The 69,703-nt window shown below is 34.0% G+C and overlaps 8 protein-coding genes across 12 annotated transcripts; 5 read left to right on the top strand and 3 right to left on the bottom strand.

The window, feature by feature from the left end:
* Window positions 1–16: 16 nt before the first annotated feature.
* LOC148566657 (uncharacterized) lies at window positions 17–1,685 on the top strand. The gene is made up of 3 exons (XM_088484365.1): window positions 17–193; window positions 275–493; window positions 732–1,685. The coding sequence occupies exons 1-3, from the start codon at window positions 17–19 to the stop codon at window positions 1,683–1,685; spliced, it is 1,350 nt and encodes a 449-aa protein (XP_088340491.1).
* Window positions 1,686–3,167: 1,482 nt separating this feature from the next.
* Window positions 3,168–4,070, top strand: LOC148566656 (uncharacterized). Its single transcript, XM_088484364.1, has 2 exons — window positions 3,168–3,272; window positions 3,465–4,070. The coding sequence occupies exons 1-2, from the start codon at window positions 3,168–3,170 to the stop codon at window positions 4,068–4,070; spliced, it is 711 nt and encodes a 236-aa protein (XP_088340490.1).
* Window positions 4,071–13,642: 9,572 nt separating this feature from the next.
* AAE14 (acyl-activating enzyme 14) lies at window positions 13,643–18,617 on the bottom strand. 4 transcript variants are annotated; one of them, XM_088485666.1, is made up of 10 exons: window positions 18,333–18,617; window positions 17,599–17,671; window positions 17,118–17,295; window positions 16,940–17,038; window positions 16,335–16,432; window positions 16,044–16,237; window positions 15,764–15,891; window positions 14,795–15,192; window positions 14,351–14,553; window positions 13,643–13,962 (listed from the first exon to the last, which is right to left on the bottom strand). In XM_088485666.1, the coding sequence occupies exons 1-10, from the start codon at window positions 18,533–18,535 to the stop codon at window positions 13,833–13,835; spliced, it is 1,704 nt and encodes a 567-aa protein (XP_088341792.1). In that variant the 5' UTR covers window positions 18,536–18,617; the 3' UTR covers window positions 13,643–13,832. The 4 variants fall into 4 exon arrangements, with proteins under 4 accessions (XP_088341792.1, XP_088341795.1, XP_088341793.1 ...); XM_088485669.1 differs by having other exon boundaries at window positions 17,494–17,671; window positions 18,333–18,610; XM_088485667.1 differs by having other exon boundaries at window positions 16,335–16,423; window positions 18,333–18,602.
* Window positions 18,618–25,779: 7,162 nt separating this feature from the next.
* Window positions 25,780–30,499, top strand: LOC107638846 (ADP-ribosylation factor GTPase-activating protein AGD12). Its single transcript, XM_088484070.1, has 9 exons — window positions 25,780–25,931; window positions 26,187–26,345; window positions 26,899–26,980; window positions 27,223–27,298; window positions 27,790–27,953; window positions 28,361–28,478; window positions 28,756–28,872; window positions 28,996–29,091; window positions 29,995–30,499. The coding sequence occupies exons 2-9, from the start codon at window positions 26,306–26,308 to the stop codon at window positions 30,274–30,276; spliced, it is 975 nt and encodes a 324-aa protein (XP_088340196.1). The 5' UTR covers window positions 25,780–25,931; window positions 26,187–26,305; the 3' UTR covers window positions 30,277–30,499.
* Window positions 30,500–32,626: 2,127 nt separating this feature from the next.
* Window positions 32,627–33,801, bottom strand: LOC107638845 (GATA zinc finger protein). The gene has a single exon (XM_016342242.3). The coding sequence runs from the start codon at window positions 33,392–33,394 to the stop codon at window positions 32,843–32,845; it is 552 nt and encodes a 183-aa protein (XP_016197728.1). The 5' UTR covers window positions 33,395–33,801; the 3' UTR covers window positions 32,627–32,842.
* A 617-nt stretch (window positions 33,802–34,418) lies between these two features.
* RFNR2 (root FNR 2) lies at window positions 34,419–37,929 on the bottom strand. The gene is made up of 5 exons (XM_016342241.3): window positions 37,569–37,929; window positions 37,200–37,256; window positions 36,493–36,825; window positions 36,058–36,277; window positions 34,419–35,159 (listed from the first exon to the last, which is right to left on the bottom strand). The coding sequence occupies exons 1-5, from the start codon at window positions 37,590–37,592 to the stop codon at window positions 34,660–34,662; spliced, it is 1,134 nt and encodes a 377-aa protein (XP_016197727.1). The 5' UTR covers window positions 37,593–37,929; the 3' UTR covers window positions 34,419–34,659.
* Window positions 37,930–49,658: 11,729 nt separating this feature from the next.
* LOC148566655 (uncharacterized) lies at window positions 49,659–50,704 on the top strand. The gene is made up of 2 exons (XM_021120719.2): window positions 49,659–50,437; window positions 50,639–50,704. The coding sequence occupies exons 1-2, from the start codon at window positions 49,757–49,759 to the stop codon at window positions 50,702–50,704; spliced, it is 747 nt and encodes a 248-aa protein (XP_020976378.1). The 5' UTR covers window positions 49,659–49,756.
* Window positions 50,705–58,825: 8,121 nt separating this feature from the next.
* On the top strand, window positions 58,826–62,488 carry NF-YA7 (nuclear factor Y, subunit A7). Of its 2 annotated transcripts, none has more exons than XM_016342240.3 (6): window positions 58,826–58,970; window positions 59,632–59,692; window positions 60,298–60,434; window positions 61,294–61,395; window positions 61,498–61,662; window positions 61,889–62,488. In XM_016342240.3, exons 2-6 carry the CDS (start codon window positions 59,668–59,670, stop codon window positions 62,072–62,074), a joined length of 615 nt encoding a protein of 204 aa, XP_016197726.1. In that variant the 5' UTR covers window positions 58,826–58,970; window positions 59,632–59,667; the 3' UTR covers window positions 62,075–62,488. The 2 variants fall into 2 exon arrangements, with proteins under 2 accessions (XP_016197726.1, XP_020976379.1); XM_021120720.2 differs by having other exon boundaries at window positions 58,828–58,970; window positions 61,480–61,662.
* Window positions 62,489–69,703: the final 7,215 nt, after the last annotated feature.

The following is a 69,703-nucleotide window of genomic DNA, read 5'->3' as shown; positions in this document are numbered from 1 at the left end:
AAACGACCACGTGATCATGGGAACTACCCCCTTCACTGAGAGAATCCTAAAAGCAAAACTCCCCAAAGGTTTCGACAAGCCTACAGACATGAAGTATGACGGAACCAAAGACCCCCAGGAACAACTAACGGCCTTCGAGGCCAGGATGAACCTGGAAGGGGCCCCCGACGCGGTTCGATGCAGAGCCTTCCCGGTAACCCTGGCTGGACCCGCGATCAAATAGTTCAACGCCCTTCCCAACGGATCCATAGCCAGCTTCCACGATATTTTGCAGAGATTCATGGCACAGTTCACTACTAGAATCACCAAAGCCAAACACCCCATCAGTCTATTGGGAGTCACCCAGAGACAAGACGAGTCCACGAGAAAATACCTCGACCGATTCAACGACGAATGCTTGACGGTCGACGGACTCACGGACTCAGTCGCAAGCCTCTGCCTAACCAATAGACTCATGAATGAAGACTTCCGGAAGCACCTCACTACTAAACTGGTATGAACCATGCACAAGATCTAGGGCGTCGCCAAAGAATACATAAACAACGAAGAGGTGAGCCAAGTCGTAGCCGCCAATAAACGGCAACACGGCAACTCACATTATGGCAACGCAGCACCTCGACAAACCCACCAAGAGATAACCAGAAGGAACACTCCAAACCAGCAAACATAAACTGACCTCCCAGAGTCGGAAAGCTCTCTAACTACACCCCCTAACGGCCCCGATCACCGAGATATACCACCAAATAGCAGATCGAGGAATCCTCCCAAGAGCCCGACAACTCAAGGAAAGAACCGGCGGCAACAAAACTCTATACTGCGATTGCCACCGAGGTTATGGACATAGAACACAAGAATGTTTCGACTTAAAAGATGCCCTCGAGCAAGCAATAAGAGACGGGAAACTCCCCGAGTTCGCCAAAATTATCAGGGAACCAAAGCTTGTGGAAAGAGATAGATCACCTGAAAGAGAAGGACGCAACCCGAGGACACAGAGACAACACCCCAGGGAAAGCCCAGAGACAGACCCGACCATTATTGTAAATGTCATCACAGGCAGGGACAACCCGGATAAATCGAAATCGGCACTCAAGAAAGATCTCAGAATCCTGGCAGTCAAAGACCAAACACCGACCACCACCGCCGGTAGAGCAGTAACATTCTCCCCCGAAGACTGCCAACACGACACCTCGGCAGAAGACGCCCCTTTTGTCATCTCAGCAAAGATCAGAACCGGGCTAGTCAGAAGAATATTGGTGGATACAGGAGCAGACTCTAACATCCTCTTCAGAGAAGCCTTCGACAAACTCGGACTCCGCAACGACAATCTACAGACACACCGCAACGGAGTCACCGGACTTGGAGACAACTTCCTCAAACCAGACAGTTCCATCGTCCTTCCCCTCACAATAGGAACGGAAAACCAAAGGAAGACAATCCTATCTGAGTTCGTGGTACTAAAAGACTCCACCGCCTACAACGTCATCCTCAGAAGAAAAACAATTAACGACCTCTCCGCCGTCATCTTCACCAAATACCTTCTCATGAAGTTCACAGCAGATGATGGCTCCATCGGAACCATTCACAGAGACCGGGAGATCGCAGTAGAATGCGACAACACCAGCTTAGCCCTGCGAAAGAAATCTCGCAACGCGGCCGGCATATTCTTAGCCGACCTGGACGCCTGACAAGACGGTCAACCTAGGCCGGAACCAGAAAGGGGACATGGATAAATTGTAAATAGGGCAAACCAAAGAAGAATATACTTTCATCAACAAGAACCTCCCAGACGACCTTAAAGAGGACCTCTCACGCCTTCTAAGACAAAGCAGAGACTTGTTTGCATTCACACCTGCCGATATGTCAGGAATAGACCCCGATCTAATGTCTCACCAACTAGCCGTGGACCCCAAGGCTAAATCCGTGGCACAGAGGAGACGAAAAATGTCTCCCGACTGAGCAGCCGAAGTCAGAAAACAGGTTAAAGCCCTCCTCGAAGCGGGATTTATTAGGGAACTGCCCTACACAACCTGGCTGGCTAACGTTGTGCTAGTCAAAAAGGCTAATGGAAAGTGGCGGATATGCGTCGACTACACGGACTTGAATAAAGCCTATCCAAAAGACGCCTTCCCCCTACCGAACATTGACGGGCTGGTAGACGCCGCATCCGGCCACCAGTACCTCAGTTTCATGGACGCGTATTCCGGATACAACCAGATACCCATGCACCGACCCGACGAAGAGAAGACGGCCTTCATTACTCCCGACGGCACATACTGGTACACAGTCATGCCCTTCGGCCTAAAAAACGCTGGAGCTACCTACCAAAGGCTTGTCAACAAGATTTTTCAAAACCTTTCAGGGACCAAGTTGGAAGTCTACATAGATGACATGCTCGCCAAGACCGAATTCGGCGAGCAACTCATCAGCGACCTTGAACTTATAATGAGCACCCTAAGAAGACACCAAATGCGCCTCAACCCGACAAAATGCACCTTCGGGATGGAAGCAGGAAAGTTCCTCGATTTCATGATCACGCAACGTGGGGTAGAAGCGAACCCCAAGAAATGCAGAGCCATCCTCGAAATGGCAAGCCCAAAAAATCTCAAAGACATCCAGAAGCTTACCGGTCGACTTACCGTGCTATCCCGTTTTCTGGGGCAATCAGCGTAGAAGGCGATCCCTTTCTTCAAACTGATGAAGAAAGAAACCCCCTTCAACTGGGAAGCAAAATGCGAAGAGGCATTCCAACATTTCAAGAAAGTCCTAGCGGAACCCCCGGTTCTCGCCAAACCCCAAACAGGAGAAACCCTTTACCTATATCTCTCCATAACGGAAGAAGCACTAGCAGCAGCCCTTATCCGATAAGACGAGAATAAAGCCCAACAACCCATCTTCTTCATAAGCAAAGTCTTACGAGACACGAAACGCGCTATTCACACCTTGAAAAACTCGCCTTCACACTCCTCACGGCCTCCCGGCGTCTCCGACAATATTTCCAGGCCCACCCCATTACGGCTCGTACCGACCAAGCGGTCACATAAGTCCTACAAAAACCCGACCTAGCGGGGAGGATGCTTGCATGGTCCATCGAACTATCCCAGTTCGAAATAAAATTCGAACCCCATAATGCGATCAAAGCGCAAGCCCTGGCAGATTTTATCGCCGAGATGACACTGGAAAACCCCACCCTCGAAACTTGGAAGCTACACGTAGACGGCTCATCCAACACCACCTCCGGAGGAGCCGGAGTGATACTTGAAAGCCAAAATAGGGTCATAATCGAATAATTCATTCGGTACGAGTTTCCGGTCTCAAACAACCAAGCAGAATACGAGGCTCTATTAGCCGGCCTAACCCTAGCCAGAGAGGTCGGGGCAAAAATCCTGGAAGTATGCAGTGACTCACAGGTAGTCAGCTCCCAAGTTAACGAAGACTACTAAACACGAGACCCCGTACTCCAACAGTACCTCACCAAAGTAAACAAGCTAAATGAAGAATTCGACCGTGTGACCATACAGCACGTCCCCAGGGAACGAAATGCCAGGGCAGACCTCCTCTCGAAACTGGCCAGCACGAAGCCAGGACAAGGTAACCGGTCGCTAATTCAGGAAGTCGTCAGGACGCCGTCTGTATCAGTGTTGGCCGACACCATCCTACCAGTTTCCAACCAGGAATCATGGACCTTCCCTATCCTACAATACCTCCTTGATGGAATTCTACCCGAGGACACTAAAGAAGCAAATCGAATAAAAAGGGAAGCCGCAAATTACACTGTCGTAATAGGACAACTATACAAACGAGGAATTTTGCAACCCCTGCTCAAATGCATCAAGCCCGGGGACACGGAGTACATACTCCGCAAAGTTCACGAAGGCTGCTGCGGCCATCACATCGGAGGCAAGACACTGGCTCAGAAGATCATCCGAGCCGGATACTTCTGGCCCACAATCCTTAAAGACTCCATACAGACAGTAAAAAACTACGACAAATGCCAAAAGCATTCAGAGTATCACAAAGCCGCCCCATACCAGCTCAACATCATAACGGCGGATCGGCCATTCGGAACTTGAGGCGTCGACCTTGTCGGCCCCTTCCCAACGGCCCCAGGATCACTCCGGCATATCATAGTCGCAATAGACTATTATACCAAATGGGTCGAAGCCGAACCCCTGGCCTCTATCATGGCAGCTCAATGTCGCAAGTTCCTCTAGAGACATATCATAACCCGGTTCAGCATCCCGGAGGTCATAATATCGGACAATGGAACCCAATTCGCCGACAAAAAGTTCAGGAAATTCCTAGAAGGACTACATATATCCCAGCACTTCAGCTCGGTAGAACACCCCCAAACAAATGGACAAGTCGAATCGGCAAACAAAATAATAGTAAAAGGACTCAAAAAAGACTCGACGAAGCCAAAGGACTTTGGGCCGACGAGCTCGGATCGGTACTCTGGTCGTATCGGACCACCCCCAAAGCTCGACCGGGGAGACCCCTTTCCGCCTCACGTACGGGATAGAGGCCATCATCCCTGTCGAGATCGGGGACCCTAGCCCGAGAAGAACCATCGGGGGCAGCGACGAAGACGCCGAGCGAGACCTCACAGAAGAAATCAAGTCCATAGCCCACATGCGAGAGTTGGCCTTAAAACAAAAAATAAAGATAAGGTACAATCACGGCATGATACAGAGAGACTTCTCACCCGATGACTTGGTCTTATGACGAAACAACATCGGAGCTCCCACGCCAGGGGAAGGAAAGCTCACCCCCAATTGGGAAGGCCCATACCGAGTCAAAGGAATAGTCGGAAAAGGAGCCTACAAGCTGGAAAAGCCCCGAGAACCTGGAATGCCGCCAACTTGCGGCGATATTACACGTAGGCATACCCCACACCTTCAAAACTTGTGTTTTACTTATCTTATTTTTATGTTCATTGCCAGTTGTTTCCAGGTACTCTTTCCCCACGAGGGTTTTAACGAGGCCCAAAAATCAATAAAATTCCATTAACTTTATTTATACTTTCCTTATATTCCCCCTAAAGTGGAATAAACACACGGCCACTACTGGGAGACTAATCACCCCAGGGCCCAATTAACGGATATGCACAAAATAAGGATTACACGACCCCACGACGGTTCGCCCATCCCAATTAATTCGGGAGCAAAATAAAGTCAAAATAAACGGCTCAAAACCAAACATGCAAAAACGGCCCAAATGGCCAAAAACAACATAAAACCAAAGTTTAAAGTCGTAATCCACGGTCATACAGCCACACGGCCAAAACACCAAACATAAAAACTACAAGTCCTCAAAATCCAACACGACAAAATATAACAAAAAGCTACTAAAGGTCGACGATCTGGCCATCACGGACAGTCTTGAAAGCCCTCATCACAGACACGTCCACACCCAGCGCCAGAAACAAAGCTTGAGCTCTCATCGTCTTCTTAGTGGCTACAATGGCATCCTTCGCATCAGCCAGCAACTCCCCCTTTTCCCTCTTCAAGGCAGCGACCTCGGCCTTCAGAGTATCCACCTCACCAAGGAGCACGGCAGCCTGAGACTCGGCATCGGAAGCCCGCCTTCATTCCTCACCCAACTGAGATAAAAGTGAAGTCTCAACCTTGAAAAGACGAAGGATCTCGGCCCCAGCTTCCTCAGAAGACTTCACTGCTCTCTCTCTCTCTCTCTCTCTCTCTCGCTACCTCGGCAGCCTCAAGTTGCTCTCTCAGCTTGGCTACATCGGCTTGTGAGTGACGTAGCTTCTTATCCAACAGACCGACCTAAGCCGTCACGAGCTCAGCCTTCCGAATAATAACAGCAAATTGAAGAAGGGAGCGATATACCGACTTGGCCTGAAAAGCCACGTCGCAATCATCAAAAAACCCCTCAGTATCGGGCATCAGATGCTGGTTAATAAAACCCGAAGCATTGAAGCATTGGTCCATCACAGTAGGCACGACAACCTCCTCCTCCAGGTTCTCACTGCTGATCTCCTCAGGCCTCTTCCGTTTCCGAGAAGCCTCGGCAGTTCAGACTACAATTACCTCCTCCTCTGGTGAATTCACGGGACCTGGGGAAGCCTGAGCACCAACCCTGGCCCCATCCGAGATCACCTCCTGTGAAACAACCCGGGAATCCGCAGTAGGTTGAGATGCAGGGGTAGAAGGAGAAGCCGACGATTCCTCCTTCCGATCCATAGTAGCCTTTAACCTTGCTAGAGAAGTCAATCCACCAGCCATCTCAACTGAGAAAAGAAAAAAGAAAAAACATAAGTCCCAAAATCGGCAAAATAGACACAAATAAAGGAAATAATAATCACACACCAATATATGTTCGGCAGGCCACGGGATCCCCCATGACGTCCCGGGGATTCAACGGTCGTTCCCCAAACAGATGCCAGAGGATACCAGCAATATCCTTATCCTCCAGAGACAAACCATCATATGTGACTTTCGTCAAAACCGACAGCCCGGCGCCGAAGTTCCAATATGTCGGGAACTGACGTTGGCCTTCTAACGTCAGCCAAAAAGGATGATGCCCCCGGACGGGGCGCACCTTAAAATATTCCCACTTAAACCCGTGAAAGGAGTCTTCAAACAACCCGAATATATGACGATGAGGCTGAGCCCTAAATGACATATATCCTTTTTTATGCTTTCCCTGCTTGGTCGGAAGAGTGCATAAGAAGAGAAAAAGAAAAACAGGAACGGAGACCGGAAGCTCAAGATATTCACACACAAGCTCAAAAGAGCGAACAACTGCCCAACTATTCTGATGAAGCTGAGACGGTGCCACGGAGCACCGACTCAGTAACTCCTGGACAAAGGGCGAAAAGGGAAGCCGCACGCCAAGCCGAGTAAACATCGATTCATATACCCGCATCCAATTCGGAACGGTCGGTGAATCGAGGTTCAGGTAGCAAACCCGCTCATCAGCGTCAGGGAGGGCGAGCTCATACTGCCAATCTGCATCACCGCCTCCGCAAATCGCCTCCTGATCACGGAGCCTTCGGGGATCCGCCTCCGTCATCCGCGACGGGACCCCCCAAACGTTGCTAGTCACCCAAGCATAGCGGGAGGGAACACCCCTAGAAGGAGCTATTGGAGCCCCCACACCCTCATTCCTCCGCCATTGCATACCTAAAATAGGGAGGAGTACCACCGTCAGCCTACTAACACTACGCAGAAGCAGAAAGGACAACCAAAAACCTATCACCTACTACTAGCCACGCAGTGGTGCTCAGTCCCTCCAAAAACGTAAAACCACTACACCCACCCAAAACATAGTACCAGAAAGCAGCAGGCAACAATACATGGCAAATGCAGAACAACAAAAACCACAGAGTGACAAAGGCAAAAGGAAACCAACCTGGTAATGCGAAACGTAAACCTGAAAGATATTGAAACAGGGAAGCAGAAACTCAACCGCGGAGAGACAGAACAACACCAGAGTAAAAGAGAGAGAAAGAGTTTTCACAGAGAAGAACCAAAAAAATGAGACGAACGAGGGAAGGAAAAATAGAAACCAAAACGGTTTCAAACCAACAAAAAGACAAAAATACCCCGAGGAACAAACAAAGCGCAAAGGGTAAAATCGAAAAGTAGCCTAAATGTCCCCTCGCAATAAATGCTCATTTGGAAAAGGAAAACTGACAGCACACCTCGAGAAATGAAACGGATGCAGAAAAATGGAAGGCTCGCATCAATCAAACGACATGAACTCCAAGGAAGACGAGCCTTAGCTGAAACACGAAACCCAGCACCGGCGCACCGACCTCGCGCGGAAAACGAAACCCGCTTGGGGACTCCATCCCAACAAACCAATGAAAGAATCACCAAACGGTCAAAATCATATCCTTCAGCGATAGAGACCGACCTCACTCGTTCTCTCACTGCGGGGGCAACTGTTACGGATCGGACCCACGGATTCCGCATCCAACATAACCTCTGAACCCGGTTACCCGGGTCCGACCCACATCATCCTTCCAGAAGGCCCGAAACTGGCCCATTGAAGCTCCTAACCAACTTTCGAATTCAAACGTCTCCCTTATCTTAGCCAAACAAGATAAGATAAGATAACTACCATCGTCTATAAATAGAGGACCCAGGTCCCTTCAGGTATTCATTCATTCCTCACCCTTTTTACCTCTCAGATCCATTCTAACTTGAGCGTTGGAGTGTCTTTGCAGGTACCGCCCCCATTGCTCCAGCCAAGTAATCTGGCATCCGCCTCGACCCGCAAGTTCCCGATCCATCACTCAACCCGTACCGGAGGCATCCAGTACAAAAGGTATCTAAGTTATTTTTTATATAATAAAAATGATATGCTTCAAAAAATATTTGTATATAATTTATTAACAAATATATAAGATATTTACCATAATTTTTATTTTTAATAAAAAATATTATTCTATTAAAGTGATGCATTTTAAAAGTGTATAAATGAGATTTTAATTAAAAAAATATATAAGATAGCAAATGCTATTTTGTTTTAATTTTATCCTTAACATTTAGTTTTAATTTTATTTTTAGAGTTTTAATATGTTTCAATTATACCACTAGGATAAACAACATTAATTATAACTAATCAATTATATTATAAAATTGACCAAGATAAATATTAAATTATTTAATAAATAAGAAAATAAAATAAATTTAATTTAATTTAAATAATTTTTTTATTATTTTCTATATATATGAATCAGAATGTGATTTTATATATTTTGATTAGTAGTTTTTAAAAAAATTATTATTTTGTTTACTAATATTTTAAATTTTTTATAATAATTTCATAGAACTTGATTAATATATTATTTTTCATAATATTTTTGTTAAAAATTTTTTAATAAAAATATATCTTAATTTTTGTCTTTAATCTTTTATATTTATTGATTATACTAAATTTTTTTATAGTATGTTTTTATCAACTACATACATTGTCTTTTCTATCTTCTTTTATTTTTTAATTATTTTGTTACTTTATTTTTAATTATTTATTGGACTTTTACTCCATATATGTTTATTATATTTCACTTTCTCTTAGTCTCAATTTCATAATTAACTTTCAATTATAAAATTAAATAGTTTCTTTCAAAACATGCTTAAATATATTATCTATTATATACAATCATTAGAATAAACAAATAAATATAAATTAAATATATAATTTAATTTTAATTTAAACTTAAAACTAAATGAATTGTCATAAAAATAGCAACCAATTTTATTTAGTTTTTCTATAATTTTATTTAAAGGTAAAAATTTCTCTATAACTAGTAAATATATAAGATAAATAACATATATGTAATTTTAAAGTTATTAATCATGACTATAGAGAATTTTCTAAAAAAAAATCTTATAGATCAACATGTAATTTTTTTTATTATTTTTAAAATTTTTCAGACTTATCAACATTTAAGTTGTTTATACATCACTTCTCAAAGTATTATAATTTCACAAGTTATAATATCTGATGTTAGTTATTGTTATGTATATGAAAAATGTGACTTATTTATTATGTATCCATTTATCTTCTATTAATATTTTATAATAAGGATACATGTAACTTTATAAAAATGATATAATCTAGACTTTGATTATCTAAAAATTTACTGAGTGATTAGAATAGCTCTACGTTACGAACCAATGAACCTTAGCAATAGAGATGATAAAAAAAAACAACTAAAACAGGTATTTGTTGAGATTACTCACGTTTTTTGGTTAGATGTGGACCCGTAAAATTCTCACAACTCGCCATGCAAAAATAGATGGGGTACAGACATAATTATCCACTCCGTGAGACCCATTAAATCCACATGAATATAAAATTATTAATTTATCCTAATTTATATATACATAAATTCATTTTTTCGAATTTAGTAACTTTAATTCCTATTTTCAATTCGAATCTTTTTTTTTCAGACTCATTCTCTGTCCCCTCTCTCTCTCTAACTCGCTTTCTCTACCTCTCAAGTCTGTCATTACGTTGCTCAATATCGTCCTAAAAATTATGTTATTATATTGGAATATGCTTTTATGTTTTTTCTTTTAAAATGTTATTTTTCATAATGAATATATTCTGAATTGTGTTAAATTATATTAAATTGATTATTGTATGTTTATTATACTATGTCTTTTTGTGTTAATTTTTTTCAAAAATTTTTAAAGAATATTTGTAGATACCTAAGGAGATCTGCATTTCTTAAGAGTATAATTAAACAGAAATTTGCAAAGATGGAAAAGGGACAATGGCATTTTTTTTAAACGGGAGTGATAGATGAACAGAGGACTTGTCATGCTTTCTTGAGTACTAATTACCATACCTAGCTAGAAACGGAGATCCAATCTAAATCGATTTAAGAGGAGACACGTAGACTTCATTTGCATTGGTCCTTTAAGATAATGAACTTAAGTTGGATTAATATTGGATTAAAATTTTAAGTCATTGTTATAATAAATACTATACTATTTAATATTATAACACTTAGTATAGGTAAAAGTTGGATATTTACAAGAGTTTTTTAATTCAAATTAAAAAATTTTAATTATCTTTTTCTTTAGTTTTAAATATTATTTATTAATGTAATAAAAAAAAGTAAAAATAACAATAATCACTTACATAATTAAAATAGATAATTCTAATATATACATGACACTACATATATCAACAATTATTGTATATAATAAATATTTTTTTTGTAATGACTATTTATATAATATATTACACAATTTTTCTCATATTAATATTTCATGAATTTAAGATACAAGATATTATTTAATATACAAAATAAGTAACTTAAGTCATCATCTAAGACAATGGTGCAAATACTTACTTACTTATTAGTATTGAAAATATGTAAATAGTATAAATTGATATTTTTTTTGTATAAAAATAATAATAAAAGTTATTAATTAAGTTAATTATATAATTAAAAAGTTATAAATAATTTTTTAAATAATAATAAAAATGAGATCACTATTTTCACATATTACAAGGTTTATAAAAAAAAATTGGACAATAAATCAATTCTTAATAGATTATACATTAGTCCTGTCAAAAAAAATAAATAATTAATACATTATATATTATTATTTATATACTAATATAATATCTATTATCGATTATTAAATTTATAATTAATTTTTAACCCAATTTTTGGTAACTAAAATTTAAATAATTGAAATTATTAAATGCTAAATATTTTACACCAAATCAATTTTATTTTTGTTATTGAAATTAAAAAAGAATCAGTTGTTAATAAATTCTAAATTTAAATTTAAATTTGAGTAAAAAATAAAAATTATTTTAAATTTTATCTTACTAACTAGAATTAATTTCAATATAAGAAATTATTTTGTATATCATATTATAGGATGGTGTGGTTATTTTTTATTCTTTAACAGTAAATATTATCAAATAAAATGGTGTAAGAAATTAGAAAGAAATTTATTTGCCAGTTTAAGAAATATTAACTTATTTTTCAATAGAATAAATTATATACAAAAGTTGTTATTGGTTTCTCTTCACACTAACTAATACTCAGTAATGGTGTTTCGATACACCATGTTACCAAGAAATATTAATCAATCTAATAAATTTTGTAATGACATAAGTCTATTATAAGTTTAAACATTTAACAATTATGTCATAAAAGGTGAAGCTTGAACAAAGAACAATGTTGATCATATTGTTTTGACTTCAAGAATGAATATGGTATCAACAAATAAATTTGTTCCAAGTAAATTTTAACATAGACAAAAATCCATAAGTATTGCTATTAATAATGAGATATTAATCTATTTTAAAGACAGATACTTTTTTTCTACAAATTTTCTAACTTAGCATGTCAAAGACTAATCCACCACATATTGATGCTCTATTTATTAAAGGCATGTCGCTAACTAATGAATTATTACACACACAAGACGAGATTCTAACTTTAAATACTTACTTAAGCAGACAAATGAGATGACCATTTAACCAATCCAATTTGGTTAAGACAAATACTAATTATTTTTAATATTTTTAAATTATAAAATATTTATAATAATAATAATTATTATATATATTTTTATTTAATTTTTTAATTAAAAAATTATATAATTTTATGTATTATCCCGTGCAGGACACGAAAATATACACTAGTTAAAATATAATAATTAGTTATTGTTGATAATAAATTGGTAGATAGTATATTGATACTATATACTTTTCCTTTCAAAAAATCATGCCTCGTAAAAAGAAGGTAGTAAGAATTTCATTCCAACAAGAATAAAAATAAAAATAAAAATAACGATACAATTAAAATGATTAAGGCAAAACTTCATTATTCTATAATATAGTTTGGTATCTATTTTTATATAATATAATATTATAAATAAATTTATGTATTTTCTAATTAATTTCAAAACAAATAAACACTTTTAATTTTTAAAAATATTAAACAATTATTACCATATAAAACAAGAATTTAATTTTCATTCAAGTCTGAGTGTACAAGTGTTTTTTTCACAGATAATTAATTATATATTATCATATTAATAAAAATAACTATTTTTTAAATATTTTAGTTAAAAGTCATCTAAAAATATGAATTTAATTTAATGATCATATAAAATTATTTATACCAGCAACGCATTAAAATTAAACTCATAAAATAATATTGTATAATTTTATTTCTTTAGCTTCTCACGGATCCAAATATAGTTTGATTAAAATGTCATGATATATTTGACCTTATACGATCCTAAAGTATTGAAATGTGTGGTTGATTTTATATTTTGACCCTCATGACTTTAATTGAAACATAATAGTTGACGTTTGTAACTTTAACTGAAATATGATTAAAAAAAAAAAGAGATATACTTGACCTAAGTTACTTATTGTTATTGCTTATGTTTTTGTTTACTTATGTAGAAATTTTAACCAGCAATATTCATAGTAGGGAATGACTTGAAGTGGATAGACTATGTGGGAAAGTCAAAGTGGTTCTTGTGGCATGTTTACTCTCAAACCAAAGATTATACTGTCACCAGTAGTAGGGAATGATCAAGTATCTGTCATTAGTTATATGGCTTTTCATCACATGTCTTTTATTTTTGTTTGGAAAGCTAAGAATTAAATTCTTTTTCATGTTTTGGAACAAACAAAAGTTTATAATTTCAATTCTAATGAGAATTCTAATTCTCACATTTACTATATTTATAAATCAGACCAAATTCAATTCCATTCTCATGTTTATAGTTTTAAAAATTGAAAAATCCAAAATATCCTTACAAAAGTATTCAATCCTTTTTTAGTTAAAGACAAATTAGTAAAAATTAAAATCAATAAAAATTCAATTCTATCAAAATTATGTATTATTCCAAATTATGAATTTAAATTAAAAATAGAATTAAATTATTTTCTTAATAGAATTAGAATTTTTCTTCTCATAAGAAAACTTTCCAAACACACTATGAAAATTGTTTGATATTTGTTATTACACCTTGCATGGTCTAACAACAAAGGAGGAGAGTTGTCTAAAGCAACTGGAGTGATTGCATTTTTGCATTGATCCTATTTGTTTCAATTAGCTATAATGGTTATTAATTATATGATTTTTTTTAAATAAAAAAGAAAAATCTGTCAGTAGAGAATGTTGATTCAAATTTCTTACCTTTATTTTCCAACTGATTGATCTTCTCAAATGTTTCAATACTCTTTTTGGTGTTTGGCAATGTTAATATCACATGCCTGAGGTATCACTTGCAAAATTTGTTGATGCAGCATTTTGGATTCAACCAATTCCATTTTTGTTAGTTCACAAGTCATTGTGCCCTTTAAGCTATTCAAAGATTACTATGCAAAGATTGTAGCCGGCACATTAATTCCTTGTGGATTTGGTCTCTTCTTACTTTTCCTGTGGTAGTGAGTGGAAAAGGCTTTCCCCACAGTACAAACATCTTTGGTATCTTAAACCTGAAAAAAGATTCAAAGAAACCTTTACTAAACAATTATTATATACTTGTTCTATTTTTAAATAATTGTCCACTAGAAATGTGCGTTTAGTTTGTGTTTTCATTTTCTGTTTACATTCTCAGTCTTTTTTGTTTTTAGAATTTTGTGAAGTGAAAACAGAAAATAAGATTTAATTGTTTTCACTTTTCACTATTCACTATTTTCTCTTTTTTTCTCCACAAAATTCTGAAACAAAACACTAAAAACAAAAACAAAATGAAAAGCAAACTGAACGCTATATTGATTTTTGAATGTATTTTCTTGTTTAAGTGGATAGTTATTTTCCCACATCCAGAATAGTCCACCTCAAAAATTTAACAAACATGGAATTTAGGAGACATACACATACCTGCTTAGATTATGTTGAATACAATATTGGTGGAGACTCCTTTTAGATATGTGAAACTCTTGATTTGAATTAGATTGATCTAACCATTGCCAATTTTCTGTTAGTTGGATACATGCTGCTACCATTTCTGTAAGATAGGCATCTGGGATTCCTACAACAACAACACTTGTAATCCCTGGATGTCCTTGTAGAATTGCTTCAACCTGATTCAAACAAAAAATAGTTACATTGTAAGGATCATGAGGCAAGTAAAGACAAACACTTTCCAAAACAAAAGAAAATGAAAATTATAAAATTTTGGAAGTAGAAATGTATGACCCTTTTGGAGAATATAACTCTGAAAAATAGTAGCATTTTCATTTGGTTTATGTTTCTGCCTTTTCCATACTAGCTTAAATTTACTTTATGATAAGGCAAACAAGTTTGATGACAATTTCCTATTACCTCTTCAGGGTAAATGTTCTCCCCACCACTCTTGATTCGACCATTTGTTCGTCCAAGGAGCCACAAATTACCATGATTATCAATTGATCCAATGTCACCTGTATCAAACCATGCTTCACTCCTGCCATTTGATGAACTTGTGAGAGTTTGATCCCAATACCTGAGCATTGTGTGTGGTCCTCTAGTTAAAATTCTCCCTATGTGACTAGTGCCATCATCTTCGCATATTTTAAGTTCTACATGAGGTGCAGCTTTGCCAACACATATACCTTGAGGCTGGTGAATGGAATTTGATGATGCTGCCTCACCAACTATTTGAAGGTTCTGGCTAATGGTGGTTTCATGCATTGGATCATAAAGGTTCATGAATGTCATTGAAGAACATGTCTCTGTCATCCCTTTTCATAAATGAAACAGATTACAAACACTAAGGGAAAAAAAAACCCAGCAAATTTCAGTGTTACAAAAAGGTATAAGGACAGAAACAAATTTAATGTCATTGAAGAACATGTCGCTGTCATCCCTTTTCATAAATGAAACAGATTACAAACACTAAGGGAAAAAAAAACCCAGCAAATTTCAGTGTTACAAAAAGGTATAAGGACAGAAAGAAATTTAATGTGGTCTAGCCTTTCATATGTTCTAAATACTTCTTAATTTTTATATATGGTGTTCTATCTATACACTTGTAATGCAAACAAAATTTTAAGCAAACATTCAATCATATATTCTTACGTAAGCAAAAATAACTGTTTTTATATTCATCGGTATTTGAATGGAGAACAAAATGAATGAATTTCTGATTGAATAAAAATGCAAAACTATTGTCTATGATGTTGTCAATGCAATAAAATTACACTGTAAAATACAAGAAAAAGGAGTAGAATATCAGGCTTTTGAGCTACTCCTAGACTATTTCTAAGAAAGAAAGAACGGAAGCACACCATTATTGGGATAAGAAAGGCATACCATAAGCTGAGATAAGCTTAGCTTTACGGAAGAATAAGTTAGTATCCTTGATGAGCTCAAGTGTGAGGCTTCCACCCCCATTAAGTATTTTCTTTACGGTTTCTCCCCCTTTCCATGTCTCTTTGTGCCTATCAATATCAAAGTACCAAATCATGACTCAGGATACTTCTAAAACAATATAGTCCATAGCTCTGATTCTTGGCCTAATGTCGGGAGACATCAAAGTAAATGAACCAGAAAAAGCAAGTTTTTTCATTAAAAAAAAAACACTGGCACATGCCTAATTAGAGAAATGAGACCGGCCATTATTGCAGGGACTGTGATAAGAGATGTCACCCCGTATCGCTCTATGGCATCAACAGCTAATTTTGGATCGAACTTCGGCATCAAGACATGGCAACCTCCAACCATAAGCATGGTCAAAGCCGATGACAATCCCCCAATATGGCATAATGGAGTAGTATGCAGATAAACCTATTACAGAAAAATAAATAAAATAAAATAAAATAAAATAAAATACAAATTCCATAAGCTATAACAAAAGAAATGGATGTAACAGGAAATGGCATACATCATCCTCATTGTATCCAACTATGGCAATCTTTGCTAGTGATTGTACGATCAATGCTCCATGGCTTAGTGTTACTCCTTTAGGCTTTCCTGTTGTTCCTAAGGTTAAGAACATAAATAACTTCAGGAATGTTCTTATCAGAATGTAAAATGTAATTAGCTTGTAAAGAGTAATTTAATGTTTCTTTTCCTAGAACTAAAATTAAGCTCAACGACACTTTCAAAAAAGACTTGAGCTTTATTCCTATTGCTCATTCTATAGGGTTGCCTCGTATAAACCAAACTTTGAAAGTTAAATTGCATTTAGTCAAAGAATTTCATTTCATATAAGTTTTGATGCATTACTTTAATAAATCAACAGAATCCTGGGAATGGCAGACTTCTGCTGATTTAAATTCATTATGCAGATGTTGAGATGGTACATGGATTATTGTTTCCCTGAAGTTTTAGTTTATTGAATCGTTCAAGAACTGCATAAATCATTCCCAATCATATAGTTCTCATTGTTGTTAAATCAAAGCCATGATTCTCCACAAAAACACAAACCACAAGCAACAATTAATAGTGTTTTCAGGGAAAGTAATTAACTGAGTGAGAATCTTGTACCTGAAGTAAAGCATATCATTACAGCACCGTCTGGTGCCCAGGAATAATCAAATGGTAGAGGCTTTACACGATGCTTCTTGAGCATTTCTGAGTGCAACACTGCATAGCATCAAGAATAGTTAAGAATATTATTCAAGCCAAAAAAGGATTTCTATGGACCATACTTTATCTGACTAACCAGCAATATCATTCCACTGCTTTGCTAAATCTGAGGAAGTGGAATCCAATAAAGCATGCCATCTCAGAGATGGAACATCCGTTTTCAGAAGTTTTGAGTACCATGTTTGGCTGCTCTCATCAGTGACTAACATCACTGGCTTCACCACAGTCATTGCGAATTTCGCCTCTTCAAAACCCTGCGGGACAAGCAAAATGTTTAACATAATGTTATGACTTACAATAATACAGTGCGAGTTACTGAAACATATGCAGTTTCAAGAAAATTTGTATTAATTATTAAATGTGTTCTAGAAGAACGCAAAGTAATTTTCAATAAGTTTGAGAATGTATGCAAAAGTATGTGAATGAATGAAGAGGAGGAAAATTGAAGGTACCTTAGAATGGCTCGTTAGAATGAAAAAAAGGCTTCTTAAGTGCTTCATTAACTTAGCAAACATACCAATTCAAAAAGCTAAGCTAAGAAATCAGGCCCCACTCACCCAGCGATAGTTCAGAGGTGCGGCTATTCCACCAACAAACGCAATGGCTAACAACCACTCGAGATACCAATCACTGAAAAGAAAGGCTCATCTATCATTCACAAAAATAACGAGACAGGAAAATATGTAGGAGATATAAGACTCTAATAAGCCTCCTCACATATAGAATTGGAGAAGAACTTGAGCATGAAATTTGGACTTATAGCAGCTATCAACGATGCGACATGCTAATACACATTTCACTATTTTAAGAAAGAGGTACAGTGTGAACTTCTAAGTACATCTAAATTTTACTCAAGAATCCTGAGTTTTGACTCAGTTTTCTAACTCTCACGTTACAACATAAATTTCAGGGGATTCTATGATGCCTATATATATAATGCCTAAAACTGCCTAAGAATTTGGCTACTTTACTAGGGAGCGAGACCAGATATTTGAAGATATAAAACATTGAGAATTTGACCAGAGCTTAGTTATTAGTAGGAATCATTATCACAAGTTGATTAAAATTGTTACTGTGTGTGAAACAAACAAGTGTTTTCACAGCAGGTTAATAGCTCAGAATCAACCTCAACCACATTGGTTTATTGCTCAAACATAAGAAGGAACCACATCATAGCTAATCCAACTACGAATGTAAGCCAAAAAAAAAATGGCGCTTGCAACTTACATTTCATTAATTCAAAGCACATTAACATAAACTGCATCAATTGATGAGACCTTATCTCTCGTACCTGTTGAATGCCGAGATGGCAATTACATCCCCGGATGTGACACCTAGGTCGAGCAAGCCTTGAGCCAAGGCCAGAACTTGCTCCACAAGCTCTCTCCCCGTCTTTTTCCGGTGACCGGCAATTGTGACCGGAACATGTAGCCGGAGAGTCAGCAAGCGACTCAAACATTGGCATATATGAGGGAGAGAGTGGTGTTTAGCCATTGATACTGCTATAGCTATACGTGCACAATGTGGTTTTGACTTTTGAATGTGTTAGGAGCATGAAAGATTGAAAGCGCGGTTTGAAGAAAGTATTTCTGTTATTATATCTTATCTATTAGCACAAACGGGATAGGTGTCAGTTTTCTATTGGTGCTCAGTTTACGTGGATTGATCGTTGGATAGGTGGGGGTATTTTCGGGTTTTCGGCAATAAAGTATAGTTAGCGCCTTTTGAATGTGTTCAATGGTGAATGTTATGTTGTAAAATAAATAAAAGATATACAAAATATAAAATAAAGATGTGTAAATAGAAGACTCTAATATTAATATAATTATTTTAATAACAATAATTCTTATATGTATTACTAATATTAGATATTATATAATGTATATAAAGAGAGAGAAGTATTCAATATAAAGAGAGAGAATATAAGAGAGAGAATGTTGTTATTATTGCTGTGTGCATCAAGGCTTAGATATGTACCTCCTGTTTATATATGCATGGAGTCTTTGTTTTCAACATTCATTTAAATCCATTTTTCTTGAGAATAGACATCAACGTTGATCCTTATCACAACACTCCTCTTTGATGTCCATTTAGGATTATTGCCTCGTTAAAACCTTACTAAAGAAAAATCCAGTGGAAAAAAATCTTAGTGAAGGAAAAATAGTATAATATCCTTTAGTGATGGGGACTGCCTCATTAAAAACCTTGTCAAGAAAAACCCATTGGAAAAAAAACTTGACCAAAGGAAAAAGAGTACACTATCCCCCTCTTGCCGACATCATTTAATGTCTCGAAATCGACGCATCCCAATCTCATGTACCAATCTTTCAAAGGAGAATTTTTGGAGTGACTTTGTAAATAAATCTGCCAGATTATCACTTGAGCGGATCTGTTGGACATCAATTGTCCCTTGATTTTGAAGATCGTGAGTGAAGAAGAATTTGGGAGAAATATGTTTTGTTCTATCACATTTGATGTATCCGCTTTTAAGTTGAGCAATGCATGCTGTATTATCTTCAAACAGGACAGTTGGAGCTATCTTACGATCAATCAGTCCACATGATGACAGAATATATTGGATCAAACTCCTGAGCCAAAAACATTCGCGACTAGCTTCATGAATCGCTAGTATTTCGGTATGATTAGAGGATGTTGCAGCAATCGTCTGTTTCGTGGACCTCCATGATATAGTTGTACCTCCATATGTGAACAGATATCCAGTTTGAGATCTCCCTTTATGTGGATCAGACAAGTATCCAGCATCTGCATAGCCAACTAATTGTGGCTTGGATCCATATGGATAAAATAATCCCATATCAACCATCCCATGAAGATATCAAAAAATTTGTTTGATTCCACTCCAATGTCTTCTGGTTGGAGAGGAACTATATCTTGCTAGTAAATTCACCACGAATGATATGTCAGGTCGCGTATTATTAGCAAGATACATTAGCACTATAATGGCACTAAGATATGGTACTTCAGGACCAAGGATATCTTCATTCTCTTCTTTAGGACGGAATTGATCATTTTCCACATCCAAAGATCTTACGATCATTAGGGTACTTAATGGATGTGACTTATCTATATAAAATCTTTTCAAGATCTTTTATGTGTATGTTGTTTGATGAATAAAGATCCCACTTTTTATATGCTCGATCTGCAGGCCGAGACAAAACTTAGTCTTTCCAAGATCTTTCATCTCAAACTCTTCTTTTAGAGTTTTTATAATTGTTGGAATCTCTTCAAGAGTCCCAATGATATTTAAATCATCAACGTACACAGCAATTATAATGAATCTAGATGCAGATTTCTTTATGAAAATACATAGACAGATATCATCATTCTTGAATCCATTTTTGGCCAGATACTCAGTAAGACGATTATACCACATTCATCCAGATTGTTTTAGACCGTATAAAGATCTTTGCAATTTAACTGAGCATAACCCCTGTGAATATTCATTGGATGGTTTAGATATCTTTAGTCCTTCAGGAACTTTCATATAGATATTCTGATATAATGAGCCGTATAAATAGGCTGTTACTACATCCATTAAATGCATATACAATTTATGATATGCACATAAACTGACCAAATAACGCAATGTTATCACATCCACTACAAGGGAATACGTTTTTTCATAATCTATACCGGGCCTTTGTGAAAAACCTTGTGCCACAAGTCGGGCTTTATAGCGCACAACTTCATTTTTCTCATTTCGTTTTATCACAAATACCCACCGGTATCCAACAGGTTTTACATCTTCTGGTGTACGGACTACAGGTCCAAAGACTTCACGTTTTGCAAGTGAGTCTAACTCAGCCTTCATGGCTTCTTTCCATTTTGGCCAATCATTCCTTTGTCGACATTCTTCGACTGATCTTGGCTCAAGATCCTTACTTTCATGCATGATATTCAATGCCACATTATATGCAAATATTTCATTGACAATTGTCTTATTTCGGTCCCATTTCTTTCCTGTAAAGACATAATTTATCGAGATCTCATCATTTTCACAATTTTCAGGTACCTGAACGTCTTCTGGCGTTAAAACTATATCAGAATTTTGGACAACTGCAGGTGTCTTTACTATGTCTTTTTTAATAGGAATAGTATTTACCTTTTTTCTCTTTCGAGGATTTTTATCTTTGGAACTGACAGGCTTCCCACGCTTCTGGCGTGTATTTGCTTCAGTGGCTATTTGTCCTACTGGGACATCAATTCGAATTGGGACATTTTCCACCCTGCCACGCTTCTGGCGTGAATTTTCTTCAGTGGCTACTTGTCCTACTGGGACATCAATTCGAATTAGGGCATTTTCCGCTGGTATATAAGATTTGGTTATCCTCTTTGTATCGGAAAATGAATCAGACAATTCATTTGATATTCTTTGCAAATGTATAATCTTTTGAACTTCTAGTTCACATTACCCTGATCGAGGATCTAAATGCATCAACGATGATGCATTCCAATTAAGTTCCTTTTCAGGAAGCTTATTCTCTCCCCCTAATGTTGGAAATTTTGATTCATCAAAATAACAATCCGCAAACCGGGCTTTAAATACATCTCCAGTTTGTATCTCAAGATACCTCACTATAGAGGGAGAATCATATCCAACATATATCCCCAATTTTTTTTTGTTGGGGTCCCATTTTGGTGCGATTAGGTGGTGTAATGGGAACATATATTGCACACCTAAATATTCTTAAATGGGAGACATTTGGCTGCTGGCCAAAAGCTAATTGCATAGGAGAGAACTGATGGTAACTCGTTGGCCTCAAACGAATAAGTGCTGCGGCATGTAAAATAGCATGTCCCCAAACCAAGGTTGGGAGATTCGTTCTCATAAGCAAGGGTCTAGCAATCAATTGGAGGCGTTTAATAAGTGATTCTACTAACCCATTTTGTGTGTGAACATAAGCTACTGGATGTTCAACACTTATTCCATTAGCCATACAACAAGCATCAAAAGCTTGGGAAGTAAATTCACCAGCATTATCAAGGCGAATTGCTTCGATTGGATTTTCTGGAAATTGTGTTTTTAATCGAATAATTTGAGCCAGTAATCTCGCAAACGCCAGGTTGCGAGAAGACAATAAGCACACATGTGACCATCTCGAAGATGTGTCTATCAGGACCATAAATATCTAAAAGATCCACACGGTGGATGAATAGGTCCACATATATCACCTTAAATCCTTTCTAGGAAGTCAGGGAACTCAAATCCAATCTTTACTGGTGATGGCTTTAAAATTAACTTCCCTTTAGAACATACAGCACAACAAAATTCACTAGATTTAAGAATCTTCTGGTTCTTTAGTGAATATCCATAAAAGTTTTCAATAATTCTCCTCATCATGGTTGTTCCCAGATGACCCAATCTATCATGCCAAGTTATGAATTCATTTGGGCTAGTAAACTTCTAGTTTACAATGGCATGTGATTCAATTGCACTAATCTTGGTATAATATAACCCAGATAAAAGTGAGGGCAACTTTTCTAATATAACTTTTCTTATTTGAATCATGAGTTGTGATACATAAGTACTCATGATTTTTCTCATCCATAGTCTCAATAAGATATCCATTTCGGCGAATATCTTTAAAACTCAACAAGTTTCTTCGAGACTTGGTAGACAATAGTGCATTATTTATTATGAATTCTGTTCCTCCAGGAAACAAAATTATAGCTTTTCCGGAGCCTTCTATCACATTACCCGAGCCAATAATAGTATTAACATATTCTTCTTTTGGCACAAGATGGGTAAAATATATATCACTTTTAAGAATAGTGTGCGAACTTACACTATCGCAAGGCAAATATCTTCAGAATATGTCCTTGCCATTTTTCTTCAAAAACAAATGATAATTATAAAATGAGTAGAAGTACATGCACAGTCAAATTATTCACATGAATACTTAACAAACACATACACATATCAAACTATTCCATTATTGATCAAATAGCCAATATTACCTTCAGAATCCTTAAAGAAATTAGATACATCATAATGAGTGGTGGAATTTTCATCATTTGAAACAAAATTTGTTTCCTTTTCTTTGTCATCCATTTTCAAGGATGCTTGATAAAGATCAACTAGGTGCCTTGAGGTACGACAGGTACGTGACTAATGGCCATTTCCACCACAACAGAAGCATTTATCCTCAATTGATATACTTTGCCCATTATTTCTTTTTTTATCCCACTTTTGGTGAGATCTTTCTTGTGAACATAATTTCTTTTTTCTTCCATAATTTTTCTTGTTATCAAAATCTTGCCATTTACCTCTTCTGGGGTTAATTGCCGCATTTACTTCAGGAAATGGGGCGGCGCCAACTGGGCGCGCTTCATGATTCCTTAAAAGTAACTCATTGTTGCGTTCAGTAACAAGAATGCAAGAAATTAACTCAGAATATTTTTAAATTCTTTTTCTCGATACTGCTGCTGCAGGAGCACATTCGAGACATGGAAGGTCAATAAAGTTTTCTCTAACATATCAGGTTTGAGGAAGTATCACATGATTGTACCTTTCTTCAAAGTCTTTCCACAGATCTGCAAGATCTTTTAATGTGGGATATTCATTTTTCAATCATTCGTCAAGATAACGATGAAGGAAAATCATGGCCTTGACCTTTATCCTTCTGGGATGTATTATTTTCAGCCTCAATGGTATCTTCAAGATCCATTGAATCAAGATGAATTTCAACATTTATATCCATGATAAATAATTATTTCCAAATATATCAAGAGCATTATATTTAAAATGAAAGAGTTTCGACCTAATAAAAATTTGTTACCTGGAGTCATCCTAAAATTTGATCAGAGTCTCGTGCTGATAACGTGTTGTAAAATAAATAAAAGATATACAAAATATAAAATAAAGATGTATAAATAAAAGACTCTAATATTAATATAATTAGCTCAATAACAATAATTCCTATATGTATTACTAATATTAGATATTATATAATGTATATAAAGAGAGAGAAGTATTCAATATAAAGAGAGAGAATATAAGAGAGAGAACAAAGCTCAGATATGTACCCCTATTTATACATGCATGGGGTCTTTGTTTTCAACATTCATTTAAGTCAATTTTTCTTGAGAATGGACATCCACGTTGATCTTTATCACAACATGTTAGAGGATTTTTAATATTGTGCCTAAATTATTCAAAAAGAAGTAAATAAATAATATTTAATAAATTTTAAATAATTTATTTTTTATTTTAAAATGACACTTCTTTTCTCTTTATTTTATAAATGTACATTCTCCTCCTTTCTAATTTTTAAAAAATTTCTTATTTAATCCATTTTAAATTTTTTGTGTTAACTAATATTAACTTTATTTATTTTTTAAGAAAAAATAAATTATTTTTTTAAAAAATATTCATTAACAAAAATTTTATTTTTTATCATTAAATTTTGCTTACTAAAATTCTCTTTAATAAATTATTCTTTTATTGATTAAATTGTATTTTTACCAAAATATTTTTAAAAAAATTAATAATTAAATTATTTTTTCTAAAATACCTAACATTTAATAATTTTTTAATTATTAAATTGTGATTTTATTAAAATTTTTATTAATAATTAATTTTATATGTACTATTAATTTTTTGATATCAATATATATTATTTTTAATATTAAATAAAAAATCTTACCACTGTTAATATGTATAACAATTAATATATATTAATATTAAAAAATAATCTTACTAAAATTTTTTATTAAACGTTAAAATAATATATATAGATATCGAAAAATTAATAATAAATATAAAAAAATTGTTAACAAAAATTTTGGTAAAATTATAATTTAATAATTAAAAATTTATTGAAGGGTATTTTAGAAAAAAATAATATAATTATTAAATTTTTTAAAAAATATAATTTAATTAATAAAAAAATAATTTATTAAAAGATATTTTGGTAAATAAAATTTATTGATAAAAAATAAATTTTTTGTTAATGAATATTTTTTTATTTTTTTAAAAAAATAATTTTTTTTTCTTAAAAAATGGATAAAGTTAGCATTAGTTAACACAAAAAGTTTAAAATGGATTAAAGAAAAAGTTTTTTAAAAATTAGAAGAGAAAATAATGTATATTTATAAAATAGAGGAGAGAAAAGTGTTATTTTGACATAAATTTTCCCAATATTAAAATTCAGTGTTCAATAGTCACCAATAATATCTATTAAATGGTAAGAAGAAATTGGCTGAAGCTGCTAATCTCTTATGAAAAGTGTGCAAGGCGCAACACAGATTCCTCTTTAAAGAGAAGAGATTTGATCCTCAGCAAGTCGTAGCCATTGCAAGGAAGACAGAGGACGATTTCGTGGTGAGTACGGTGATTAAAGGTTGAAGATGAAAAGCATATGCAATAGAACATATTTTTAAGATTATGTTTAGAAGAAATACGGAAAATGAAATAAAGATTAAATTAAATTTCTGTAAATTATTACTTAAATTATAAAAAATAATAATTTAAACTTTGTTTACAACAAAAAATTTAAATTATTACTTTTTATAAAGTAAGTTTTGAGAATAATAATTTTAACTATAAAATATATAAATTAATTTGATATTTTTGTTTAATTTTATTTTTTAATAAATATAGTTTAATTTTTTTAATGAACGTTTAAATGTTAGAAATGGTGATTTATTGTAGTTGAAATGTGATACTTCTCTGTTTTTTTCTTAATTACAAAAGTAAAAAAAAAGTAAATAAATAAAACGAAAACGGAAAACGAAGAGAATTAAAGAACAGAACAAAAAAAAATCAGAGTTGTGAAGTTCTGATCCAATTGGCTGAATCCATAAAAGGAAAAAACACCGCATCTCTCTCTCATTCCCCGTCTCTATTTCCGATTTCCTCCGTTCACCGGTAATTCTCTCTCCCTCTCTCTCTTTCGCTGCCTATTCCGATCACATTTCTACATTCACATAACATTTATTTATTTATTTATTCAATTTTCCAATGATAAGGTTCATTTGATGCATATATATTTTTGGACATTCGATTTCACTATCTCAGAGCTGTATTTTTATTAGTATCCAGAAAAAGAAATCCATTCTCATTTAACAACTCGGATTAGCGCCGTTATAACCACTGATTTCACCATTAACCAATTTGATGCAGGTAAACAAGTATAAAAAATTGATTTTCGGTTTCTGAGAGTGAAAAATAAAAAATAATTAGAAGAAGAAGAAACAAAGAAAAAGAGATCTGTGCTTGGCTGGGGTTTCAAGCATAAATCAATGAGGAATTCCCGCGTGGAACTTGGGAGGCCTGCCTCAGGTAATTTTGTGATACTTAATTAGTGTGGAAGTATGTATTGATGATCAAACTATCCTAAAGAGTTTGAAGTTTACTATAGTAGCTTAAGATTCTTTAGATACTCAGAAATGGAGATAGAGAGAAAAAGGGTTGCGGAATTACGTTGACCTCCTAAGCTCCTTAGATTCTTCACACCACTATACTTTGTGCTTTGTATATATAGAGTAACCTCCAAAAGGGGAGCCTTATTGCCTTGTAACCGTGTGGCCGCAAGGTTACCGATTCAAGTCAGCCACAGATGCTTGCAATAGGTTAGGTGGGTGCCTGCTTTACACCTTTTGGCTGGAACCCTTCCTTGGAACCTGTGTAGTGTAGGATACTCTGCACCAGGCTGCCCTTTTATATACTAACTAACCAAGTTTATGGAATATGATCCTGGGAGCTCCTAGTGGATATTAGTGTAGGTAGGACAAATTAAGGACGTTATGTATAATATTGTCTAATCATGAGTGACACCAGTGTATTATTCTTTCATTTTGCTTGCAAAGTTGAATAATCACCAGGTCTTTTACAGGTAAAAGAAGGTTGAAAGATTTATTGCTTCAGCAGGATAATCGTGTTTGTGCTGATTGTAATGCTCCAGATCCTAAATGGGCGTAAGTGTTTCTCCTTTGCATTCGTGATGATTTTTGTTTGTATTAAGGGTTATTAGTATTACTAATACACAGAATTGGGGTTTGAATGCTGACTTTTTTTTCTTCTTTTTTTTTTTTTTTGTGTGTGAATGATTAAGGAATATGATATCTGCTAAGCTGTAGCTGTTCACCTTTGCGAATAAAATAAAATGAATTTTGTTTTTAAACCTTGAATTTATTTATTTTTTTTCACTGTATTTCAGGTCAGCCAATATTGGAGTATTTGTTTGCTTAAAATGTTGTGGTGTGCACAGAAGCCTTGGTTCTCATATATCAAAGGTAGACAATTCATAGGCTGTACTGAAGTGGAAGGCATTGCTGAATGCAGATCCACTCTACTCATGATTATGTTTTCACCCCTAATGTCTAATATTTTAAGCTTAAATTGAGTGTCCTTTCTGATGTCTTGAACAAATTAAAAGGATGGCCACCAGAAATAAACCAAAAAAATAAAAAATAAACGGATGATATCATATGTTCTGGCATTTAATTTCTCACAACTTTTGTAAGGAATGGATGATAGATAGGGTAAAGCCGTTATTCATACCTTAGGAAAATGATTTCATTTACACCTTGTCCAGTTTCTTACTAGTCTATTAGGTGTATATGTTGATATATATTAACCTATAACCTTTTATCCCATTGTTTGCTAGCAAGACCACTCATGTGAATCTGACCTAGTTTGTTCCCATGGGCTCTATCTAGTTAGGAGCAGCATAAATGGCTAAATGCTAATTTATCCTTTTGATGATGTTATTTTTTACTTTCAGATTTTATCTGTGACTTTGGATGAATGGACAGAAGAAGAAATTGATTCAATGATTGAAGTTGGGGGGAATGCTGCTGCTAATTCAATATATGAGGCTTATATTCCAGAAGGACATAAAAAACCTGAACCAGATGCCAGCCATGAACAGCGTGCAAATTTTATAGTGTTAGTCATGTTTTCATTTGCACAATACACCTATCTGCTTCTCTGTGCATCATTTTGTTCATTTTAATAGTCTTATTATCTCTGATTGCCATGATGGGTATGTTTGGTTGAAGATAAAACTGGAGTGGTTATTTTTATACAAGAGCTCCATGAGTAAATTAGATATGAAATTCATCCATGAAATATCTCTTCCATTTTTTCCCCAATGAAATTAGACTCAAAGTAATAATGTCACAAGTCCCCCCTTATTTTCCCTTTCTTCTCTCCATCTCTCTGGCCCGTAGTTTTTGTCCAAATCTTTTGTTAAGTCAATTTTTTCCTTGACTTTAAGATTTTCTTTTTCCATCTGTCAAGCAAATGCTCTAGTTAATTGAATGCCATTTTAATTGCAACTATTTTCACTTCAGGTCAAAATATGAGAATCAAGAATTTTTGAAACCTGGCTTGCGCATTGTGTCTGGGAAAGGCGGTCCAAATTCAAACTCCGCAAAAAGTCGCATCGATGGTGGTAGTTCAAAGAGAACGGTAATTTTGTTGTGCGCGCTAGTCCTTTGATTATCTGACTATTTTTATTGTTTAGAGAAATTTCTATTAAAGGACTGGGAGAAACTTTGGATTTGACCATATTTGCAAGTTTTGTGAACTAGATTTTCCGAGTTGAATTGCTGTCTTCCCGGATGAAATGAAAGTTTTCGAATCAAACTTTGCATCACTTTAATTTATTACTTTGGCAGCATTGGCAATGCATGTATTCTTGAGAGTGATTTTCTGAGTATATGACTAATATTGGTGGTAATAACAGGAAGGTATGGTGGAATTTATTGGAATGTTGAAGGTGAAAGTGATTAGAGGCACCAATTTAGCTATTAGAGATATAAAGACAAGTGATCCATATGTTGTTTTGAACCTTGGCACACAGGTTGGTTGTTCTTGATGGCATATGTTTTCGCACAACTGTTGCTCCTTATCTTTTATTTAAAGTTGAAGGTTCATGAATGGTGATAATTTTCGTTTGAAATTGATTTGTTCCTGTTGCTTACAGACTTCCCAGACAAGGGTAATATCGAGTAACTTGAATCCAGTCTGGAATGAAGAAATTATGTTGTCTGTTCCTGAAATATATGGACCAATAAAACTGGTATGGTTGAATTTTGATATTTTGAATAACAGAAACTACTTCTGGGTATTAATGCATGTCCTATTGTAGCATTATAAGCCACGTCATTGCAGATCAATGAGTTCCTTGATCTCTGATCCTCAACATTTGGAACTCTTTCCCTTGTAAAACCAGTTTATTGTATTGCTATGCAACTTAACCAAAGTTAGCTTTTCTAGGAATTTCTCACCAGTGGAAGTTAAATACAGTTCTCTTCCCAACTACAGTTCCTAGAAGCAAAATGATGAATTGGCTTTTAAAAATGAAATATAAGAAGTTGTGTATAGTGTAGACAGTATCGACATCTAGGCATTCGATGTTTAGCTGCTTTCTTATTTTGGTGCAATATGCAAATAGATTTTCCGCACCACTAATTCATTTTTTCCTATTATTCCTTTGTACCCTTGCCAATTATAGCTGTGAATCATCAGTCATATTTTTTCCTTCTCGAAACACCAGTGTTTGATGTCTTGCGTTGTTCGGCATGACACAACGGAAAAAGAAAAAGAAAGTTTGTGCATACTTCCATCCTTTACAAAAAACCTTGATGAGTATTTGCTAAAGAACATTATATGTATTACAATTTGCTCGTATTTGTAGTCATCTATGAGTCTATATCTTGTTTAGCGCGTTAAGGTGGAATCAGGATGTGTTTAAGCCATATATTTCTTTTTTATACAACCAGGAAAACTGTATTGAGTGAAATGGGAAGAAAAAAAAGCAATGCAATTTGGACGAATGTCTACATATGACTGCTTTTTTTCTTTAATTTCTTCTCTAGCTTTGGTTCAATGAATAATATCCTACCTTTATTAGTGATCTATATAAGTCTAGTTTCTGCTTTTTATGACTATGACACTATCTTATGTGCTTGCTGCATTGCAGAAAGTGTTCGATTATGACACATTTTCTGCTGACGACATAATGGGAGAAGCAGACATTGACATTCAGCCCCTGATATCATCTGCCATGGCATGTGGTAATGCTGCAATGTTTGCCAATATGCAGATAGGAAAGTGGTTAAAAGCTGATGGGAATGCACTTATTGAAGATAGTATAGTCAATATTGTTGATGGGAAGGTTATACAGGCCATGACACTGAAGCTCCAGAATGTTGAATGTGGAGAAATAGACCTAGAAATTGAGTGGATCCCTCTTGATCAATAGGTACTTGCCCATGTTAAACTACCAATTCTCTTGTTGAAATCCCTGTAACTTTTTTCATATACTATGGTCTCCTTATCCTAGAAGAATATCCTTCCCAACATTGTACACAGATAAAAAGGAACGGAGATAGTAATAATAATAATAGATTATGCCATGTATATTTATTTCTTACTGTTAAATACGAAGCTTAATCAAATTGTCTCCTGAGAAAAGGAAGAACATATAACTTTTTTGGTTGTGTTGCTAATCATAACCTTACTTTTATGAGTGCAAATGCCCGTTTGCATGAGAGTTGGTTTATGCAGAAGTATACACCTTATATGTCATTTTTCCACTGAAATGTTTGCTTTCCATTTAAGGCCAGTTCCAAAGTTGTAGGCACTACTGATTCGATTGCGTTTTTATTTTTTATTTTTATTTTTAGTATTTTTTTGTTTTAGAATTTTATGAAGGAAAAAGAAAGAAATAACTGTGCTTACAAGCATACAACCTAGAAAGGATGTCTAATTATTTCTTCCTCAAATGTTAAATGCTTCTTGCTATTCTTGGATTCCAGCCATTTTCAGAGTAACCTTTCTACTCTCATCAAATAATAATAGTACAGTTATGAAACACTGACAAGTGACAATGATGAGAACACAAAAGGATGTGCAATTGCACACTACATGTCTATTTGGTGGAAAAAATCTCCAAAGAATGATGGACTCATGGTATGCGCATCTTAATAATTATTTTGTAGTTACATCAAAGTCAACCTGTGATATCTGATATGGAATATAAACTAATTATTAGATCACATTTCCGAAAGCTGAATTTATTAAGGAAATAACACAAATATTTAAAAAGCATGGTGTTTTTAATATTTTCAATGTATTAAATAATGAGAAATTCTAGGTGGTCAATATTTTCCTATTTTGTTGTCTTAAATTTGAATCAAGGTTAACTAATTCTCTCCTTTTTTTACACTAAACGTATTGTCCGTCTCATAGCATTGCCCTTAAATATATTAAAAGTTTCAAATACAAAATTTAGCATCACAGTACAAATTTGCACCTATTAGTACGTAATGCAGGAATTAAACCAACTTTGACCTTGATAAGACATCAATTATTCAAAGTAATAAGATCAAACAATATATATATATATAAAATCTAGCTTTACCAATTAGGCCACCTTGGATGCTAATTCGAGACAAAGTGTTAGATCAGCCGTCAGCCATTCCATAATTATTATAAGTTGACAAACTACTAACTATAATTGTAATTTATCTAACAATTCAGAAGCGAATGGTCCATCTCCATCTATATTTAGGGTCCATTTGAATAGATTCATAAGTGACTTTTTTTAACTTTTAACTTATAAAAAGATGTAGTATTAATGTCTAGTACAATTTTCAAAATAAAATTGCAACTTTTTAAAAAGCTATTTTAGTGCTTAAGGAGAAGTTAAAAAAAATGACTTCTCTTATAATAAAAAGTTTTTTATTATTTTTCTCTTAAAATAAGTACTTTTAGAACTAAAAAATCAAACACAAAATAACTTATTTATAAATTACTTTTAATACAAATATTTATTGTTTAAGCTATTTCTTCAAAAGTAACTTGATTAAATTGTTTACCCAAACTGAGTAATATTGGTGTTCTGTTCAGAAATAAAACTTGAAACCTATAGTGTGTCCCTTTTTTGTTGTTGTAATAACACACACATGTCAATGTGGTGATTAGTTTAAGTTGAGAAGTAATTTTTTCATGAAGAAAAATCAACATATAAAAGATTCTATAATCCACAGTTAGTTCAATCTAAACTGTTAATTTTTATTCATCTAAACTAAATTAATCTACAAGTAAATTTTAACTAATTTATTTGAATAAAAACAATGATTATGAGTTAAAAATAATTGAAGAGGAAGACAGATTCTTGAAGACTTTTAAATTAGACAAGTCTCTTAAAAAAAGAGAAATTAAATCCGTAAAAGTGTTTTATGATAGACTATTATTTGCATGTCCTATTATTAATAATATTATTTATAATTAAATGATACTTTTTATTTTTCTTTTTGATATTAATTGAAAATAAAACATTTATCATGGATAATTTTAGACAAAATTATAATTAACTTTATCTTCGTTTTTTTATAAAAATAAATAAATAAACAAAATTCTAGGGCAATTATCCACCTTCCAAAGTACTTACGACAGTTACGAGCCAATAAATAAAACATTAATCACTATGTTCCAGTGTCATACTTGAATCAATCCTAAAAAATAAATAAATTAATAAAAATAAGATAATTAGGAACCCGAACCACCAAAATAAAAGATAACATGTTAGGGTGGCCGTACTAGCATTATAAAAAGTAATGAAAGCATTAATTAAAAAGCATCTTCATAATCAAATTTACACAGCTAGCCTGCACCTTTACATGCAAGTAGACCATTTACGTAAGTAACTACGTGGGACGAAAAAGATAAAGAAGAAAGAACCAACAAGTCAACACTGTAATTGAAATTTCAACACAATGAAATAAAAAGAGAAAAAAAAAAAAAAAGAAAGAAAATAATAATACTCAAGAATTGCGCACAACTGGCACCGGCACTAACTGCAGTTTGTTGGCACTTCCGTTAGTATAAAGGTCACTATCGTCATTTCCAATATTAACAACACCGTCACTTCTAAACGATTCGTTTAAGTTTAACTTGTTTCTTCTCCTGTGTTTAAATAGATAAACCAAACCTGTAGCCACTAATAACGCGACACCTGTCACACCACATACCAAACTTGCCACCACCAACGCCCCTCCCAACCGCCGTGCTCCACCGCCAGAGGATGGCGACGGGCTCCACCACGGTGGCGGGAGCGAAGCGGTTAAATTGGTGGCCTCCGGGAACGACGACACGTCAGAATCAGAAGAAGAGGAGGATGACGAGGACGAGGACGCGGAAGATGAACCGGCTCCGTTGAAGAACGATCTCATCGTCGAGGAGTTCGCCGGCGGCGAGGACTGGAACACGAGGCCGTGATCCGAAGGTCGGAGATCCCTGGATCCGAAGGCGGAGGAATCTCCGGCGATAATGACGGCGAAGATCACGGAGGCGGCGAATTCCGACAACCACGCCATGTGGTTCGTTGCTTGCGCGTACTGAGAGAGTAAGTGACAGTTCAGAAATTAGAACAGAATTGAGATTGTTAAGATATAGTAATAATAATAATTTCTATATATAAATGAGGGGATGGATACGGTGTCGTTTTATGTGTATGGTGCTTGAATTTAATTGCTTAACTTAGAAGCTAGAAGCGTTTCAAAGAAAGGCAAAGGCGAAAAAGAGAGAAAACAGTGGGTTTTGAGAAGAATAGAAGAAGAAGGAAAAAATGTGTTGAGTGAGAGTATGTGTCTTTGTCGGAAATGAATAGAGTCTATTTTATCACCGCTGTCTCTCTTGTCTTTTTCTCCTCCATTATTTTGTTTTTCTTTAAATTTTTTGTTTGCTATTTTTCGTGATGATGGATAATAAAGTCAAGTCTTTCTTGGCATCTTTTTAGCCTTATGTTAACTATTGAAAACTTGTAGACAATAATGGGAAAAGTTACTTAGTTTCGTTGTATGGAAATAACATTATTATTGTATTCTTATTCTTAACTTTGCACATTGCACAGTACTGAAAATCATAGTTAAAAAGGTACATTATTATGCTCCTGATTCTTGAAAGTTGAAAGTCAATTTCTTTGTAAGTGCATTGTTTTATTTTGTTTTGTTTTTTGGGGTTTACGTGCATTGTTTACCTTGATAGAGTATAACACATCAACATGTGTCCATGTTTAAAGAGTATAGAGAAAGGACAATGTCATGCTACACCGGATTAAAATAAATCTATGATATAGATTTTTTTTGGTGACTGAATCTATGATATAGATTTGAATCACGATTAATGTATCCTTTCATAAGTTAAAGAGAAAAGAGAGATTTAAAATTTTATTCTATGATTGGCATATCTAAATCTAAGTCTTATTTACTGGTTGCACTATTCAACATTTCAACTATTGCGGGACATGTAAAGACTAGAAAAAAAACAGATACAACACAACACCTTTGTCGTCTATGTTATTATTACAACCTAGTTGGTGATACTTTGATTCATTGAATATGCTTGAACATCATATTAATTAACTATGATGCATTTTATTGCAAAATGGTCAAAATATGTCTCTATCACCACGTTTACTTGGTTCTTCAATTTTGTATTCATCAAGAAAACAATGTACAGCTTACTCAAGCTGTCTAATGAAGATTATTAATTAAAACAAAACAACCCTTAATTAAAAACACCTAACTCAGACTTAAGGTAAATAAATGCAAGCATGTGTTTATTCTGCAATGCAAAGTTATCAGTAGACTTCAACATGCCATTGTTTGTTCTTCTTAAGTTGTGAAAGCTTTTCTTCCCAATTTTCTCCTCTTTGCTCTGCAACCTTCTTCAGTGTATCCTGGATTCCAGGCATCATCCCCTTTAGACCACAGAAATAAATGTGAGCCCCGTTGTCGAGAAGTTTGAAGATCTCATCGCTATATTCCTCGATCTTATCCTGAACATACATCTTGCCTCCGCTCCTGTTCTTCTGCTCTCTGCTGAGAGCCTTGTCATAGCGGAAGTTGTCTGGATAGTCCTTAAGGTATTTGGTGAATTCGTCATCATACAGAAGACTATCGGTATTGGCAACACCCAGGAAGAGCCAGGCTAGTCCACCAAACTTAAATTTAGGAACTGACTCCATAAACATTCGACGCAGATAGCCCCTAAATGGAGCAACACCAGTACCGGTGGCAATCATTATGTGTGTCGCATTTGGATCATCCTCAGGCAAAAGCATGATCTTCCCAGAGGGCCCTGCAAAAACAAATGTAGATAACTCAATTTTCAGCCAATAAGTAGTTTTCACCTACGTTTGCATTGTGACTCATAAGTCATGAGGCTAATTAATCATCTTAAGTGTAACTTATCAATCTGTTATACATCCTATAAAATAACTTTCATGTCTACCAAATTTTCAGTCGATATTGAAATAATTCTTTACCATGTTATTTGAAAGCATTATATGATATACACTCATAACTTCTAACTGATTAACCACCAATCAAATAGAAAGTCAAATAATGTCATGCATTTAGTAAAAGAAGTATCCACATCCTAATGCAAGTGCATTATGGAATTACTTTGGTAAGCCATAGCCTTGCAAAGCTGTCAACATTATTGTGGATGGTTAAGATTGAAGAAGTTGTGAATGAAAAATAAAAAGAAGGAACCTTTTATAACTTTGTGTTAATTTCTTAGCTTCTATTTATTGGTAGTATGTGTCAACAATTATATATTGAAACTTGTTTCTTCATTTTGATAAATTGTGCCTAGGAAGTTGTAATGACTATAGTTTTACTTAGAATTCCCAGAGTCTAGGTTTGCCCTATTAATATCTTCAAAGTGTTGATTATTCTTCCCTGAAAGATTCTGAATTTTTCAGAGGATTCCAGTTAGATCTATTTCATATATCAGTAGGACAAACCTAGGGTAAAAATTGAATAACATGTTACAACTAACTGAGCAAGACAACATGCACATAAATAAATAAACAAAAAAATAAATAAAAGGATATTAGAAATCCACCCAATTGAGAAAGGTACAGAAGGAGTTATGTTATTGCAATACAAATTGGTTCTGAGAATCTGTAAAATAATATAGAAATCATGTTAACTTTTTAACAATATCAGAAATAAGAAGAGATTTCTCCCACCTGTGATCTTAATTTTGTCTCCAGGCTTGGAGTTGCACAAAAAGTTGCTGCAAACACCTTGCTTAGAAGGATCTTCCTTTCCAGTGTCAGGATCATAATAAACAGCACGGCGCACACACAAGCTGGCGGTTTTGCCATCAAAATTGTCTCCATACCTCGTCGAAGCAATTGAATATAGCCGAACATTATGGGGACTTCCAGGTTTCTTTGGATTTTCTCCCTGCCACCCATATGCAAATTCTATTCATTAGTACCAAATCATTCTCCAGCAAAAACAAATCCAAATATTCTGCCAATGACCAAGATTATTAAGGTTCACTAGGAAGAAAACATTACTAAATCTTTTGATATGTCCAATTTACATGCAAAAATTCTGAAGCCAAAATTCAAGCATTGTGGATTGTCAGCAGAAAATAACTCAATGATACTACTTACAGGTGGAATGACACCATAACTCTGTCCTTCCCAGTAGGGAACATTGCCACCATGATCAATCACAATATGACATGTTTCACCGGGAGCCTTTGGACCAACGAGCCTCTCGACGGAAACAATAGTTGCTGTGTATGGCTCTTTAGGCTTGTATATATTCAATGGAGGTTCATTAGCATCTTCCAATTCTAAAGGGGAGACAGTAACTTTGGGTGCACTTGTTTGTTGCACCGACATGCATGTCACACGCCGACTTCTTGACCTTGAATTGTTTGCTTTCAGGTTGAAAGTTAACACCGGTGCCCATGATTTATCCTGGAAGTTTAAGTTAGATACCTGCAAATCAAGTGTAGCTTCTCTTTTAAAACAAAAATTGTATATCAAAAATGAAGAAGCTGGGTTTCAAACAAAATGATGCCAACATAATCTATCCTCCAACAACTGCAATGTCATTATGCACTGGTTTCAAAAATCACTTGACCAATTACTCCCTCGTTTCAAAGTATCAGTTTCTTTGGACAAAGTGATACATTAAAAAATATTCATATCTATAATTGTTCTGCATGAGCTTCTAAAAATCATCACTAATCAAAGCGAAATCTGACATATGTATGGATCCTTTAAAACAAACTAAAGGCACTTATAGATAACAAGAGTTTCCAAAAGTCAAAGGGCAGAAAAGTAATAAGGGATCATAAGAAGTATCAAACCTTAAACGCAGATCTTCTGAGAGACAAATCGCTGCCAACAGGAACAGCCACAGCCACCTGCAGAAACCGGTGGGAAAAAAAAAGTTCAGAACTTTTGTTCAACAATGATAAAAAGACACAAAATTAATAAATAACAAAAGTAAAAACAGGGTAGAAAATCCTTAGTTCCATTTGAAAAAGCCAACTTCAGGTCAAATTTCCAAGCTTTGAGTCTACAAAGTTAGTTGTATTCACCCACAGCTCAAACCAGGTAGAAAAAATAGAGATAAAAGAGAAAACGGTCAAAATCAAATTTTGATTCCATTTGGGGTGACCGTTTTGCTTAACGTGGAGGAAAAAAAAAAGGTAATTGGTTAGTGGGTTCATTACCTGTGACAGAGCCAAATGAGCCATCACGAGATCAACAACAAAGAAAGTAAGAACAATAATCTGAGCAACAGCAAAGTGATTGGAGAAAGGAGAAGGAATTTAATAATAATAAATAAATATTTGATTAGAATGGAACAATGGAAAGTAGTAGATGGGTGTATTATATAAGAGTAATCAAAGTTGAAGTTGGATGTGGGTTTGGGTGTGGTGATCCTTTGGAGAATGGGAAAGGTCGTTGCTTCTTCACACTTGGCTCCTCGGAGTGTCACTTCCTCGGTTCCTCGCTTGCATTCACCTCTGCCTGTAACTGTAAGCACCAGCGACTAGGAATACTTAATGTCAATTGTTGGTGTGTCGGGTCGGGTTTGGTCTAAAATTGTGGGCTAGCTTAGGTAGGTTCAATCTGGTTTGGTGGGTTTCGGGTTCTTTTTCTTGGGAACGTCCTTAATTAATTAATTTTTGGGTCAATCTTGATTTAGCATTGAATATCTTTTTTTTTTTGGTGTCTAGCATTGAATATTATTTAGTATGACTATAAGTCATATTCGTTTGTTATTATATATATGAAATTCTTAATCTTCAATGTTTTGGAACATTAGTATAATAATTTTTTTAAACGTTTGTAAAAATATTCAATATTATTTGTTTAGGTTGTTATTTTTTAATTTTAAATTATTTATATATTTACTCGTTTTTAATTATTGATTATTGTAGTTAGCAATTATTTCATATTTCTAAGCTAATAAATTAAAATTTTTGAAAAGATTAAGAGAAACGAAAAGGTACGATGTTCTTCGTATGGATGGAGGCCAACAAAAAATTTGAAGCAGGTCAAACTTTAACGTATGCCGAGTTTCTAAATTATTTTGTTTATAATAGAGAAGAAAGGGAATAATATCCACACAAGAGAGAGTATTGTATCGAGAGGTTAAACTATACTCTACCGGGTACATGTGATGTCTACTATATGAGAATTTTGTTAATTATTCAAAAATGTTGCAGAACATATGAGTTTATTAGGACAGTTAATGAAATTACATATTCTAACTTTCAAGATTCTTTTTATTTTATAGGACTACTATGTGACGATAAAAAATTCATTGTAGCTATTAATGAGGTCTGGTAATGAATTGAAAAAATTGTTTGTAACGTTATTAATATCTAATAGTGTTAATAAACTAAATTGTATTTGAAATGCAACTTAGACATTATTGGTTAACAGAATACAATATATGAGAAGAAAAACATTGAAAAACCAAGGTATTTTACTATGTGGTAAATCATTATCACATGTAGGACTTTACTTGTTCACCAATGGGCAACTTTACATTGCTTTGTCAAGAGTTAAGAGTTGTAATGGACTGAACTTTCTAATTCTAGATGAAGGCAACAATCAAAACTCATCAACAATAAATGTCGTGTTCAACGAAGTTTTTAATAATATTTAGGTAAGAAAATAGTATTTTCATTTCAGTAACATGTTATAATTTACATTTTTGTACAAATACTTGTTGTAGATATAACTAATTTATTAACTATACTTTCAGACTCGAAATAAAATGTGTAACATGGAGAACAACATTATATGCCAATTGCTTTTCTAATGAGGTTAGTAAAATATTAGATTATCGATAAATTTTCATTAGCCTTATAATATAAAGTTTAGTATAAAATTGATATGCTACTATTACATGTATATATGTTCTTATTTTTTCAGGTCTCTTTCCTTATGGTTCAAAAATATTATAGACTTCAAACTGTTCTATTTGCATTTTATTTGAATAAAGATAAAACAATATATTCAGTACGTTTATTATATAATGACGATGATAGTGTAATACTAAACTTGAAAAATTTATGATTATAAAATATTATTTTCGATTTACCATATCAAATTAAAATATAAGCCCATGCATCGCATGGGTTTAACATTGGTAGTAATACAAATGGGAAGCTTTTATGCTGACGTGGTGCTCATACGTTGAGTTTAAAAATTTATTTACTTAGATGTCGTCACTAGAAAAATTTATTTTTCACAAGTTTATCTCAGGGGATTTTGCAGGAGGGGGACTCACTAAGTCATCTCGCAAGAGACACCTGAAGCGAGTTCACCAGGTCGGGAGCGAATCACCCGACCTCCCAACTATCTCATTTACCAAAGAGGATGGGCAAGGGGTAATCCCTGGACACGATGGATCCAGTGGTGATAACCATGATCCTGGCAAACGCTCATCTCCACAGAACGCTAGTAGACCAGGGGAGTTCAGCCGACATCCTTTTCAAGCCCGCGTTCGACAAACTAGGATTGGACGAAAAGGAGTTAAGGGCTTACCCTGATACCATGTACGGGTTAGGCGACACGCCAATAAAACCACTAGGATTCATACCCCTCCACAAGACTTTAGGAAAGGGGAAAAATCCAAAACTCTGGGCGTAGACTTTATAGTCGTCGACGTCGGGTCAGAATATAATGCCTTAATCGGCAGGACTACCCTAAATCGGCTTGGAGCGGTGGTGTCCACCCCTCACCTTTGCATGGAATTTCCAACATATGCAGGGATAGTAACGGTGTGGGGAGACCAGAAATTGGTAAGAAAATGCTACAATGAAAGCCTGAACCTGAGAGAAAAAGGCAAGGAAGTTCACACCATAGAGCTCGGCGGAGCAAGAGCCAAAGAAGAGCTGCGACCGCAACCGGGAGGCAAAATTGAAGAAATTCAAGTCGGCGAGGAGGAAGGAAAGAACACTAACATATGAGCCAACCTAGAGAAAAACCTAAAACAAAGATTGACAAAGCTCTTACGAGACAATTCCGACCTCTTCGCCTGGAAAGCCTCCGACATGCCAGGGATAGACCCCGAGCTCATGACCCACAGACTCTCAGCATATCCTGGATCGCGACCTGTACAGCAGCGACGGCGTAAGCTCGGTCCAGAAAGGGTTCAAGTGGTAAAGGAGTAGGTAGAAGCGCTCTTAGAGGCCGGCTTCATCAGGGAGGTCAAGTATCCGATATGGCTAGCAAACGTAGTACTAGTCAAAAAATAAAACAGCAAGTGGAGGATGTGCGTTGACTACACCGACCTTAATAAGGCATGTCCTAAAGACCCATATCATCTTCCAAGCATTGATACTCTAGTAGACTCCAGCTCAGGGTATCAATACTTGTCGTTTATGGATGCTTACTCGGGATACAACCAAATCCTGATGCACAAGTCGGATCAAGAAAAAACATCATTCATCACGCCTAGAGCAAACTAATGCTATGTGGTCATGTCTTTTGGATTAAAAAACGCTGGGGCCACATACCAAAGGCTGATGAATAAGGTGTTCGCTCCCCACCTTGGGAACCTAATGGAAGTCTATGTGGACGACATGCTAGTGAAAACCAAGGAGGAGACCGACCTCTCGCAAGTCTTCAACACCATAAGGTTACATGGGATGAAGCTAAATCCCGCAAAATGTACCTTCGCGGTGGAGGCTGGAAAATTTATGGGGTTTATGCTGACGCAAAGGGGAATTGAAGCAAATCCCGACAAGTGCAAAGCCATCCTAGAAATGAAAAGCCCAACTTGCTTAAGAGAGGTTCAACAATTGAATGGTCGACTTGCAACCCTCTCCAGGTTCTTGGCAGGGTCAGCATTAAGATCCCTTCCACTGTTCTCTCTTCTAAGAAAAGGATGCCAGTTCGAATGGACTCCAGAGTGCGAAGAAGCATTTCAGGAGTTCAAAAGGTTTTTGAGCCAACCTCCAATCCTGACCCGACCTCTAGTTGGGGAAGAACTCATCCTATATTTGCCTGTAGCAGACAAAGCTGTAGCATCAGCTCTAATACGGGAAGATGAGGTCGGGCAGCATCCTGTGTACTTCACCAGCAAAGTTCTACAAGGCCCTGAACTAAGGTACCATAAACTAGAGAAGTTCGCCTACTCCTTAGTAATAGCCTCACGAAGGTTACGGCCTTACTTCCAAGCTCACAAAATAAGAGTCCGAACGAACCAACCCATGAAGCAAATCCTCCAAAAGACGGATGTTACGGGGAGAATGGTTCAATGGACAATAGAGCTCTCCGAGTTCGATCTGAAGTATGAAACTCGGACGGCAATTAAAACCCAATGCCTCACCAACTTCATAGCAGAATATGCAGGAGATCAAGAGAAAAAATCAACTACATGAGAACTATACGTAGATGGATCCTCAAACAAGACAAAAAGTGGTGCAGGCATAATACTGGTCAATGAGGGGGGAACACAAATAGAGGTTTCCCTCAAATTTGAATTCCCAGCTTCCAATAATCAGGCGGAATATGAAGCTTTGATCGCATGATTGAAGTTGGCAGAAGAAGTCGGTGCAACAAAAGTGATGATATTCAGCGACTCTCAAGTGGTGACCTCCCAAATAAATGGAGAGTATCAGGCCAAAGACCCAAATATGAAGAGATACTTGGACAAAACCTTGGAGTACCTCAGGCGCTTTGCAGATACCGAGATCAGGCATATAACTTGGGATCTTAACAGCAGAGCAAACGCCCTCTCCATGTTAGCAAGTACCAAACCAGGGGAGAATAATAGAATCTTGATCCAGGAAACTCTCCAAGAACCCTCTGTAGTTAAAGCAGAGGCCAAACAGGATGTCCTTGAAATCACCGGGCTAAACCTCGGATGGATGAATCCCTTAGTCGAATACCAAAAATTTGACATCCTCCCCAAAGAGGAAAAAGAGGCCAAGAAGATTCGGAAGGAAGCACAACACTACACTCTGGTGAAAAATATCCTCTATAAAAGAGGAATATCAACACCATTGCTAAAGTGCGTCCCGACCTCAAGGACAAATGAAGTGCTAGAGGAGATTCATAATGGAATCTGCGAAAATCATCTCGGAGCCAGGTCGCTAGCCAGAAAGGTAATCCGAGTTAGGTTCTACTGGCTGAACTTGCAGAAGGATGCCACAAAATTTGTGAAGAAGTGACAGCCATGCCAAATGCATGCAAACTTCCACGTGGATCCCCCCGAAGATCTCATCAGTATAACTTCTCCATGGCCTTTCGCAAAATGGGGGATGGATCTATTAGGACCTTTTCCCCAAGCTACAGGACAAGTAAAGTACTTAATAATGGGAATAGACTACTTCACAAAGTGGATAGAAGCAGAACCATTAGCCATCATCACTGCCCAGAGAAGTCGGAAGTTCCTCTACAAAAATATCATCACAAGGTATGGGGTACCTCATTCCATCACCACGGATAATGGCACTCAGTTCACCGACTCAACCTTCATAAGCCTGTAGCCAGCATGAAGATCAAACACCAGTTCACTTCGGTGGAACATCCACAAGCAAATGGACAAGCCGAGACAGCCAACAAAATTATACTGGCGGGATTGAAGAAAAGGTTGCAAGATGCAAAGGGAGCTTGGGCTGAAGAGCTCCCCCAAGTATTATGGGCTTATCGGACAACGCCACAGTTTGCTACAGGGGAAACACCCTTCCGACTTGCCTATGGCGTGGAAGCCGTGATACCAGTAGAGATCGGCGAGCAAAGTCCAAGGGTGATCTTCTATGATGAGGTCGAAAACATACAGGGGCACAAAGAGGAACTTGAACTGCTCCCTGAAATCCGAGAGCAAGCCCAGATAAGAGAGGCGGCATTGAAGCAAAGGATGACTACCAGATACAACAAAAAAGTCATTCGAAGGAGTTTCACCCCAGACGACTTGGTCTTAATCAGAAATGACATTGGAGTCAACAAATATGGGGAAGGGAAGCTCGCTGCTAATTGGAATGGACCATACAAAATTAGTGAGGTCTTAGAAAAAGGTTATTATAAGGTGACCGACTTAAACGGCACCGAGTTACCAAGGTCGTGGCATGCTTGTAATATGAAAAGGTACTACAGTTAAAAGCGTACTCTACTCCCTGATGTACTTTTTTCCCAACTTCATGGTTTTCTCCCAAAAGAAAAGGTTTTTCCTGGAGGGTGGTTTTTAATGAGGCATCAAAGTAGAGGCTAAGGAGCTACTAAATCATCAAAAATCCTTAGTAGCAATAAAGTACCTTTGCAAATAAATAAAGATCTTTTACAATATCTCTTATAAATTCCTTTTCACCCTTTTACTTTTTCTACGAAACGCGCCGACTTAAGCTCGACAAAATGTGAAAATCCCATGAACCGACCTAGATGGTCATCAGGATAAAACGACGAGGTACAAGTCGGTGTAAAGAGGTTATATAAGCAGATCATAAAAACTCGAAAATTGGCCGACCTAGAAGTCGAGAAACCGAGGACAGATGAAATGCATCGCAAAAATAACCTAAGTTACGAAAACTCAATGAAATCCAAAATTGAGTATAAGGAACAACCCAAAAAGAGATAAGAAAATACATCGAAAACCAATAGGCAGAAACTGTCCCAAAACTTAAGAAAGGACGATCAGCCCTAGTAAAAGCCTTTTCAAAAAATGAAAAAAGGTTTTCGAAAAAACAAAAAAGATCAAAAGAGGTTTCCAAAAACCTAAGAAGAAAGCATGCAGGCCAACATAAAAGATAACCTAAAACCCTTATCTAAAAAAGGGTATTTTTAATTTTGTTTATGGCCAAAAAAGGCCACAAAATTGTTAGCAAGTTACCAGTATAAATAAAAAACATAAAAATTGTTTAAAAAGGGGGGACCCACAGGCCGGGCCCCATATAGCCAACATAACTTAATTAGAAGAAGGAAGGTCACCACCAGGAGTCGGAGCAGCAGGAATAGGAACGGCATCAGAAGAAGTCGGAGCAGGCTGGTCGGGAACTTCAGAAGGAGCCCCCGAAGAACTCGGAACGTCACCCCGAGGAGGAGACTCCATTATCCTCTGCCCCCGAGTTTTTAACTCGGAGTCAGTTTCATGTCGGGGAGGGGAGACAATTGCGCCATTCACTACGATTTTATCAGGATCTAAGGGAGAAAGGTCCAGGTTGGGAGCAATGACCCCAACCTGTTCCTTAAAAATCCTCCACGCCTCCTCCGCTCCCTCAGCAATGGAGTCCTCCATGTCTTGGAAAGCGTCCCGACACCCGGAGAGCTCATTTTTCAGGTCTAAATTCTCCATAAAAAGTCTGATATAATTTTGCTCCGCCTTCTCCTTAAGGCCCTCTGCCATGGCACACTGGCCCATCAGCTTCTTCTCCCTCTCCCGAATCTTATCCTTCTCCTCCTTTAATTTGGTAACCTCCTCCTTCAACTTCCTCTCCTCCTCCTGATATAACGAAATCCTCCCCTCAAGTTCCTCAACTCTTGGGGTGGAACCCAAAGAACTGAGGGGAGTATGTTAAAAAATATCCAGGAGCTTGGTATAAACCCCAGCCGCCCGAACGCTTCCCTGAACTATAAGATTTAGATGGTTCTGAACCATAGCATCATCCATACTAATAGTTGAATGAGAAAAAAGATGGGTTCGGACAAATTGAGGACCATCAAAGGCAGCCCCGGAAGAAGAGCCAGAAGTCTTCCCTTTCTTCTTCTTAGGTTCAGAGGAAGGTCGGGGCGGAGGGGGAGGAGAAGGAAGAGAGGAAGAGGATACCATAATAGGATAGGAGGAAGTCCCCAAATTATAAGGAGGAGGAGGAGGGGGAAGATCGCCAGTAGACCTTGCTGCGTCCACCCGTGCCCGAGATCTTTTCTTGGCATCCTGGACTTTTTGGTAAGAGGAGGCAGAAGCTTTCTTCACCATTTCTGAAAAAGAAGAAGACAAAAAGTCAATTCACAAAGAAGTCGGAATTCCAGAATAAAAAACATTCAAAAACAAGTCGGAATAATAAAAAAATAAATTATATCTACCTATCTTGGCCCGAACAAAACTCGGAGACCCTTGGAGAAATTTCTTTGTATCCAAATAAGGGGCCCTCCCCCAAACTTCTCGGAGGAACCCCACGACAGCCTCTTCGACCTCATCCAGGTCATCCAAACCATACTTCTCCACAGAAGAAGCCTCCAGCCAGTATAAAGGAAAGCGGGGAATAAAATTCTCATCCAGAAAAAAGGGGTGGTGACCCTCTACAGCTTGAACTTTAAAAAAGAAATTTTTGAAATTATGGGAGGATTCGTCAAAAAGGTTGAAAAGTCTCCGACCTTGAATAGCCCGAAAAGACACCCACTGTTGTTTATTGTTTTACCCACTAAAGGGCTTGGTCATATGGAAAAGATAAAATAAAATCCTCAAAGAGTTCGGAAAATCTAAATCCTGGCTAATAAGTTGGTAAACCTTCAAAAAATCTCCAAGAGTTGGGATGAAGTTGAGTAGGGGCGACACGGCAATGGTGCAGAACAGAAATCTCAAAAGAGGAAAAAGGTAGAAAAACTCCCAATCGAGTGAATAACTCTCATACATAAAAAAGAAATGAGGGTCCTCGTCAGAAGCCCTTCCAAAACAAACCCGGTCTTCCGAACCCGGGGCAACCAGTTTGTATTTTGGCTCATCCTCATTAGAAGCATAAATTCTATGATGAGTGCGAAGATCGGTGATGTAGTCAGTATCTACAAAAGGTTCTTCCCCAAGAACCGTAACATCCACCCACAGAGCGAGGGATTCTACAGAAGACATCTTTTCCTAAATAAAGGAGATAGCGAAACCTACAAAGGAAAAAGAAAAAGGATAAAAAAACAGGATCTCTAAGGGGCCTGGGACAAAATCCTCAAACAAAACAGAGTTGCTAAGCCTATAAGTCAACCCTCCTCTCAAAATAGAAACATGCAAACGAAAGTATTTCGTAAAAAGAGAGTAGAGAAAAGAACTAACCTTTGCTTGAAAACGGATAGGGCAGTAGAGGCTCAGAGAAAGGAGGAATCCTCGTGAACAGAGTGTTTTCTTTTTTGAACAAGGAAAGCAAATGCGAAGGTTTTCAGAAACGAAATAAAGAAAGAGAGGGAAAGTATTTATAAATACGTTAGGGGCATAATGGTAAAAACGGAGGCCGTCATTAAAGAGGTGCACCGTTACCAATGTAACTGATCCCCGCGTGTGAATACGCAAATTCCTAACGGACGCGACGTTTTGATTAGACGCGACTGTTGAGAAATTTTGAAAACACGTCAGTTCTAGAAAAATCACGTCGTTTCCTCACCAGGTCGGTTACAAACCCGAGTTGAGGTACTCGACCTCACCTCTTAAAAAGAGATTGGGCTCGAGTAGGGGCACTGTTCATACCCTGATCTAACGCTAAGGCCCAGGAACAAATAAGAGGCCTAATCCAAAGGAATTGATCCTCACTTTGCACCGACCTTCCCTCGAGAGGTCGGTTGTTACCACGACTTGCTCTAAAAAAGTTGGGGACAAGGATTAGTTGGCAGATAATACTCATTCAAGTAAGTAACTGCCCCTAAAATCTCTCAACCCACTTCCAGGAGCCATATCCCAACTTCCCTAAGATAAAGGGACGGTTATTCCCTTTTTAAGGTGGAACTACTCCAATGGTGGTTATTGGCTCACCACTATAAATACACTGACACCCCTCAGATATTACTAAGACCCAATACTCTCTAGACCTGCTTACATCCTTGCTAACTTAGGCATCGGAGTGTCTTTGCAGGTACCACCCCCCATTCTCTCACACTCACAAGTCGGACGGAGGCCCCAAAGACACGGACTCGCTCGGAGGCTTCCTTCCTCAGACGATTGAGCCAACCCAACGAGTCCAACCCATTAATCTCCGGTTACCCATCGTAACAGGTGTTATTTTATATATATATATATATATATATATATATATATATATATATATATATATATATATATATATTCTGAAAAATGGTAACGATCACAATGTGTTTTATCCTATAATTTTCATGCGTAACACAGGGGGATGGAACCAGTATTATTTATAATGAGAATTTAGATCCTCTAAATTTTAGACTACACCATAACAATTTTAAATTTGTAACATAACACAATTTTATCAAATTTATTTAAGTTATTAACCTAACTTTAATATATATGTTTGTCATCATTAATTATATGTTATTATTTACTAAATTTAAGATTGAGACATAATTAATTCATAATGAATGCGACACAATTAAGTCAAAAAGAAAGAGAAGTAGAGAATAATGGTAAAAAATATGCAGATTTAAGAAGTAATGGATGTTAATAATAAAAGAATTTCAAGTTCAACCAAAGAGAATTTAACTACAATAGAAAAAAAGATTTTTAGAAAAGGTCTTTTAGAGAAAAGAAGTATATGGGTGTTCATGGATCGGATCCGATTCACATATCCGCGGTGTTTATCTGAATTCGATAAAAAAATTACGGATATGGATCCAATACGTAAGGTTATTGGATTGGATCCGATCCGCACACTAATAGGATCGGATTGTGGATTTTGTGTAGGTATCTGCAAAAATAAAGAAATAAATAAGTGAATATTATTTTTATGTTTTATTTTAACTAATAATTATCATAAATATTGTATTATTTTAATTTATTATTTAAGAAAAGTATATTTAATATTATTTTAAGAGTAAACATATTTAAACGAATAAAGAAATAAATTTTATTGATATTTTTTTAATAAAAATCAGCTTTTAAATTATTTTTTTTGCGGATATATCCGATATCCGATCCGAATCGATCTTAAAAACTGCGAATATTGGATCCAATCCGATCCGATCCACATTCACCCCAAAAGAAGTATATTCATGGTATCTTATATTAAAATCATAATTTAAATCAAAACTGTTTTGGAGATTTTATTTTCTCGGATTGTGAAGGTTGATGAAATACTTTTTTCTCTGTCTTTATAGAATACTTGAAAAATATTAATATATTCATTATTTCTTGTTATATTTTTTTATTTAATTTTACTGGTTTTCTAAGGTTTTGTCGATATATTATTTCATAGAAATATTTAGATTGGACCCGAGTGCTTCGTTCCTTCTCTCCCGGAGTTCAAGCTGGCAAACAGTTTCGACCTTGCATCCAAGCTATTAGTACAACGAGTAATGTCGCCGTCGCCGCTTATATGAAAATTGAAGCGATTACTAAACATTGGTTCGGAGAAGAAGTTGAAGGAAGCAATTAAAGTGATGGACAATGTGACCATGGAGATGATAGAGGCAATGATGATGAATTGGTTGATAACAAGTTAAAGATTTTTTTTTCTTGTGAACATTGATGTTGTAGAGTGTACATTGTGTAGTTTGAAGTTGTGTTAGACTACTGTTATGGTTATGTAAGATATTATAAAAACTAGGAGAGAACAGTATCATTTTCGAATAGAGGGGTCAGGGACCATTTTGTCTTCTATTAGAGTTGACAGGGACTATTTTGTCCTCTATTAAAGTTGACGAAATAAAGGACCTAAGTGACTGACAGAATTAATTATTAGAGACTAATTAAATAATTAATTTTATTTAAAAATTAAAGTGTCTGGTCTAAAATTTTCTGAGGACCAAAATAAATAAATACTCTAAAATTAAGTAATTTAAACATTTAAATAACATGACTTAAAAAAATGTATTAAGGTTATTTGTCAATTTTTTTTTATAAAAATATATAATTTAGGTGCTAATATATTTATTATGTATTTATTAAATTAAAATATATTTTAAAATTTTATTAATAATAATTTTCACATATATCTTTATAACAAATATTATAAAATTTTTGCATTTAATTATTTATTTAAAAATGGTGTTAAGAAGTAATTTTTGTCGATCAATATCAATTACTTTTTTAAATTTTTTATTTATTTTCGGTCCTCTTTTATATTTATGTACTTGTCATATATAACGTTGAATTTGAATATTTTCTCAAGACCATGGAGCAAATTATTAATACTCTGAGAAGATCTCATTAATCTGTTGACCAGCTAAAAACTACATCTCAGGTCTACATATTGATACTAAAAACAACACGTGTCTCATAAAAATTGTGCCAACACCCAAAAAGGTACAAGGCGTGTGGCACGCCTGATTGGGGAAGGCGCACCCTAAAACTCACCCAGGTATATATGAAGCATTACTTAAGCTCCAAAATCCAAACTAGAGAGTATCAAATTTTCCACAACAGCGCTCTCTTTCTCTCTGTATTTTCCCTTTCTCTCCCAATTTCAACACTTCATCATCTCAAGTTCACTAATTTCCCCTTCCTTCAAGGTCAGTTTCCATTCTCTACCCTTTCAATTCGCTAGCAACACTACCCCACTTTCTTTTCCGTCAGGCAATGACGAAGTCTCCCGTTTCGCCTGATCTGCCGCCACCAAACCTAACGGCCACGGACGAGGAAACTACAAGATGCAATACTGCCAACCGTCCTCGCAAACTCATCATCAAGTGCGGAGACAGGATGATCGGCTGCACCACTGATAAGGACGTCATCAACGCAAACACTACTAGCCACGATGATTCCGGCACAGGGCGGCTGGAACCAACTGTGAATCCGAAGAGGAGAAAGAAGAATAATGCAGAGCCAAAGGGATACCAGAGTCACACTCCATGGATACCACCTTCTCTGCCACCGACATTATTGCATGATCTCACCGTGACGAGGGAGGAGCTCATGCATGATTTCAAGACTTCACTGGACAAAATCAAACAAGGAAATTTCAGTAAGGAGGATAATCACAAACCGCTTGCACCGACACCACCAGTAGTGACAGCAGCGATTGCTGAACGCAGTCCAACTGGATTGAAGATCAATGAGAGCATATGTGACGATACTGCGGAAAACGTTTGGAAAGGTAGAACAAGAAGCAGGAGTTGCAACAAGAAAGAGAGACCGCCATTTAGGTTCGCGTTGACGGAATCGGAAATTGAGGAAGATTTCATGAAGATGACAATGAATAAAAATTGGCCACCGCCGAAGCAGAAAAAGCAGTCCAGAAATCTGCAGAAACAATTGGATGTAAGTTGCATTGTTCTTAGTTGCTTGTAGTGCAAGAAAGTTAAAATTTTGTGCCCTAATCTATTTCATTATTAGGATTAGTTTAATTTTGTGTTTTAATAATATTATCTTATTGATATCTACCTTATTTCAATTTAATTTGATTTCAATAGTTCATGGAAAAGATTTAAATCTTATCATTTAAATTTTTTTTTTGTACAGGATCTTGTTCCTGGTTTTGGTTTAACAGAAATTAAAGCAGATTTATACAATGTTTCTAAATTTTAATAGACAAGCGAAGGAATAAAGATTCATCTATGAAGACTATTATATGCAAAGGTTTTAATGATGTAAATGGGGGTTATCTTTTGTTCTTTTTCAATTAATGTTAATTATGATTGATGTATTATTTTATGGTTTATTTTTCTGTTCTTAATGGCAATGCCGAAGGGGATCGAATATAAACTAATGTGACATTTATTTTGTATATTTTTAAAAAAATTTTGATAGATTATAAATTAGTAGTTTTTCAAGAAAATATAATGTGTGTGTAATTTTTCATTTAATTTTTTTTGTAGCTTTTATATATCTTTTAAAGTGTTTGGTTTAGGACGATGATTAATTCATGCCGAGAGCTTAGACTTATTGGATAGTTGGGAAATGGAGGAGACGCCGTTGAGGTGGTGTGTGTGGTTGTAGTTGTTGGTAGTGCAAGAATTCATTGGTGGAAAGAAGGTAGAGTCTTGGAGATGAAAAGTGATAGCAAAACAGGAACACGATATATTGCTCATATTGAATAACTGGATATTTGTTTTCTCATATAAAAAATTATGAATTTATTTTCTCAGATGAATAATGGGAATTTGTTATTTATTTCTTTGATCTTGAATTTTTATTATTTTTGAAATTATTGGATTAAATTCATTTAATTTTAATTTGTTATTATAAAAAGATATTTTTGTCACAATATCAAAAGGAATTAATTAGTCTTTTAACAAAAAAAATTAAAAGGATGTATTTATTTTTTAATTTATAAATTAGTCTTTTGTCACAATATCAAGCATGAGAAATAGACAGCATAATTCTGAATCAACATGAAATTTATAAATTTTGGAACTTTATTCATGTTGATTGTACTTGCACAAACTGTTAGCTTCTTGCAAATTTTCTTCTTTCTCACCAGCATAAACTATTTGCATAGACAATTAGTATTGGCAATTCTATTTCTTTTTCTGTTTCATTGGCTCTGTTTACTCTTCGTACTATGTTACTAAAATGCTCTTGAATTTTGTTGACACTTTTGTTTTACTTCCACCCATGACGTTACAGGTATCTACAGCTAAAAGTTTCTCAAAAGCATTTTTTGTTGGTTTTTATACTTTGCTATTTTCTGGACGCATATCTGTTTCTTAATTGGGGAACTGATAGATATGCCTATATTAATACACTGGGAAATCTTTATCATATAAATCAGATGTATAATAATTAGTATTAAATGCTAATGATAAATTTGGTTTAAGATAGAACAGTCCAAAAGTTATCTCTTTGAACTTAAGACCACGTTTGTGTTACAAATTTGTAAGAAAAGGAGAATCTTTTTCTTTTCGTTGTTGAGAAAATATAATGATGCTTATTCTCTATGTTCGTATACTCCTTATTTGCAATTTGCAAATTCTGATTTCTGAGATAGTTCCTTAGTTTTTTAGATTTTAGATGTCAGAATTCTTACTGAATGATTTGTTGTAATACTTTATCTCTAAGCTCACAGCTTTTCCAAAATAGACAAAAATTATCACCGTTTGCAACCAAGAGCTACTTGCTAAGGGAAGTGAATTACTCGAACGAACCCGCAAAGGTAACAGAACATCAATCACAAATGTTGCTACTAGTATTAAATCAATTTTATTTTGTTGGCAAAATGACTTGACATAGTAACGAATAATGATGAAAACTGCAAGTGATCTTCACTAGAAAATAGATAGTAATGAATAATGATGAAAACTGCAAGTGATCTTAACTAGAAAATAGTTTTTGTTTACATACATCGAATAGGCCAGGTAATTTTTTTTCCTTTCAAGAATTCACACCTGATAATGGGATTCTTTATCTGTATCAGTTCGTCATGGTTTGTAAAATTTTCATGTGATACTAAAAATGAAGAGCAGACATTTTGTAGGAACCATTACCAAAAAGGAAGAGTAAGCTACCTTTGGCTTCACAAGTCACAACATTGTTTTCCTTATATATGGGGATAATCCTGATCATAAACAGGTACTAAATTCTTTGTAATCTTGAATTTGTAGATGCTGTGCTAGATATTTGCAGAGACTTACTAGCATGGTCAGGGAGATATCTGCTTGATGATGGCAAAAAGCGGAAATACTTTGGGTTGAAGACAGATGCAAGGGGAATTGTAGAGATTGAGTGTAGAAATAAAGGGAAATATGATATCTGGACTCGAGGGGTCTCCAGGCTTCTTTCCATCATTGCACAAAGACAAAACAGATTTGGAAACTGATCCATGCATCTTACACTAATTACTATTAATTGAGTCTCTAGTTAGGGTTGACTACTAAACTAAATTCAAATTATATGCATTATAATGCATTTTGCATATGTGTAACCGTAGATAGTCAGTCTGTGGCAAGGACTCAAATCAAGTGAACTTTGTAACTTATTTATTTATTTATTTATTTGGGTAACTATGCCTTGCCCTCAAGTCCCTATAATTCTTAAGAATTTCAGCTGAAGTTTTATCTCTTTTCTAAATTTTATTGTGTACAAATTTATTTAATAATTAAATAATTATACACATCTCTTTTGTATTTTTACTACAAAAACAACCCGTATTTTTAGCCAAAAATATAATCTTTGAATAGTTGCATATTTAGTTTAGAGACAACACTTATATGGGTTACATAATTAGAAAAATAGGCAATATTTTAACGTTGCTTCCAAGGTTGCATATCAACTTGACAGGCAACACTTTAGCAGGTTGCAAATTCAAATAAATAGGCAATATTTTAACGTGTTGCATATTCTAAACAATAGGCAACATTTTAATGTGTTGCATACTTAGAAGAAGAGGCAACGCTTTTGCTAGTAGCTGAAGCATGACAGTGAAAAGAACAAGTGTAAAGTATTGTCTCTAAAATATAGTTCAAAAGCGTTATCCATTTTAAAGAATAAGCAACGTTTCTAAAGAGTTGTCTTGCTTTTGAAGCAAAAAAAGTGTTGCCTTGGGTCAAGGCAACAGTCAATTCTGCAAAATAACGTTGCTTCAAGTCCCAAAATATTGCTATAGATCAAAGGCAGCTTTTTATAAACCTTGAGGTAACACTTTTTAAATATTATCTTAGCTCCAAAATGTTATAGTGCTCCTTACAAGATCTTTAAATACATAAAAAATTTCTTTGTAACAATTTTTGTAATATCCACAATTTAAATCCTAAAATCTAGTTTATAATATTCCAAAAACAATGTCATCTATATTACTATATATGAAAAATATTCCATGTATACTAAAAATTATTAATTATCAAATTAATTATAATATATTTGTATATATTTATATATTTTAATTCACATAGTTTTCTAATTAAATAATTAATCACTAAAATAATTGAATGTTTTGTAGCAGAATAATCAATTATGTAACAAGACACAAAGAAAAAAAACGATTGCAAGTGGAGCAATCTTGTTAATCTCTTTCACGATTGAAAGTGGAACGGATTCTTAACTCTCTCCTGATTTAAAAACGATTGCAAGTAGACAAATTTTTTAATTTCTTTCACTTTCAAATACGTATCGTTATATACCAGGATTAATTAGTGATTGATTTTTTTTTATATATGTAGCATTATTATTTATGTGTAAAGTAAAAACAAAAATTACACATACTGGAATTAAAGAGGAACAAAAATTTATTTATTTTAATTTCTACCGTTACCTAATTCAGTTAAATAGTAACATCTCTTTTACCATGTGAAACTAATAACTAAGTAATAACAAGAATAGGAATGAGAATGAAATTATTTATTTATTTATTTTAATTTGTGAATTGAGTGGGTATCTTATATATATGACTCATTAGTGCATTACTTAAGCTCCAAAATCCAAATTAAAGAGTATCGAATTTTCCACTTCCAACCGCGCTCTGCTTCTCTCTGTATTTTCCCTTTCTCTCCCAATTCCAACACTTCTTCATCATCTCAAGTTCACTAATTTCCCCTTCCTTCAAGGTCAGCTTCCCTTCTCTACCCTTCAAATCGCTAGCAACACCACCCCACTTCCTTTCCCGTCCGGCAATGAAGAAGCCTCCCGTTTCGCCTGATCTGCCACCACCAAACCTAAGGGCCACGGCCGATGAAACTACAAGATGCAATACTGCCAACCGTCCTCGCAAACTCATCATCAAGTGCGGAGACAGGAGGATCGGCTGCACTACTAATAAGGATGCCATCACAGCTACAAACACTACCGGCCATGATCCCGGCACAGAGCTGCCGCAGTTGCCGCTGGAACCAACTGTGAATCCGAAGAGGAGAAAGAAGAATAATGCAGAGCCAAAGGGATACCAGAGTCACACTCCATGGATACCACCTTCTCTGCCACCGACATTATTGCATGATCTCGCCGTGACGAGAGAGGAGCTCATGCATGATTTCAAGATTTCATCCGACAAAATCAGACAAGGAAATTTCAGCAGGGAAGATAATCACAAACCGCTTGAACCAACACCACCAATGGTGACAGCGGCGGTTGCGGAACGCAGTCCAAATGGATTGAAGATCAATGAGAGCATATGTGACGGCACTGCAGAAACCGTTTGGAAAGGTAGAACAAGAAGCAGGAGTTGCAACAAAAAAGAGAGACCGCCATTTAGGTTCGCGCTGACGGAATCGGAGATTGAGGAAGATTTCATGAAGATGACAATGGGCGAAAACTGGTCACCGCGGAAGCAGAAAAAGCAGCCCAGAAATCTGCAGAAACAGTTGGATGTAAGTTTCATTGTTCTTAGTTGCTTGTAGTGCAAGAAAGTTAAAATTTTGTGCTCTAATCTATTTCATTATTAGGGTTAGTTTAATTTTGTGTTTTAATAATATTATCTTATTCATATCTATCTTATTTCAATTTAACTTGATTTCAATAATTCAATAATGTAAAAGATTTAAATCTTATCATTTAAATTTTTATTTTTGTACAGGATCTTGTTCCTGGTTTTCGTTTAACAGAAGTTAAAGCAAATTTATACAAGGTTTCTAAATTTTAATGGACAAGCGGAGGAATAAGAATTCAACTATGAAGACTATTGTAGTATTGTATGCAAGAGTTTTAATGATGTGAATGGGGGTTATCTTTTGTTGTTTTTCAAATAATGTTAATTATAATTGATGTATTATTTTATAGTTTATTTTCAGTTCTTGATGGCAATATCAAAGGAGATCGAATATTAACTAATGTGACATTTATTTTGTATATTTAAAAAAAAAATTGATAAACTATAAATGAGTAGTTTTTTAAGAAAATATAATGTATGTGTAATTTTTCATTTAATTTTTTTTGTAGCTTTTATATATCTTTTAAAGTGTTTGGTTTAGGACGATGATTAATTCATGACGAGAGCTTAGGCTTCTTGGATAGTTGGGAAATGGAGGAGACGCCGTTGAGGTGGTGTGTGTGGTTGTAGTTGTTGGTAGTGCAAGAATCCATTGGTGGAAAGAAGGTAGAGTCTTGGAGATGAAAAGTGATAGCAAAACAGGAACACGATATATTGCACATGTTGAATAACTGGATATTTGTTTTCTCATGGATTTTTTTCTAATATAAATTATGAAAAATATATATTTTTTCAAAACTCATTTATGAGCTTTATTTATCGAAATGCATATTTTTTTTGTTTGTATTTGGGGAAGTCGTCACACTCTACGGGAAATAATTATTTTTTTAATTTATAATTAAAAAAATCCTTATTAAATATGGCTTATTTCGGTGTACTCGTGTATTTTTTTAGATGATAATAATGGTTGCCATCATTAAATATGGTTTGTTTTCTTAATTTATAATTAAAAGAAATCCTTAAAGAAGTCATAGTTTATTGTCTGTGTATTTTTTGTATACTTATATATATTATTTGTAGATCTATATACTCTTTTAGAAACGATGACATAAATTAAAAACGTGTATTTTAAAATTTTTAAAAGGGAGTTCAGAGGAGGTACCGCAAACTTGTCAATTTTTATAGAGTTTGCCGCGTGCCAAACTTGCCAAATACCAAAAAACATGCTTTTCGATAAATAAAGCTCAGAAATGAGTTTTGAGAAAATGAATTTGTTATTTATTTCTTTGATTTTGAATTGGATTAAATTCATTTAATTTTAATTTGTTATCCTAAAAAGATATTTTTGTCACAATATCAAAAAGAATTAATTAGTCTTTTAACAAAAAAACTAAAAGGATTTATGTATTTTTTTTATAATTATTTATAAAGATATTTTAATATATATATATATATATATATATATATATATATATATATATATATATATAGTATTTTTTAAAAGTAATTATTGACAAATACAATTTATGCGTTTTTTTTATCTGTTCATATATTTTATTGATATATATAAATTAATCATCATATTAAAGTAAGCATCATCTTTTAATGATTAGATCGATTTACTTGAATAATATTCCATTTGACTCAATTAAATTAGTATCTTGAGTATTGAATAATGTGGTTGATGATTATTATTATTTTAGGAATCTTATATATTATGATGATGAAGATGTGTAGAGGAGATAAATTTTGCATGTGACGATGAACATGCATAATAATAAGTTAAAAAATTGGATTCACCAAAAGTATCTATTGATTTACCCATTAGTCTACTTTTCATTAAGTTAGAGATTTTTCTAATTTTTAAAATCCTTATCTTATATCTATACCCTATTGAATTTTACACATTTTAACCACTTTTTATTGCTCTGTTAACCGTTTTTTCAATATCTAAATTATTTTGATATCTTTAATTTGAATTCAATTCTTAAATCTAAATAGACAAAATAAATCTTTTGGACAAAAGATAAACACTAGTTTCTCTTGATAACAACCACCACCATATGGTTTCTTATTCTTTCTAAAATAAAAATTTTTACTCTTTAAAAAAAAAAAAAAAAAAAAAAAAACAAAACAAAAAACCTTGAACCCACAACCTTTGAATAAGATGATGGAATCAAATTAAAGAATGAGTGAACGACTCTCTTGACTTATCGTACATTAACTCTTACATTAATTAATATTATAATAACTGATTATTTTAAAACCATAACTTACATAAAAAGTATATAAATAAATATATTTAATTTTAAAAATAAATCGTGCTTGATAAATAATATTAATATTATAATTTCAACAAAAGATCTTTAAATACATAAAAAATTTCTTTGTAACAATTTTTGTAATATTCCCAATCTAAATCCTAAAATCTAGTTTGCAATATTAACTAATTAATTCTCAAAACAATGTCATTTTATATATGAAAAAATCTTAACATGTACCAAAAATAATCATCACATCAATCACTATATATGTTTGTATATTTATAAATATTGATTTATATATTTTTTAATTAAATAATAAAATACTAAAGCTGTTATAATAGAATAATTAAACATACAATAGATAAATAATTAAAGTTATTTATAATAATATAATATTTTTTATAAAATATTAAATATGTATTTCTATATATAGTGACTAATTAATTCGTGACAGAATTTTTTTTATATACCTAACATTATTTTTTATCTATAAAGTAAAATATATTTAACATCGTATTTATTATAGATAGAAGTAGTGGAAACAATAATTATTATTATTATTATTATTATTATTATTATTATGTTCATATATTTTCTTGGCCTATTAATAAAAGGAATCATAACTGAAAAAAAAAATTACGCTTACCGAAATTAAAGTGGAACAAAATCTTAGATTTTTTCAATTATTTTAGTTTTTATAAATCAAAATATAATTTTAATTCAATTCAATTAAAAATTTATTTATATCTTAGAGAAAACGACAAATAGATTCTTAATCTTTTGTCCCGCGGATATTTTCGTCCTTAACCATTAAAAAATACTTTTAAGTCCTCAATCTTCGCAAAAATTGGACGGATCAGTCCCCAACGGAGGCATTTGGACGAAAGGACTGATCCATCCAAATTTTATAAAGGTCGGAGACCTAAAAATATTTTTCAATAATCAAAAAAAAGGTTAGGAACTTATTTATCATTTTCTCTAATTTCTGTGGTTACCTGTTTCTGTTTTTGGTGACGCTATGGTTACCTATTTCATTTAACAAAATGATTTATTTATTTATTTTAATTTGTGAATTGGGTGGGTGTCGTGTGGATAGGTGGCAGGTATGACGCATCACTTAAGCTCCAAAGACAAAGAGTATCTAATTTTCCACTTCCAACAGCGTTCTCGCTCTCTCTTTCTCTCTTCCCTTTCTCTCCCAATTCACACTTCAATTTCTTCTTCCTTCAAGGTCAGTTTCCATTCTCCACCCTTCAATTCTTTTAATTTCTATGCTTTTCAAACTTACCTCAACAAAACCCTCCCAATTTGAAAGTTTTCCAGTTTTTCGTGTTTGTTGCTATTTGGATCGGATTGGTAATTAGGAAACCAATAAATCATTAGTTGAAATTGTACTACTTGTTTAGCTTGCTGTGTAGCTCTATGTTCCAGTAGGGATTGGATATGAATATTTAATTTTTATAAGATTAAGAATTGACTCGTTGACACTTAGCAAAGTCTGTTTTCAAATGGAGGATTGAGGATTAAAGATTTAAGTCCCAAACAAGGCAATTAGTTAGAGGATTCTCTTAATTGTTATAGTGATTTAGGGCTTAAATTAAATCATACAGGAGTAGGACCAAGCATGAGAAATAGACAGCATAATTCTGAATCAACATGAAATTTATAAATTTTGGAACTTTATTCATGTTGATTGTACTTGCAAAAACTATTAGCTTCTTGCAAATTTTCTTCTTTCTCATTAACATAAACTATTTGCATAGACAATTAGTAATTTAGTATTAGGCTCTGGCAATTCTATTTCTTCTTCTGTTTCATTGGCTCTGTTTACTCTTCGTACTATGTTACTAAAATTCTCTTGAATTTTGTTGACACTTTTGTTTTACTTCTAGATTTGGACACGGTTTTGCATGTAAATCAGGAAAAGGATGACTTCCACCCATGACGTTACAGGTATCTACAGCTAAAAGTTCCTCAAAAGCATTTTTTGTTGGTTTTTATACTTTGCTATTTTCTGGACGCATATCTGTTTCTTAATTGGGGAACTGATAGATATGCCTATATTAATACACTGGGAAATCTTTATCATATAAATAAGATGTATAACAATTAGTATTGAATGCTAAAGATAATTTTGGTTTAAGATAGAACAGTCCAAAAGTTATCTCTTTGAACTTAAGACCGCTTGGAAAAGGAGAATCTTTTTCTTTTCATTGTTGAGAAAATATAATGATGCTTATTCTCTATGTTCATATACTCCTTATTTGCAATTTGCAGATTCTGATTTCTGAGATAGTTCCTTAGTTTTTTAGATTTTAGATGTCAGAATTCTTACTGAATGATTTGTTGTAATACTTTATCTCTAAGCTGACAGCTTTTCCAAAATAGACAAAAACTATCGCCTTTTTCTCACTCGTTTCTTTTCATATTAACTATATATACTTAAAGAGAAATATCTGTTTCTTTTAAACTTACAAATTGAACACAAATCTGGAGCTTTCTTAAACGCGAGCATGCAAAGAAAAGGAGAAGTAACAATTTGACAAATTGTTGTCCAGATAATGAAGCTGGTGAGAAAGAGCAGTCAGAATCACAGATGCAATCTTTATCTGCAAATGGAATTTCTGATCCAGGTGCTGGTATGCAGAATAATCAGTATGTAACACCTGCACCACTTGGAACTGGGTATGCTATGGTATGAACTTCACATTTGATTTAACTTCCCTTTAAATTATGCTGTAAAAAACTAAATATTTTTGTTCTATGCTTCGTTATCATTAGTGCTTTTTATTGAAGCTTGCAACCTTAGGTTTAATTAATTCAAGATATCCATCAGAATTCTTTATTAGGCTATAGCCATTTGTCAGCATTTGGCGCATCTTATCCATTGCAGTTATATATATAGGAGTTATTATGTTGAAGAAAATTGATTCGAACATCTAAATATCTGTTCATTGTAAAATTTGTTGCCCAAGTTTATTCTTAGTAATTCTTGAGTTAGCTCTTAACACTCCTTGTCTGAACTGTGAAGCTAGGAATTTCCCAGTATAACCTTAACAAACTACTGTGAAATATTATCATTATTATATGAAAGGGTTTCTTGATGGCAAAGTTTTCTCAAAAAGTGTTTAGAACGTGCTTTTCTTATAAATGCTTAATGTAGCTTGGGGTGGATTTCTGATTTATGAGCTGACAAATAATAATGAAAACATTGAAATATGAAGTTTTGCTGTTAAGTGTCCCTAGGGATGTGTTTGGTAATTTAAGGTTGATTTCTTGAAGTAACCAGAGTTTTTCACTTTTTTGACCCTGGGAATTGAAGGTCCATGAATGATTGCCTGAGCAAGTAGTGGTACCAGTTGTTATCTTGATGTGATATCAAAGAAGTAAGAAGTGGCTGTTCAGACTTGGTCAGGCGGTTGAATTACTTTAGCTTCCCCCACCATTGTAGATTTGATCTTTTTGCTTCCTTTCTGCTAGTTTTTATCGCCTCATCTTATTTTCAAACATGAACTTTGTTTTTCACTTAATTGATTTCTGCTGATTTATTGAAGGCGCCCCCTCCTTATCCATATCCAGATCCTTACTACAGAAGCATGTTTGCTCCGAATGATACACAGCCATATCCCCCGCAGCCATATGGTGGACATCCAATGGTAAAGTTTAATTTTTTTTTAGTATCCCTGTTCGCGACATTATGGTTTCTTGTTACATCCTTTGTCTGAGCAATCATACTATAGAATTTTATCTCATGCCAGGCCCATATTCAGTTAATGGGAATTCAGCAAGCTGGTGTTCCTTTGCCTACTAATGCAATTGAGGAGCCTGTGTTTGTAAATGCAAAGCAGTATCACGGTATCTTAAGACGTAGGCAATCCCGTGCTAAAGCTGAATCCGAAAATAAGGCTATCAGGAATCGTAAGGTATATCATTATCCATGTCTGGTCTCATGATTCTTTCAACGATGCCAAATACTGTTTTAAGTAAAAAAAAATATCGAACGTCTGTCGTCTAGCATGGGAGAAGGGAGAAGGTTCCTGAAGTTGTGTTGTGAACTGCTAGCTTCTTGATGTTAGATTGATTGCTATCCATAGTCCATAGATTTATTTTACTCGAACACTTATATGGATGTATTTATTGATCTTTCAGCCATACCTGCATGAATCTCGACATCAGCATGCACTTCGACGAGCAAGAGGATGTGGAGGCCGATTTCTGAACTCAAAGAAAGATGAGAATCAACAGGACGAGCTGTCACCTGCTGACAAATCACACTCAAACGACAATCATAATCCTGACAAAAACAATCTTGCACCATCAGATAGAGCATCCTAACACTACAGGAGCACTGACAGTGTGGACAACAACCGGCCAGTGTCTATATCGCGAGACCAGTCTCTGGGGAACAGCAGAGTCAGATATCTAGCTATCGCTTCGACACTGCAAATGCAAACCCCCATATGTATAATTATAGGTATAGGCTGTGTAGTAATAGTAGTTAGGGAGGTTGAAAGAGGAAGCAAGTAATTAATGTAAATTGAAGTGATTATTGTGGTCCCTTTTACCGGTATATTTAGTTTGGGGTAAAAATGGAATAAAACTTTTTATGGATGAGTTCAGTGTGTACTTTTAGTCTTTTACATCCATTTTTAATCCTAGCCAGACATACCCTTATAGGTGAGATTTTTTAGTAAGAGTACAATTTCTTTGTACTATTTGGAATCGTAGGAAGATTGGAGATTAAGCAAAGTCATCATAGTTTGTTTGGATCATGTTTATTTAGCTTGTGAGAAGTGGTAGATCAGTTGTTGTACCTGTCTTTTGGTTCATGGTCGTTAAAGAGGTTGATAAATTGAAACTAATTTCTAGTTGCAAGTTGATATTATTGGATTGGACAGGTTAAAAGTTGAAACTACCAACAGGCAGATTTTCTTATGCACATATAACCCTATTTGACAGAGTTTGAGACATTTTGACAAGAAAAAGAGGGTTTGTTTTCTGAATTGCAAATGTAATGCAAACTTTTGTGGGCCTAATCCAGAGACATACGTAAGACTTAAGAGTCTAAAATAGCCTATTAAACAAGAAATTGGGCTAGTTTTGGAATTTGGCCCAACAATTATGAAAAAAAAAAAGAAAGGCCGAGTAAAATTACTAAATTAGGAGCTTATTAGTCAACCAGAAACAAAAAAAAAAAAGTAGGGATTTATAATTTATTGACAATGTATAAGATTTCATGAGTTTTCAAAATTAGTGACGATTACTAGATATATCATCACCCAAGGAATTCATAAAATTGAGTCTATATTGATATTATTTATTTAGATATAATCATAATATTAATTAACCCAAAGAAAACTCACACTTTATTTCCTTTTTTTTTCTTTTTTGGTACTAGACACTAAAAAGTAAAAACAGAAGAAGAATCAATTTATGTATGTGCATAGTTTTAAATTATTTAGAAGAAAATAAAAACATGTTATTTCTGTTCTAATTTGCTCCTACATAAATACTTCGAGTGGACTATATATAACAATTGTCTTTTATTTAAATCATATAAATCATTCCCTCTAAGAATTTTTGCTTTCGCTTGACTGACCTAAGAACGAAATATAACAAAGTCTCGTGAAAAAAATCTTTCATTTATTACAATTATAGTGAAGAGTATCATACATGATTACATGGTAAATTGGTCACTATCATTATAAAAACTAAAAATGTTAATTCTATAAAGGGTATAGGTTACACTGGGTGCTAATGATTGAATTGAAATTACTTCAGCTTATAACAATGGGGTTATTAGATATCATCATAATTATCTTAATATTCTCCATTTAAATTAAACATCATAGAGATTGTGTGCAATCTGGACGCATATTATTTTCTTATAGTAATTAAGTCCTCGCAAGTATTTTTCAATGACATTTATTTTGATAATAATATATAGCACTTCTGAACTATAGCAAATTACTAAGAGAGTTCAAAGTGAGTGATGTTATAACTTAATTAAAATCTCACTCATCTAATTATTTGATCTAAGCTAAGGAAAAACCATCTATTATGCATACAATAATAAATTAATAATCAAACAATAGTAATAAGTGAGATTAACATGTTAATTAAATAGAAATCAGAATCATCTTCAATCACTTTCTTGCTTTTATATATGTGTAATAATTCTACTAGTATAATTAATTCTTTTTCTCGTATTGAAGAAAAATGAAGTCATATAGAAGAGAGATTCGATCCCATTATTAATGCCAATTTTCAATGATTTGATTCTTCATCCAATTATCCCTTCGATGATCAGCATGATTATATATCAAAGGAGGCATCTCAAAATTCAAAAGGGTACTATTTTTTATTTTTTATTTTTTTATTTATTTAACATTATATAGATCTTATGATCATCACCAAGTCTTCCCAGCAATCATGTCATTTTTGGCTAAGACTCTCAAACGTTGTTGGGAATTGTCTTATTTATGCTATCAAAATTACTTCATTATTTTTCCTCTCTCCCCACTCTTTATTTTTTATTTATTTTTTCGCCTTTTATTTTCATTTGGCACAAAGTTAGTTTTTGGATAAGTGATGAACACCTCTGAGTCATGACCATGCTATATTTGTCTTTTCTCCTAAATTTATGTGATTCTATTCCCATCTTAATTATGATGTCTAAAGCTTAATTAAATGACTGCTTTTATAGCTTAATAATTCTTTGATGTGATTAATACTTCTATTATTTTACTAGATATTGCAACAGTCAAATTAATAGTATAAAGTTTTTCATGGTTTAAAAATAAAAATATAATAATCTTTATATAAGTGTGAATAACTAATATCTTTTAAATTAATTTTAGAGATGAATTAGATCTACTTAATTTATAATAAATAGTTAGACACTATTATATTATATTAATTGGTGATAGATAATCTATATAAAAAAAGAGAGAAGAAAAAAGAAGATAAATTATATTCACTTGTCATATTATTATTATTATTATTATTATTATTATTATTATTATTATTATTATTATTATTATTATTATTATTATTATGAAATTCTTCCTCTTTTAAATGTAATTATTAAAATTTTCGAAATATTATAAGTTATACAATATTTGGCACCTAATATGTAACAACTTTCTTATAAACACAACTTTAATGTAATTTCACATATAAGTGTAAGATTATTTCACCTACTATATCTAAAGCATTTTCGGATTTTCCTTTTCCTTTTAATATCATAAAAGTGATGACATACTCGAACTCATAGTGATCATGATGAAATGCCATTCTTATGAGTTGTAATCAACTAATAACTAATTAGTAGCAGCAATTTTCTTAGCCCACAGGAGATTTGGAGATTGAGAAGAAACAAATTTCAGAGCACTTAGCAAATAAAAGTGAATACACATAAAAACATGTTTGGGAATCTTATTCAGAAATGTAATAATGTTTTTGACCTCAACAACTTATTAATCATTTGCAAGCCAGAAATTTGAACTACCAAAGAGCCTGAAAAGTTCACATTGATATAACCTTTTCTTGACATATGAATTGATATATGGGGTAGAATTTTCTCTCACTTTTTTCAACCTTTTTTTTCTTTTCCCGTTGTTTATTTTAATATCTCCTTAGTTAGTTTCCATTATTGTTCACTATATGATGAGCAAATTCCATGATTTGTAGGTGATTACAATTTAATTACTTCCAATTTCTCAACATTATGATCTACAAAGCATATATAGGTTCTATTCCAAACATTATCTGGGGTTGACTTTGATCTAATTAAAAAATAAATAATTAGAATAATTCGATTCAAAAAGACATATTAACTAATAATAAATTTTAAATTATAAATCTTAAATCCTACTTTAAATTCTCTAAAAAAATAAGAGTTACAAAAATAATTTTCAATTAAAAAATATTAATTAATATCCGCCAATTAAAAGTTGGTTCCAATACTTATTCGTCCATTAATTGTTATAACGTTATTTTATAGTTTTTGCCCACTTTTATCTGTCCTATCCTATCCTATGATGCACGGACACTGACACGGACACAAGATATGACACGACATGATATAGGATACGCGAACATACGAATTTTAAAATCTTATAAAATACGGAGACACAAACGACATATATATAAAATATAAAGTATTTTTTAGATAAATTACAATAAATTTTTTATATTTTATTGATATTAAAATATAAAATAATTTTTTAACTGTTTTTAATGTCTTCTTTTAACATATAAAAGTATTTAAAATTTATTTTTTATTTTAATAATAATAATATATATTATTTCTAAACTCATTTTTATAATACATGTTAAGAATAAGGCTGGACACGCTGACACGAGATGGTATTTAGATGTATCCAAGTATGTCTTGAGAATAATTTTTTATTTTTTATTAAGACACGCGTATCGAATAAGTGTCGATGAATGTCATGTCCAAAATATATCTCACACGAAAATACAGCAATTCAATTAAGTGTCTGTACTTCATAGGTCTATATTTTAACCATTAAAAATTAATTAACTGTCTCAAATAAACACCAATTTAAATACTAAATTACTACTCTTTGTTTAAGGGAAATGAAAGTCAAACTACTTAATTAAATCAACAAATTAAAGGAATGGTAAAGTAAGGAAAAGCTTAACTAATTGATAGATACTAAATTAATTAATTAATAATTTTAAATAAGTATATTTTAAATTGAAACCTCTTTTTCGAGCATCAGGCCCACCTGTCATTAGTGGAGTTTTATCATGGTAGGCACATTAATTTAGGTTCAAGATTCAACAAAAATATGAAAAGCATATACTTTCAGAGCATCAGTTTTGGATTTGGTTTTAGTGTATGTTAACTAAGTTCACAATGAAACGAACAATGAAGCAATGCTATTAGAGTTTAGTTAGATATAATGACGCTATATATAAAATATTGCAATAAAAGTTTTTCACTAAAAATATGTCCAGCAAAGATAAGTATGCTAAAAAAGTTATAGTTAAGAATTTCTTTTTAATAAAAAAGTGCTTAAAACAAGTTATGAATGCCTCATCAAAACTTCACTACTCCGATTTGAATATTTGGTTTAAAAGGTATTGTATTAAAATATGTTTAAATAGATTTTGTTTCATAATAATATGGTTTTGTTGATTAGTCCTTTAGTTTAAAATTTTTACTATATAAATTTATGAAGTAAACAACACGATTCCAGTGCTTACGTGATACAATTTGTGTGAAGTCCGACATGCAAAACAAATTAATATCCCAACTACACCATCCACCAAAAAACAAAAAAACAACAACAACAATGACAACCACCAAGCTTAATTATTTCATAAATATAATATGTTGAAATTTTTTAATTTTAAAGTTATTCATATTAAATTATTTAAAAAACACCCAAAAAAAAGACTTGAATTTATGAATATGATTAAAATTTTAAATTGATATTTTTATCTTTCTCAACCAAAATTAATAAATTTTTATTAAGTCAAATAACAACTCTAGCTGGACAAGGGTTGTAAACTATAAAGTGATTTTTAGTATATTAGAAACTAAAATTCTAGAACTCTATCTATATTTGACTATTAAATTTTTTTATAAATCTTGAAGACCTAAATAAAATAAAACAATATTAATTTTAGGACACCACTCATATAAAAATGGTAAAAATATTTTTTTTTAAATTATTTATTTGATCACCATTAAAAAACATGCTTTAAGAAACGTGGGTTAATAATAAAAACATAAATTATGAATAAAATTAAATAAACAAATAAATTAGAAGATTTAAGAGAAAAAATAGTTAAATTATTCAAATTAATAGACCAAAAATTAATAATTCTAACTAATATTAGTTCAAATGACTTTAAATTTTTTAAATTAATACAAAATGATTTTTTTCAAAATCTCAATTTTACAATAAGTTTTATTCAAGAAATTCAAAAATAAATAAAAATTGTTAGACTAAAAATAAAACAATCAGCAATAAGAATTGGTAGATTAAAATATAAATCTTCAAAAATTAGAAAAAATATTAAAATAATTATAAAAAACTGTAAATAAAAATTTAACTCGTAGAAGAATTATTAAATTTGCAAAAAATGTGAAAAGAATAAAAAAAGATAATAAAATAGAAATAGAAAAATAATATTATAAAATTTATAAAAAATAATACAAAAGATAAAACAATCATCTAATAATTTTTTTGTTAAAAAATTAAATTTTAAACAAATTAAAAAATTAATGTCAAAACTAAAGTAACGATTTCAAGAATATAGCAATATATTTTAACAATAATAACACTTTTAATTTATACCACATATAAAAAATGTATTAAATAATAATATATTAGTCAATAGACAAGATCAAACGTCCTTATTTAAAATCCAAATCAATAAATAATCTTAACTTATTTATTTTATTATTTAAAACATAGTAAAAACACCATATATAAATTAAAATATAAATAATTAATATAATTATATTTACTTTTGTAGTCCACAAAATAGACAAAAGAAATAAAGTTTTCTAACATAATATAAACTTAATTCCCAAATAGTAGCTATATTTTTTTTAAAGAAAAGCTAGCAAAACATATATATTAAAAGAAATATTTTAAGTGTATCATAAATTCAGACGTTATAGTAATTTTAATTGTTGATCTTAATCATATATTCATATATATTTTATAAGTATGATTTTGGTCTCTAACGTAGAGGTCGAAAATTTATTTCGTTTTCGGTCTTTTTTCGGCTACAAAATGGTCCCAAAAATTTCAGTTTATTTTAAAATCATCCTTTTTATCAAATTTTTAATTTTAATTCCAAAAATACCCCTAATTAAAAAAACAAAAAGAAAATGGGTTAAACGGGAAAGGGGAAAGGATATCACGGGGATGTTTGGTTTCGGGAAGAAAAGGGGGAAGGGAATGGAAGGGAAGGGGAAAGGGGAAGAGGGAAGAGGGAAGAGGCAAGGGGAAGGGCTACCGCCATTGCTCCTCACCGCCACTGCTCTTCGCTGCCGCCGCCGCTCCTGTTCTTCGTCATTCGCCGTTTCTGCTCTTCCTCCTCGCCCTTGCCGTTGTCGTCGCCTCACCGTCACCCTCGTCTCGCCGCACCTCGACTTCGTAGTGTCGTGCCCTAGTCTGGCCCTCGCCCTCGTCTGGCCCGTGCCCTCATGTTCGTCGTCGTCGAAGAGGAGGTGGTGGTGGTCGTGTGCGAAATCTGAGTTCTGAGTTCTGCATCTAGGTTCTTGTTTTTCTGGGTTCTTGATGATGATGATGGTTTTTTTATGTTTCTTCTTAATATTTCCATTATTGTTGTTGTTCTTCTGTTTCTAATTGCTTTTGTTGTTGTTGTTCTTCTGATTCCATTATCTATTGTTAATTATTGTTGGTGTTGTACTTTTTGTTGTTGTTGTTTTATTGGTATTTCTTCTATTTCTGCTTCAATTTTTGGGTTCACTTCAGCTTCTGTTAATTTTGGAGAAGGGGAGAGTATTTTCGTTCGAAGGATAATTTTGAAACTAAATTAAACTTTAAGGACTATTTTGTAGCCAAAAAAAAGGCCAGAGACAAAATAAATTTTTGGCCTTTACGTTAGGGACCAAAATCGTACTTAACTCTTAAAATTAATGAATAAAACTAATAGAACACTTAATTCCATGATACACTTGACATGTATCCCATACTATATATGCACGTTATATAGGTAACTTTGGACAAGATTTCACTATGTCAAATTTTAATTCATTCTCAGCATAACATCTACTCATTTCTCATATGCATGGAGAGAGTCTATATATTAGATGCATGAGTCCTGCCCATGGATGCATATTCACACAAAATAATAATCAGTTAATGTCATATTGCATTATTGGTACAAATTAAAAACTGAAACTACTATTTTGTTCTATATTTATCTTTTAATAAAAAAAAATATTGT

The sequence above is a fragment of the Arachis ipaensis genome, chromosome B4, assembly GCF_059453495.1.
Source record: "Arachis ipaensis isolate K30076 ecotype BB chromosome B4, ASM5945349v1, whole genome shotgun sequence".
NCBI lineage: Eukaryota > Viridiplantae > Streptophyta > Magnoliopsida > Fabales > Fabaceae > Arachis > Arachis ipaensis.
This window is presented reverse-complemented; position numbering and strand designations above follow the sequence as displayed.

Bases quoted from the DNA above. Each gene is read 5' to 3' on its own strand.
- RFNR2 (XM_016342241.3), bottom strand. From the start codon at position 37,592: ATGGCTCATTTGGCTCTGTCACAG. The intron at 37,257-37,568 runs GTAATGAACCCA...CGGTTTCTGCAG, and splicing joins CTCATTTGGCTCTGTCACAG to GTGGCTGTGGCTGTTCCTGT. The intron at 36,278-36,492 runs GTAAGTAGTATC...TATGGGTGGCAG, and splicing joins GTTATGGTGTCATTCCACCT to GGAGAAAATCCAAAGAAACC.
- LOC148566655 (XM_021120719.2), top strand. From the start codon at position 49,757: ATGACGAAGTCTCCCGTTTCGCCTGATCTGCCGCCACCAAACCTAACG. The intron at 50,438-50,638 runs GTAAGTTGCATT...TTTTTTGTACAG, and splicing joins ATCTGCAGAAACAATTGGAT to GATCTTGTTCCTGGTTTTGG.
- NF-YA7 (XM_021120720.2), top strand. From the start codon at position 59,668: ATGACTTCCACCCATGACGTTACAG. The intron at 60,435-61,293 runs GTATGAACTTCA...GATTTATTGAAG, and splicing joins TTGGAACTGGGTATGCTATG to GCGCCCCCTCCTTATCCATA. The intron at 61,663-61,888 runs GTATATCATTAT...TTGATCTTTCAG, and splicing joins AGGCTATCAGGAATCGTAAG to CCATACCTGCATGAATCTCG.
- LOC148566657 (XM_088484365.1), top strand. From the start codon at position 17: ATGGGAACTACCCCCTTCACTGAGAGAATCCTAAAAGCAAAACTCCCC. The intron at 194-274 runs GTAACCCTGGCT...GATATTTTGCAG, and splicing joins TTCGATGCAGAGCCTTCCCG to AGATTCATGGCACAGTTCAC. The intron at 494-731 runs GTATGAACCATG...CCGATCACCGAG, and splicing joins AGCACCTCACTACTAAACTG to ATATACCACCAAATAGCAGA.
- LOC107638845 (XM_016342242.3), bottom strand. From the start codon at position 33,394: ATGGCGTGGTTGTCGGAATTCGCCGCCTCCGTGATCTTCGCCGTCATT.
- LOC107638846 (XM_088484070.1), top strand. From the start codon at position 26,306: ATGAGGAATTCCCGCGTGGAACTTGGGAGGCCTGCCTCAG. The intron at 27,299-27,789 runs GTAGACAATTCA...TTTTACTTTCAG, and splicing joins TTGGTTCTCATATATCAAAG to ATTTTATCTGTGACTTTGGA. The intron at 29,092-29,994 runs GTATGGTTGAAT...GCTGCATTGCAG, and splicing joins TATATGGACCAATAAAACTG to AAAGTGTTCGATTATGACAC.
- AAE14 (XM_088485666.1), bottom strand. From the start codon at position 18,535: ATGGCTAAACACCACTCTCTCCCTCATATATGCCAATGTTTGAGTCGC. The intron at 16,238-16,334 runs GTATGCCATTTC...TTTCTGTAATAG, and splicing joins TTGGATACAATGAGGATGAT to GTTTATCTGCATACTACTCC. The intron at 14,554-14,794 runs GTAATAGGAAAT...TGTTTGAATCAG, and splicing joins AGAACATTTACCCTGAAGAG to GTTGAAGCAATTCTACAAGG.
- LOC148566656 (XM_088484364.1), top strand. From the start codon at position 3,168: ATGACACTGGAAAACCCCACCCTCGAAACTTGGAAGCTACACGTAGAC. The intron at 3,273-3,464 runs GTCATAATCGAA...GTACTCCAACAG, and splicing joins TACTTGAAAGCCAAAATAGG to TACCTCACCAAAGTAAACAA.